At 33.2% G+C, this 57,022-nt stretch overlaps 2 protein-coding genes across 8 annotated transcripts in view; one reads left to right on the top strand and one right to left on the bottom strand.

Moving 5' to 3' along the window:
• Positions 1–8,912: 8,912 nt before the first annotated feature.
• LOC136202332 (bidirectional sugar transporter SWEET17-like) lies at positions 8,913–27,754 on the bottom strand. 5 transcript variants are annotated; one of them, XM_065992899.1, is made up of 6 exons: positions 27,628–27,754; positions 27,501–27,537; positions 27,218–27,428; positions 26,978–27,139; positions 9,310–9,429; positions 8,913–9,219 (listed from the first exon to the last, which is right to left on the bottom strand). In XM_065992899.1, the coding sequence occupies exons 1-6, from the start codon at positions 27,659–27,661 to the stop codon at positions 9,193–9,195; spliced, it is 591 nt and encodes a 196-aa protein (XP_065848971.1). In that variant the 5' UTR covers positions 27,662–27,754; the 3' UTR covers positions 8,913–9,192. The 5 variants fall into 5 exon arrangements, with proteins under 5 accessions (XP_065848971.1, XP_065848964.1, XP_065848986.1 ...); XM_065992892.1 differs by having other exon boundaries at positions 8,917–9,235; XM_065992914.1 differs by having other exon boundaries at positions 8,918–9,235; positions 27,719–27,739.
• Positions 27,755–54,389: 26,635 nt separating this feature from the next.
• The window catches only part of LOC136202316 (uncharacterized), a 6,222-nt gene continuing 3,589 nt past the window's right edge, over positions 54,390–57,022 (top strand). Inside the window, exons 1-5 of one of the 3 annotated variants that reach the window (XM_065992879.1) lie at positions 54,390–54,675; positions 54,765–54,813; positions 55,484–55,748; positions 55,834–55,990; positions 56,109–56,142. In XM_065992879.1, the coding sequence (XP_065848951.1) occupies positions 54,512–54,675; positions 54,765–54,813; positions 55,484–55,748; positions 55,834–55,990; positions 56,109–56,142 (669 nt within the window). In that variant the 5' untranslated portion in view covers positions 54,390–54,511. The remainder of the gene's footprint in view (positions 54,676–54,764; positions 54,814–55,483; positions 55,749–55,833; positions 55,991–56,108; positions 56,143–57,022) is intronic. The other 2 variants (XM_065992862.1, XM_065992870.1) reach the window with 2 other exon arrangements.

Below are 57,022 nucleotides of genomic sequence, written 5' to 3'. Positions count from 1 at the left end.
TTAGAATATAATAAAAAACCAAAAATTGAATTAAACTATAATTAAAATTAAATATTATATTTATGATACAAAAGAATTATAATATAGGTTAAACAAAAATTGAATTAAACTACAATTAAAATTAAATATTATATCTACGATACAAAAGAATTACAATCTATGTTAAAATGGAAGCAACATCAATATATTATTCTATAAACTATTACAATCAATACTTTTCTAATGTTGCATATGAAGAAACTTTATCAATTCAATATGTTACATATAAAAAAATAAAATTCGTAAGAATTAGTCACAAATTCATCTTGATGATAATTATTTTGGTTGATGGAATTTCATGATCACCAAGTATTCGAATTCAATTATTCATTCTGCTACAATAACCCAATATATCTAATTGAATCAGTTTAAGATGATGATTTCTCCTATTTTCATCTTGTAATATCTCATCAAGACATTCGATCAATTTGTTTTTCATTCTTTCACTATATAGAATATCAGCCATACTCGCTGATATCACTTATTTGACTTCATTAATATTTTCTAATAATTATATATTCTTGAATTTTGTAAGTAAGAAAAACAAATAAAAGAATTGAAAAAAAAATTGAAGGGACGAAAAAGATAATTAGGAGAGAACCATCTTCCTCTCGGATTTTTTCTTTAAAAAAAATAAGAGAGAATGTCGAGACATAAGCGTATAAAGAGGAGAGTGAAAATATTTTTTGCCCATTAATTAAACATTTTATTTTTTCTTAATGAAGTATTAAGTCCATAAATTAATTTTAGTTAAATAGAATTAAATCCCAATTGTAACCACTCAGTATAAAAAAACGTTTTATAATTAATATGTGAAATTAATTATATTAATTAGAATCATTATACTCAACATTTTAGAATTTGAAGAGATTCAAATAATAATATTTTCTTAATTAATATTTTTCAATAATTTGTCCTATGATCATATTTCATTTTCATCTGTTAAAAACTCTTGAAATACTAACAATTTTGTACGAACCATAATATAATAGTTAAAAATTATATAAGCTAATGTTGCAAAAGAAATTATCTCAATATCCATAATTAATGTACATTTCTAGGATTTTGAGCATCAAAATTTATTTTTATTTACCTTGATTTTGAATTCGTATCTAGCATAATCCACATTCTTCAAGGATAAACATCTTATCAAGCGTATTAGACGCTTACAATCTCCTTGGCTAGAAAATTGAAAAAAAAAATTCTTGATAATAATAATAATAATATAACATAATTTATATTGAAATAAACTTCATTGTAAGTATAATATTCCAATATCTCTTTAATATTTTATTTAATATGTCTCAAACTTCAATGAATAACTATCGTGTGAAACTTTATATCTATTTGTACCAAAATGCATAAAAATAAAAAATACAATCCATATCAATTAGCTAAACTCAAACTAAAAAAATGAGTGGATTTCAACATGTTCCGAATTAGAAAAATTAATCTAACTTCAATTAAAACTAAAAATTAAGTTCATAAAAAGCCGAAAATCTAAATTTTAGTTAGAGTTAACAATCAAAACGATAACACCTAGGAACATATACTAAGAAAGAATGCAAATATACAAAATCTTTATTTTAGTCATTTTGAAAAATAAATAAATAAAAAAGAAAACATGGATAAGGTAGCGAGATGTATGGAATCTGGATAACGACAGAAATGAAATTTCATCTCTGAAAGATGAAACTATAACAACAATTGTTTAATAAAAATAAAACAACAGCACAATTGAGAAAACAAAAAATTGAGTTCATATAAAGCCGAAAATCTAAATTTTAGTTAAGAGTTAGCAATCGAAACGATAACACCTAGCAACATATACTAAAAAAGAATACAAATTTACAAAATCTTTATTTTAGTCATTTTGAAAAAAAAAAGATAAATAAAAAAGAAAACATGGATAAGGTAGCGAGAGGTATGGAACCTGGGTAACGACAGAAATGGAATTTTATCTCTGAAAAATGAAACTATAACAACTATTGTTTAATAAAAAGAAAACAACAACACAATTGAGAACAAAAATAACTACAACATATGAAAAATATCGAATAATTACCTTGAGAAACATAAGAATTTCTTGTAATTTTTGACACTTTTGTGTTTTCCGGTTTTAGTTGTTCATGCATCTTCTATTTCTGTCGGATTTCTTCAATTGAAGCTATCAGTTTGGAAAAAAAAAGACAAATAAAAAAGAAAACATGGATAAGATAGCGAGAGGTATAGAACCTGGGTAACAACAAAAATGGATTTAAAGATGAAACTATAACAACTATTATTTAATAAAAATAAAACAACAACATAATTGAGAACAGAATAACTACAACATATGAAAAAAATCGAATATTTACCTTCAAAAATATAATACTATCTATCGTGACCAATGAATATAATGGTGGAATACTATCTATATCGTGCTTTATATAGAAGTTTATTTGTGACTTTTGGATTTTCTTTGCTTTGTGTTTTTTCATCTTCCCGTAACTCTTGCTTTCTTTTATTATTTTAATTAATAGGCTAGTAATTATTTAATATATTATAAATATAAATTTGTTATTTTTAATTAATTAAATATTTTTAATCTGATTTTTTACTACGTTGACAACTCATCAAAAAGACCTCTAAAACACTTATTCTCATTTCTCTCTACTTCCGTAATTATATATAGTATAGATGTGAGAATTAATTTATTTTAGTCAATTATGATTAGATTATAATTGTGGATAAATTAATTATGGAATAATTAAGTTAGAAGGTTTAAAGTGGTTAAATTGATTCTAAATATTATTCTACCAAACAACCTAATGTTATCTTTATATTTAGATATAACTTTAGATAATATTTATGAAGTTTTTATTTTGGAATAAAACTCTAAAGAAGTTATCTAAAAACCATAGATAATATTTATGAAGTTTTATTTTAGAATAAAACTCAAAAGAAGTAACCTAATTCTATCTAACTAGAGTTTAAATACAAGAGGCTATATATATCCCCCCTTATAGGTGTACTTGGTTAATCCCTAATAGAGAGAGAATTTCGACGAGTCTATTGTAGAGGAAGAAATTGCTCCGCTCACTTCCATTCTATTGATTTCATCTCTTTCTCTTTATCCTTGATCTTGTGTTGATTTGTTAGAGGCAGTCTATTTTGGTTGCTATTCATTGGTTGAGATTCTAACTTGTTTGATCTTGTCTTTTGGTTTGTGCTTGTGAACTCGGAACTAGAGTTGAGGGCACTTTGCTAGCAATAGTAGATAGTTCTTCTAAAAGGTATTTCCTTCTATCCTTCCTTGTATGAAATAACGATTAACGGATCTTGGTTTAAGGAAATAGGTTAAAAAATTTATATTTCCGCTGCCTAACGTTTGCCTATTTTCCTTCATAAAGCTCATGTGGAAACCAGCTGCCATGTTCTTAGAGATTGTGCTGGGAGTAAGGTCGTGTGGAGGAAAGTTTTGCCTAAACAATGTCTTTCTGCCTTCTTTTCCTATTCAGAACAAGACTGGTTTAGGGAGGGTGTTGAAGGGAAGTTGTTGCCTGAGCTCAAGGATGGAGTAATTCTATTTGTTGTGGTCTGCCACCAAATTTGGCATTGGAGGAATGTAGAGGTATTTGGAGAAGGAGTTGTTGTCATTCCTAATTTGCTGGAGTTCTTCTTCAGGAAAGTTAAATCAATTGTTGAGAGTTTCAAGGTTGATAGTTTAGCAGGTTCTATCCAAAGGACGGTTGTTCATCTGATAGGCTGGGGAAGACCAGGTGAGGGGATGGTGAATTTGAACACCGATGGGTCATGTAAAAAGCACGAAAGAATTGCTGCCGGCGGTGCAGGAGGTGCTTGGTTGTTAGGTTTTGCTCAAAATCTGGGTTTGGGCTCTTCATTTATTACTGAGCTCTGTGGTATCTTTTCTGGACTTATGATGGCAGAGGATCTGGGGATTAGGAGGCTGCTCGTGGAGTTAGACAATCTCGAAGCAGTCAAGATGATTTCTGATAAAAGGGCTCTGTGTTTAGGGAGCCATAATTTAGTAAAGCAATTAGAAGGATTTGCTCCTCTTTCGATTCTATCAACTTTTGCCATGTTTTCAGGGAGCAAAATCAAGTGGCAGATTGGCTTGCAGCAGAGGGTCATGAGAGGGCTTTAGGAGTCTCTATTTTCTCTTCTCCTCTTGATTTCCTGATATCTTTGCTTTCTAAAGATAATGTGGGGGTTAGCTTTCCTAGGCTTGTCCCGGGTCAATTTGTTGTGGTGTTTGTTTTTGTCTTTACTTTCTTTTCCCTACCAAAAAAAATAGAGATAATAATACAATATTTGATCAGAAATAATAAGGAGGTTCGCGCATGGGTAACGGAAATGGAATACATTATCCTTTGATTCTCTTTCTAATTGGTTGGTTCAAACGGGGAATCAACCTACACTACACCGATAGCCCCCTCAAATGACGGTTCAAACCCATCATCCCAAAGAATATAAAACTATCATGGGGCTCGCTGTCGTCTGATGCCCCTTCAGACGATAGTTGCCTTCTGTCATTTGAAATAACCTCATATGATATCAGCCTTTTGGTACGTTGTCATCTTACTCGTATTCCGATGACAGCTTATTTATTATTTCTGTCACCTATATGACTCTTGAATGGCAGTCTACTAAGCAAAAATGTCAAAAAAATATGAGAAATTGGTGACTTGGTTACAATGATGACATTTTATATATTAATTTCTGTCGTTGTAGCGTGTTTCAGATAACATATGTCTTAATCAATTATGTTAATAGATTTTTTTCAGATGACAGATTTTATTCATTATTTGTCTTTCTATTGTACTTTATATGACATTTTTTTTAATTCAATGTGACTTGCTTTCTTCTTTGTCTAGTATTTCAATGAAACTTCTAGGTAATATTCAGATTGGCTTAGAAGTCAATTCATGTTTTTACCATAATAATGAAATAGACATACTCAATGAACATCAAATCATATATATCAACGATTTGAACTCAATTACATACAAACTATTACTCATAATCTGTATACACGAGTTTAATTCAATTTTTGAAACAAGTCAAAAATAAATAAATAAAAGCAACATATTCAATGTGAATTACATAAAGTTATTCTTCATTGCCCAAAAAAGAAATCCTTAAGTTTCTTGTTATCTGCATAGCAAAAATCAATCATTAATTAGACCAAATAATCTATAATTCCAAGGCAATTAACCCTGACATAGAAGTACACTCCATTGTTGCACCTTCAGCATGCCCTTTCACTTTTCCACCCTCAAACCATTATAAATAGAACGTATTTTTTACTTTGCTTTTTACTCTAATCCACAAGTCTGTCAACAAAAATCATACCTAATGTTTTCACTTGCTCTCATCTAAAGACGCATATGGTTGGACCTGCTCCAACTCGCTTAAGAGTCACCAATGTGGCTTGTTATCATTCAAGGTATCTATATTTACCTACTTATGATTCTTCCTGTTTATCTTCTTATTCCTCTATGATGCATGTAGGTCCTCTGGATGGAGACATTTTGAGGTGGCAATCAGGATGAGAGCCCCCAATACACCCCTATGAATGAGGTGTATTCGAACTACATATCTGATTCTCTATCCAGTTCCCATACAAACCACCAATTGTAATAACATAAAACTTATTAAGATATAAAACATATAGTACCATGCATATACACTAGTCAATTTATTCTCATTCTCAATTTTGGTTCAGGACTAGAATTTATCATCATAATATTGGTCCTGGGGGGATGATCGAACTTCCCTAGGTCGTTTCTTGCCCTTCCTATCCCACTGCCAGGTTAGATTTGCCACTAGTTTTTATCTATTTCTTTACTACATAATTATCCATGTTTATGTCTAATATATCTATGCATTTGTTAGTTAATATATCATATATATGCACTACCGATAGAGCCTCATGTTGAGGGTCTGTTTCCAAGGCAGTAAAAGTTTTTCTGAGCAATACAACAACACATGGCAGAATATGATGCAGCTGCATGAGATGGAGGGAAGAGTATGCAACAGGGGCATGATGTGCAAGAGGGAGAGCACTAAGCAGTTCCATAAATCGAAGATTAAGTTCCCCTTAGTTTTCAAGTGTGTGAGGCCTAACTTATAGATTTTTTATAATGCACAACTTAAACTTATTTTGAAATACAAATTTATATACTTCCTGATTTAAAGTAGACATGCCTATTTAAGTCAAAATAGGACATATAAAGTATTGAACAAACAAATGAACATCATTTATATAGGCAACCATATACCTAACATGTATTAAACAATATAACTCATGTTGCAGCATTTATGTTTTAGATATATTCAATGAACATCTAAAGTATAAAAGGATGTCAATTAGTTAATATATTTTTAAGTTAAAACAGAACATCAACTCATACCTTAATGGTAGAAATGATACCTTACAAACAAACAAGATCTCTAACAGTTAATTAATTCTTATGTATGTCTTGATAAAGCAATATAATAGAAGAACATAAAAAAAAGTAAGTTAAACAAGATCTCTAACAATTTCTTATATAGGCAACCATATACCTAACACACATCAAACAATATAACTCATGTTGCAACATTTATATTTTAGGTATACTCATGAACATCTGAAGTATAAGAAACCAACTAATTGACTTCCAATAAATATCATGAAGTAACTTCATCACAACCCTTTACTACATGTTGCATACACATACTCAATGAACATATAAAGTGTAAGAGCATGCTAATCAGTTCATACATATTCAAGTCAAAACAAAACACCAACCATACCTTAATGGTAGAAATGATACCTTATAAACAAACAAGATCTTGAACAAATTGTTATATAGGCAACTATACACCTAACACGCATAACTACTTAATTGAAAGCGGGTTAATGTAGAGGCTTTGTAAAGAAGCCTATTAATTGACTTCTAAAAAGTATCATGAAGCAACTTCATCACAATCCCTTACTACATATTACATACACATACTCAATAAACATATAAAGTATAAGAGCATGCCAATCAGTTCATATATATTCAAGTCAAAAACATAATATCAACCAATACCTTAATGGCAGAAATGATACCTTATAAGCAAACAAGATATTTAACAATTGCTTATATAGGCAATCATACACCTAACATGTATAACTACTTAATTGAAAGCATGTTGATGTAGAGGCTTTGTAAATAAGCATGTTAGTTGACTTCCAATAGTATCATGAAGCAACTTCATCACAACCCCTTACTACATACTTTATACACATACTCACTGAACATCTAAAATATAAGAGCATGATAATCAGTTCATACATACTCACAACCCATTACTGCACTTTTTCTCAAATAAGATAACAATCTAAATCACACATACTCAGTAAGTTAAAGAAATCTTCCTATGTTATACTCTTCAATCAATCTTCCCATATACACAAGCATTGTTAATATCCATGCAAATTCATAGGATTAGAGACTCAAATCAATTCATAATCCTTAATGTTAGTAATATTTGCAAATAAAAAGAACAAGATCTACTTATCTCAACATCACCCATAATAGAATCACGAAGTATATTGCCAATAACAAGAAATTTCAAGTGTATCTAAGAGAAAGGCTCACCTGTAACATGAATTGAAAATGCGAAATCAGTGTATGTAGCATAAATACACACCCTTTTCATTAGTAAATCTGACAATTAATATAGTGAAATCAGTGTATCTAAGAGAAAGACCCAAGCTTTTCATTGGTAAGTCTAACAATTAATACATCTTTATTCCAGCAGCTGAACGGCTACTGCAAGAGTAAATCTGATGATTATTACAGATTTGATCAGGAAAAGCTAGATTAGGGAACAATAAAACCCTAATACATCGAGGAAGAGAACAAATATAGCTTACCATTTCTATGTTTCGATTTCAGAAATAGAGATTTGCATGTAGAAAGCTAGCCAATGAGATGGCTGAGAGAGCTAAATCCTGAATCATCGAGCTGAAAACCTTCAAAATGACTGATTGAGCTCAAAACCCTAAACTCTATAGGTTTTGGTTTATATATGAGGTGAAATATTAGTGAAACGTTTGAGCATGTTAAATTTGGAATACGTTTTGGTCTGGCCACGTAACTTGTTTTATTTGCCGCTTTTCTGTTTTCAGACAACAACAACAGTTATATATACATTGTGTCATTTGATGATTATGTACATTTTTCGATTAAAATCGCGTGTTCTTGGGATGACAGACGCGTGTCATCGTAACGCCGCATGTGATTTGAGGTTGTTTGTATTTATGCTTCAGATGACATAAATTTATTATAGCGTCGCGAAAAACATCCAGACGATACGAAAACAAATATATGTCATATATCTTGTGTTATATGAAAGGGAAAATGGCATAGTGCTATTTTTCTCAACTGATATAAACCTAAAATATCTAGTATACTAAATACAAAGTCAAACAATAGGCTAATATAATTTTGCAATTGATAGAAAGCTCACTATCATCACCTAGGATATGGATCAAAGAGAGTTGGATAGAAAAATATCAAATTTCTTGCTTCTCTTGAGAACTAATAAGTGAAAATTCACCATAAACTCAAATAAAAATGTGGATTTGCTGAAATTTTGTGTTCTCTAATTTTGATATTTTAAAAAAAAATTAAATGAATTGTATCCACGGCCGTAGTTGAGAAATACATATACATTACCAGAAAAAAGCTTTGAAGAAACTTATCTTGCTCATTAAACCTGCTACCCCATTAAGTATTTAATTTAGGATGAAAAGCATTTATCATAGTCTCTACCTATATTTGTTGTTACTAAAATAGCAATTGATGCCTTAATTAATTAAGGTTATATTTGAGTGGTTAAGAGACGCAAGTCGCTTAAGTTAGAGATCATGTGTTCGAGTATTATACACAAAAAACTTTAATTGATGGAGGATCCACCTAAAGAAGCTCTGATGAGAATCAGACAAACTATCCCAATAAAAAGAAAATTGAAATTGCATTTTCCAAATGAAGCATATGAGAGAAACTCTGATACAATAAAATTAGAAGCTATTAATAGTATTTCAATCAGATAGTGGAAGAAGTGATTCTTTGTTGAGTGAGTTTGGTCCTTTATAATAAATTGCATACAAAATCATCTGAGTTGTTCCAAGACCAAATCCTGTCCCATTTGGTAACTGTAAAAATTGTGAATCAAATCATCTTAAGTTATATATAATTAAGTAAATTAACAATTAAAAATATTACTTACTCCAATGAACCAGTCTGCAGTAAGGATAGCATACAAACTCCAAACTCCACCATTGATGAATAGAAAAAATGACAGCAGGAATGGCATGTACTCCACGCTCTTTGTTCTTATCACTGTTTTCTGTTCATTTATTTTCATTTTTCTAATTAGTTTTTCCCTTCAACACTCTTAAATATTAATATAAAACTTATTATTCGAATCTTAACTATTAATTCTTTTTTTTTCAAATGGCTTGTTGATATTGTTCTACAGTTTCTAAGACCAAGTGGTCGAGATTTCATATCCTTGCAGCTTTATTTATATATTGATAGAATTTCAACTTATAGCAAGATGTGTTTGTGTTGTACATACTTTAAGTCCATGTAATGGAAATGTTGTTTGATGTTTGACAATTATATTGATTTTAATTTTCTAACTTTTACTTCTTTAAAATTCACTAGCACCCATGGTTATAGAAATTTTATGATACTTCGAAAATAATGCATCCGATCAATTATGATTCGAAGAGTTAATATTTGGTCCACTACTTATGTAATTATGTCCAATTTGTCGTTTATAGCCATTGCCTTTATGTTAATTTTAATACATTCATTTAGTTTTGTACATTAATCATTTCAATATTCGACCCTTGATGGCAGTTTCAGAATACACATCATTCCACAATTGGAGGATAATACATACAAATCACAATTGGAGGATATACTTAAGACTATGTTACATGTAAATGAAAAGTTTAAAGTTTATTTAAAATAAAATGAAAATGAGCACCGAAAAATGATATTTATAATAAAAAATAGAAATATGGGTAAAATGTGTGCATAATAAGTACAAAGGTATATTTATAAATTTTTAAAATTTATAAGAATTTATGTTTATATTTTATATATATACAAAAAAAATTAATACATATAAATCACATAATAGAGTGAAAAAAAGAAGTTTTTTTTATTTAAAATATCGTAGAAGATGACTTAGAATATATTAGAATTTACTAAATTTTACAACCTAGAGAACGAGGCGTAGATAATGCATGGGAATTTGAGTACTTGTTGACGCTCGGAAGCCATTGAGGAGGTGCAAAAAGATTTGTCCTTCTCAAACAAAAATATCGTATATCCAGTTCAAGTATAAAAGACTACGACCTTTTGTTACACCTACCTATGGTGTGATTGGTCACTCATAGCGTTTATGCGAGCAATTGTTCGTGGTAGATCTGAGCAGGAGAGAATATGGTGAGTGGTTGAAATCTTCGATGAGAAGGGAGAGGAGAATGTTTGTTCATGGTGTTTGAGAGAGTCCAACGAGATTGCATATGCCATTAATTAATGGCGGTTTTGGCAAACATATTTTTTCACCCCCAATTATGCAAAATCCTCAATCCCGTAACTAAAGGAGATAAAAGAGGAAAGTCTATTTTAACTAAACCTATGCAAATATCTAAGTCTATGTGCATAGGATCACGAAGTAATCCCCAATCAAAGCCTATCTTTTTTGAAAATGGAGGTGGGGACGATACAATTATGGCCTGAGAGGAAGATGCTAACCTAGATTTATTGGAAAAGAAAAAAGGAGGAGAGAGGGAGTTGACTCTAAAGCTGATCAAATTTCTAATATTCCTAAAGCTTCTTTCAAGGATAACATGGTGTGCATTAAAGTTGGTTCTTTTGAGGTAAGCAAGGATAAAAGAGTTTCCCCATGTTTTGATTCGGTGAGACCTGACACTCAGGTTCTCTAGGGATTATGAATTGCTTGAGTTGGAATTATCAAGGTTCGAGAATCCACGTGCAATTCATTCGTTGGACGAGCTCATTCGAGCTCAAAACCCCAATCTTGTGTTCTTGATAGAAACTTTAGTTGATAAGAACTAAATTAGGTTGCTCCACCGAAAGTTTGAGTATGATGGATTCTTTTGCAGTGGATTGTCGAGGTAGAAGTGGAGGCTTAACAATGTTGTGGAAGTCCAATAATGTGGTTACAGTGAGTGGTTTCTCTGATCATCACATTGATGTGTTGGTTTATGATACGATAGATGGTGACTGGTAGATGGTGGGTTTCTATGGGTTTGCAGATTGGGGTAAGCTCAAGGAGTCTTGGGCCTTAATTAGTTCATTTACATATCTCTCTACTCTTCCCTAGATCATCCTAGGGGACTCTAACTATATCCATAAGCAATAAGAGAATAAAGGGGGATGTCGTTCCCAAGTTTCTTGATGAACGCTTTTGATGATGTCCTTTCTATTAACCAGCTTATTGAGCTTAAGATGGAATGCTTTTTTACATGGAGCAGGGGCACAATTTTCGAGGTGCAAAAGAAGCTTGACAACTATTTTGTGATCAATTTTCAAATTATTGTTGTACTCATATTTTCTCTACCTATTCTGACAATATCCTAATTTTTTTTTATTATTGTTGCCAGAGTCCACAGTAGTCGTCACTGCATATTCAAGTTCGAGATGGCCTAGAATCGTGAGGAGGGTTTCTATTCATCGGTAAAGAAGTGTTGGGTGTCGAGAGGGAATGTTTATGTTACAATGAAACTCTCGGACCGTGTTGCTTCAATAGAATAGTGGGGGTCGATTTCAGAGCTCAGTTTACTCGGAAGATTGCAAGTTGTAAGAGAAAAATTGCTAATCTTTGTTAAGCATGCCACTGGTTCTATTGATCGCTTTTCGAAGCAAAACCTTGCCTCAATCACAAATTTGAAGTGGAAGAAATTTTCTTGAAGCATGCATTCTAAAGCCTGTTGGCTTATTGGTGGCAACAGTAATTCTAAGTTCTTTCATGCCTGTGTAAAATCAAGGAAGAAGGGTAATCAGTTCAGTTGGCTTCGTGATGCGGCTGGCAAAATTGATGAAGATAAGCAGGAGATGGGTAATATTATTTCTTCCTATTTTAAGGCTCTATTTACCCCTCCCTTATTGTTGACTCTTATGACTTGGTGGATGTTATGCATTGTGTTGTCTTTAATGAAGCTAATATGTTGCTAATTGCTCAGTTTGAGTTAGTTGAATTCAAAACTGTTGTTTTTTCCATGCAAGTTGATAAGGCTCTATGTCATGATGGACTCAATTCGATTTTTTTCACCATTACTAGGATTTGATTAGCTTGGATATTTCTAGTACTTGTAATGGTTGGTAATCTAGAGGCAAATTCTCTGTTAATTTGAATGATACTATCGTAGTGTTAATCCCTAAGTGTGATAACCCTGAGAATATGACTGCTTTGCGACCCATTTCTCTTTGTAATGTTCTGTATATGATTATTGCTAAAGTCTTAGCTAACTGCCTGAAGCTTATTCATTTAGATATTATCTCCAAGTCTCTATCTGTTTTGTTTTGGGTCGCTCTCTCGTTGATAATGTGCAAATTTCTTTTGAGTATCTACACTACATGAACAAGAAGAATATGGGAGGCAGAGTGAGTTTGCTTTAAATCTTGACATTAGCAAAGCGTATAATCATGTAGACTATGTTTTTTTAAAAAACATTTCTTATCTGTATAGGGTTTCATGATCGATGGATTGATTGGCTAATGCTTTGTATCACTACTATAGGGGCAATATGATTGATCCGATTAATCTAGGTAAGGGCCTAAGAAAAAGGGTCTTTTGTTGCCTTACCTCTTTATTTTATGCTTGGAGGTTCTATCTAGACTAATTCTCAAAGAAAAAATGGAAGGTTGTCATCATGGCTGCAAGGTTTGTAATGGTGACCCTAATGTTACCCATCTTGTTTTTGCTGATGACAACTTCATACTCTTTAGAACTAACTTAGAGGAGTGCAAAACTATTATGGATATCTTAGCTTTGTATGGTGAGGCTTCAGGCCAATCTATAAATCACAGTAAGTCTAGTATTTTCTTTAGTCCGAATGTACATTCGAATATCTGGTATCCCATTTGTTCTTTACTGGGTGTGTATTTCGCTTTGAATACTGGTCGCTATCTAGGTCTCCCTTCTTTTATAAGGAGATTAAAAAAGCATATCTACAGCTCTCTAAAAGATAAGACGCGAGCTCGATTTGGTAATTGGAGTTACTGGTTCCTCTCTAATGCAAGAAATGATGTGTTGTTAAAGTTAGTGGTTCAAGCTTTACCCACTTTTTGTATGAGCACTTCTCTTATTCCTTAATCTATTTATGAGGAGCTCCGACGTATGATGAACTTCTTCTGGTGGTGTTTGAAGGAGAATGGTAAGAAAAACATACACTAATTTAGTTATGTTAAACTAAGTAATCGGAAGAATAACAACTACAATCTCTCATTGCTCAGTAAATAAGGTTGGACTCTTATAATTATTCCTAATAGTTTGGTTAGTAGGATCTTCAAAGTTAAATACTTTTCGAACGATGCTGTCTTTTTCTCTGGATTAGGCACTAATCCTATTTAAATTTAAAGGAGTGTGTGGAGTTCTAAGGATGTTCTGTCAAGAGGGTTAAGGTGGAGAGTAGGTAATGGTTTGTTGATTGGGTTTTGGGAGGATTTGTGGTTAATTAAGGAGCGCGGTTTTATTGTTGATTCATTGTGTGTGGATGGGATGGAGAATTTGAAGGTGGAAGATCTTTTTATTCTAGGGATGAGGATGTGGGATAGAAGAAAGATCGAAGTTATTTTTCTTCTCCAAGAAGCTACTCTTATCTCTAATACAATTCTTCCTTACATGTCTTATGATGATTGTTAGGTTTGGCATTTTACTAAGAATGAGTGCTACAATTTAAAATCGAGCTACATGGTTCCAGAGGATGTGTGGAATTCTAAAGGTGTCATTGATGGGTGGGGTGGTTTATGGAACCTCTTACTTCCCCCGAAGATCAAACTTTTTCTTTGGAAGTTGTGCTCTAAAATTCTACCTACTCGTAATAGGCTCCGGAGGAAAGCATGTTTCAATTCTATTGATTGTTTATTCTATACTACTAACATTGAGCATGATTTTCCTCTTTCTTTTGGTTGCCTCCCTATTGTGGATTGATAGTTAGCATCAGGTTTGCAGGTTCCTAATTGCGAGTTTGAGGATGTAAAAGATTGGTTCCTTAATCTTTGTACGTTGTCATATGGCGAGATGGCTAAGAAGTGTGTAGTTGTTTTTTGGGTTATCTGGTTACGTTAAAATGCTCTATTGTGGGATGGAAATTATAGCTCGCTGCACATAATGATTGACTAGGTTAAGGCTTGGGTCTTAGAGTGGCACTAGGCTTAGCATAAGACTCCTCCTAATGACCAATCTCCTTCTATCATTGCCCCTGCTCGTTGTCTCCTCTTGCGGAGGGATCTGTAAAATGCAATGTAGACGCAGTTATCTTCCACGATGCTTCAAAGAGTGGTGCAAGTGCAGTGATTTCCCGCAATGATGGAAGCTTTATTGCGCTGCTTAGTTCCTGTTATAGTGGGTTTGTCGAAGTGAAACTAGCAAACGTAGTAGCTCTTCGTCAAACATTACATTGGGTCACTTAACTTGACTTGCATGATGTGTAGTTTGAATCAGATGCAAAATTTCTAGTAGATTGCATCACCTCCTCCATGCAGGATTTAACTGAATTTGGTAGTATTATTCAAGACTATAGGACCTGCGTATGCATAGACCATATTTCTCAATGTTTTTTTGTTCATAGATTAGCGAATGTGGTTTTTCATTGTATTGCTCGTAGTGCTCTTTCTAATGTTGACCATTTTATTTCGTTTTCTATTCATAGTTGGTTAACTCGTACTTTGTCTAAGGATGACTTTTCTGAATAAAGCTCTTTATTAAAAAAAATTCCAATTATTCTTAAATTGTGAGTTGGAAACGTAAAATACTTTAAAGTCAATTTTTGTATAAAATAGTTTACAGTTGTTTAAATAATAGGGAAAAGTACAAAAATAAACTTTGTGATTACAACTGTTTTCAATCGCAACCCATGTGGTTTAATTTTTTTTTTAAATAGTATCATGTACTTCAATCCGTTAACAAACATAGGCATTCCTGTCTAACAATGTTAAAAATGCTGAGGTGGCAGTCAGAGTCAAAATTTCTTAGCGGTAATTTTGTCATTCTCTCTTGATAACTTGTTGGATCCGATTTGATGATCTCCGCCGTAGTTACCTGCAAAACAGAACCGGAGACAGGATCTCCGGGAAAACTCTCCGACGATCAAGTCAGTTTTTGTAGGAGGGTTGGTAAATTGGCAATAGTATTGTGGGAAAAAATGTGAATGTACCTTTCCCCCTTTGGCCTTGGGGCTTTTTATAAGTGTTCTTAAGTAACCGCCGAGGGCGGTTACCCCTTCCAGGCCATGTTCCGATGGCGGTTACTCCTTTTTAGGAGATGCCCCCACTCGTGGCTTTCGTGGCAACAAACGTGGTATCGTTTGTCCTGAGTGGGAGTTTTAGTGCTCCATTTAGGAATTCGGGGCGGTTACTCACTTCACCCGCTTCCTCTATTCGGGTCCCATCCCATCTTAGACCATGGATCTAAGTATGGGCTTGGCCCGTGTAATGAATTCGGCCCGGTTTGGCTTCGCGGGTCATCACATGCCTCCCCCTTAGTTTGGCAAGAGCCCTTTAGGGTCTTTTTTTATAGGAGACTCTTCGTTTTTGTCTGGATTTTCAAAATTCAAAAATTGTGACTTTCCCTTTCCCGTCGTTTCTTTTCCGGCATCCACCTTTTGCGTCGTTTCTCTTCCGGCATCAACCTTTTTGCGTCCGTTCTTCTCTCTGTCGTCTTTCATATGTAAGTGTTCCTTTCTAGAATTTGTACCTCGCTCGATTCTTTACTTCTGTTCATTTTCCTTCATCAATATGTCGAACCCTGACCTCGACTTCGCACCATTCGACGAAAATTACGTCCGCGAGGTCTCCCATGAGGTCGAGGAGATGGTTGATGAAGCTTCAACCAGCTCTCCTGGGTCTGATTCTCATCCCGCCGACTTCCTCCACCTGGTGAATACAACCGATGAGGGCCTAGGTTTTGACCCTAAAAAGTTGATTCCGCCACCTGTCCCAACCCCCCATTTATTACCGAAGAAGGACAGGTCGGGAAGTCTAGTTTGTCAAGAGACAATTGACGATTTGCGGGAGCAGTATCCTTGGCTCCAAGGCCTCGAAACCCTTATTCCTGGGGAGGATAAAGGACCGGGCGACTACCCAAAGGGGTATTTTACCATTTTCGTCGCCCAGATCATCTGCGGCTTCACGTATCCGCTGGCGGATGAGGTTGCCTCCGTACTTGGCGGTTACGAAATCGCACCCGGTCAGTTGCATCCCAATGGATGGGCCGATTTAACTCTGGACAAATTTCTGGCGGATTGTCTGGAGGTTCCCTTCTCGCTCAAAATTTTCTCCAAGCTTCATCATTTCAAAAGTTCGGCGGGGTATTTTACTTTCATCCGTCAGAGCGGTTACTATGGTTTTGACGAGAAGCTGAACAAAATCCGCGAGTGGGACCGATCTTATTTCTTCATCAAGTTTCACGAAGGGAATCCGAACTTCCTTCGCCGTTGGGGCCGACCAAATGTAAAGAGTTTGAACTTCGGTTACCCCAGCAAGGAAGAATCCGCTGTGATCAATTTTTTGAAGGGTACTCCTCCCTTTGTATGGACGTATGATCAGACTTTCCACATGCTAAGGAGCCGAGTGGCGATTGCCTATCGCGAGGGGGATCACGTTGTCTATATCCCTTATCGCGTTTTTGTACAAGGTACTTTTTATTTCCAAGTTGATGATTTCTTTTAACCCTTTGCAGGGGTGATCCTTTATCTCAAATCGCTGCAGATCGGGAGGCTAAAGCCCTAGCGAGAAGGAAGAGGCGAATGGAGGGAAACACTTCAGTCGCAGGGGCGAATTCTCCCGGAGGGGCGATTACTTCTATCAAGGCGGCTTCTCCCGCAAGGGCCTCCGTTTCACAAGGTCCAGCTTCTGCTTCCGAGGACCTTCCCTTAACTAGGAAGCGGAAGAATATTGCGGATACAGAGTCTTCTCGCCCCAGAAAGAAAAACGCTTCTGTGTCCCTCACTGTTGGCGGTACACCTGTATCCGCCTCGTCCAAAGGAAAAAGCAGTACACCAATCCACGAGGTATATTGATCTATTCCCCTTTTTTATGTTGTTAATTTTTCCTTATGAGTTATCTGCTGTTCTCCTGATCTTTCTCCTTATGCATTCGCAGCCAATTCCCGATATCAGCGGGTGGTGGACTAGGACCTTTGGCATGGCTGTGAGCTTCTCGTGTAGGGACATTGTTTCTTCCATATGCAATGTCCTTGGGCGGCTCCCCTCTGCTTCCCGCGTGCGAGAGCAGGTGCCGCTTCCTACTGCTATGGAGGGGATTGAGAAGCGGGCCATAGAGGTATGTTGTTACTCGTGATATTCTCTTTCAAGGATCTTGCATTTGTAGTAACCGCACATTTCTATCCGCTCTTATTATCTGCGAATCGTCTTTTATGCAGATTATTAACTTCGCGGAGGGTGCTCTCCTAAGGGACGCTGAACGCGCTAAAGAGTTGGAGAACCTTGGTACTGAATTGGCGACTCAAAAGTCGCTTTATGATGATGTCCAAAGGAAGGTAAAGGCTCTTGAAGGCGCTTGTCAGAAGGTTATGAGCGAGAAGGAGGAAGCTCTCAGATCCCTCCAGGCTAAGTCCGACGAGCTGCAAAAGGTCCTTGATGATCTAAATTCATCCAAGGAGGCTCTGGAGATGCAAAAGAAGAAAGCTGAGGAGATTCTAGCCGAAGATGGTGCTCGCATCTATTGGTATGGGGAGCGAATTCATGCTGCTTATGAGCATGGGCATCCAGATCGAGTACTTAGCCGCCCCAAGGTTCCCATCCCCGAAAAGGATCTAACTGAGAAGTGGGACAAGCTGGAAGCCGAGGATGCTGATATGGATGAGGTACTCTTCTTAGATTGGCAGAGTTTTCAGAACCCTCCAATTAGCTGAGAGATCCCTACTCAGAACGCGGAAAAAGAGGCACCACAAGACCTTTCTCAGCCTGAGCAAGAGGTACCGCCCTCTGAAGCGGTTACTGATTCGAGGGTTGAGGATTCGCTTGAAGCAGATCCGCCCACTGGAGGAGATGAGGGAGCCGCTGAAGGCGAGGAGGGCCATAGGGGTGAAGGAGAGGAAGCTGTAGCATAGTTTGATTTATATCTGGACTGTTGTATGTAACAAACTGCCCGTATATATATATGTTCTTTTACTTGCCGCTTTACCTATACGTGCGATTATTGCTTTATTCCTTATTGCCCTTTGTTTTCATACGTGACCCTTGCCCTTTTGCCGACTCCATATTTGTATTTCCTCGTAGTTTAGTTTCGTTTCCACTAGGGTGGCCAGACCCTTTTTGCAATTTTTTGAGTACTCGTTAATTCGCTTAATTTTATGCCTTATCTTATAATTTTTCTTTCGAAAATAATATAATCATAAGGTTAATCATAAGGTTTTACGAGTGATGCGTAATCATGCATCCGCCTTTCTTTAAGAGGCAACACATTTATGTGTTTTTAAGTTCAACCATAAGGTTTTTGCGAGTGATGCGTAATCATGCATCCGCCTTTCTTAATAGGCAACACATTTATGTGTTTTTAAATTCAACTATAAGGTTTTTGCGCGATTTACCCGCCTTTTATTTGTAGATAACACACTGAAGTGGTTGTCCTAAAAAGGATCCGCACTCAAACGCCGTATGCAACAATTGAATATCTTTATTGATAAAAGAAAAGACTTTTTGTTACATTGGTATATGAAATGTGCGGGATCAAAGCCTCATTAAAACCTTTTATCAGAAAACCCAGTGGGAAAAAACTCATAAAAGGAAAAAGAGTACTCGTCATTTCCCTGAACTACCCGGCCCGTTTATATAGGCGCAGATTTTCTAGATTCCAGGTGCGCGGGAGCTTTTTTCCGCTCATTTCTTCTATTTCAAAAGTTGATGGTCCCAGCTTCTTGGATACTCTGTATGGTCCGATCCAGTTGACGCCTAATTTGCCTTTGCCATCTCTGGATTGTATTTTGTCCGCTTTTTTCAAGACCAAGTCGTTCTCGTTGATTATCACTTTTCGCACCCTTCTGTCATGATATTTCTTGATTCTATTGCGGTACATTGCCATTCGCATGTAAGCTTTTTCTCTTCGTTCTTCAACAGAATCCAATGCATCTCTAATGTTGATGGGATTTTGTGTGTCGCAATAATAAATTATTCGATCTGTAGGCGACTTGATTTCAACAGGTAGGACTGCTTCGGCTCCATAAACCAGCGAGAAAGGTGTTTCGCCAGTTGCTGCTTTTACAGAAGTTCTGTATGCCCATAACATATGGGGTATCTCATCCGCCCAACCTGTTTTTTTATCACCTAGCCGCTTCTTGATACCTTGAATCATGGCCCTGTTGGTAACCTCTGTCATACCATTCGATTGGGGATGGTTTACGGAAGAAAAATGATTCTTGATCCCCATGCTTTCGCAGTATGCTTTGAACTTGACACAGTTGAACTGGGTGCCGTTGTCAGTTATAAGCTTTTACGGGATTCCAAATCGCATGATAATGTTCTCTCGTAAGAACTCGATCATTCGTTCAGGTGTTTGAGCGGTTACTGCCTCCGCTTCTACCCATTTGCTGAAGTGGTCAACTGCGACTACCAAGTACTTCCTTTTCTTTGTCGGTTCTGGGAATGGACCCACTATATCGATTCCCCATGTTGCGAATGGCCATGCCGTCATTATAGAGATTTGTTCGGCTCCGGGAACGTGTTTTTCATTCGCATGGATTTAACAGCTGTGACATTCCGCTACCATCTTCTGGGAATCCTCCATCACCTTTGGCCAATAGTATCCCATTAACTTGACTTTTCTTGCCAACGCCGCGGATGCTTCATGTGCGCCGCACATTCCTTCATGGAGTTCTCGCAGTACGTAGTCTCCTTCATTGCGGCTAACACATTTCAACCATGGACACGTATATGATTTTCGATACAAAGTTCCATCTCGAATTGAGTATCTCGCTGATTGTCCAATTAGCTTTCTGGCTAGGCTTTTGTCATCTGGCAAATCTCCCTGCTCCAGATATTGGCGGATAGGTATCCGCCAATCTTCATCATCTTCCAGCTCTTCAATGACCATAATCTGATCGACTTCAAATGCCGGTGCAGATCTTATCTCCAAATTGCATGCTTTTTGATTCCATGGTTCTCTACTCGCCGCTGCTTTTGCCAGTTCATCAGCCTTTGTGTTTTGGCCTCTTGGAACATGCACCATTTCCCAGACGACTCCCTTGTGTGTTAACTCCTGCGTCAATCTGCCGACTATCTGATAGTATTTGACCAGATCTTCTTGTTTCACCAGATAGTTTTTTGTGATCTGATTTATCATGAGTTTAGAATCGCTGTAGATCACCACTCTTTCTGGCGTAAGTTCATTAAGCAGCTTCAATCCGCATATCATTGCTTCGTACTCTGCGGCATTATTGGTAGTTTTGAAAGTTAACTTTGCCGCATAGTACATGCGAATAACCTCCGGGCCTTTGATGACGACTCCCAGTCCTGCCCCATCTGTGGATAATGCCCCATCTGTGAACATGCTCCACTCTTCTTTTTGTGCCTTTGGACGTTCATCTTCATCCCACGTGAATTCATTCACGAAATCGGCAAGTACTTGACCCTTTAGTGCTGGTCTTCCTTCGTAGCGAATATCGAATTCCCCCAGGCGAATTGACCATTCCATTAATCGGCCGGATGCGTCAGGTTTCTGCAGTACCTTCCGCATTGGAATTCCGGTTCTCACAATGATAGTATGCGCCTGAAAGTATGGTTTTAGCCTAGCCGCCGTGGTTATCACCGCGAGAGCCATTTTGTCCAACTTCGAATACCGAAGTTCTGCATCCTTCAAGACCTTGCGCACATAGTACACTGGATATTGTTGGCCCTCTTCTTCTCGCACCATCACAGTGCATATCGCCATACTGGTGACGGATACGTAAAGAAATAAATCTTCTCCGTCCTCCGGCCTGCTCATTAAGGGCGGATAGCATAGCAGTCGCTTTATACCCTCAAATGCCTCTTGACAATCCGGCGTCCATTCAAAGGACTTAGATTTTTTGATGGCATTGTAGAAAGGTAGACATCTTCTAGCCGAGCATGATATGAATCGCCCTAATGCCACCAACCGCCCATTTAGTCTTTGAACTTCTCTTACGTTCCTCGGAGTTTTCATCTCCATTACTGCTTTAACCTTCTCAGGATTCGCCTCAACTCCCTTGCCACTAACAATGAAACCCAGGAATTTTCCTGCCCTTGCTCCGAACGTGCATTTTTCTGGGTTCAACTTGAGGCCATATTTGATTAGCACTTCCAGGATTTCTTTGATATCCTGCGGGTGGTCTCGCATCTTCTTGCTTTTGATGATCATGTCATCTACGTAGATTGAGAAGTTCTCGCCTGACTTGTCTGAAAATATCTTGTTCATCATCCTCTGGTACGTTGCTCCTGCGTTTTTCAATCCGAAGGGCATCACCTTGAAGCAATAAGTCGCCTGATGAGTTATGAATGATGTTTTGATTTCATCCGCCTTCTCCATGGGTATCTGGTGGTACCTGGATTTCACGTCGGTGAACGATAAAGCTTCAAATCCTGCAGTTCCATCTACCAATATATCAATGTTAGGTAGCGGATACATATCCTTCGGACAAGCTTTATTCAGATCCTTGAAGTCGACACACATTCTGTACGTTCCATTTGGCTTTTTGACTAGCACCACATTGGCTAGCCACTCCGGATAGGTGAATTCTCGAATTGCATCTGATTTTAGCAAATCCGCCACAGCTTTTTCAATCGCCTTCTGCCGCTCTGGAGCGTGTCCTCTCTTTTTCTGTCGCACTGGGGTTGCACCTTTGTCCACATTCAAACGATGGGTTGCTATATCTGGACTTATTCCTTTCAGCACTTCATTCGGAGCGGCGAATGCCGACTCGCATTGGATCAACACCTCGGTAATGGCTTTCTTCGTTTCCTCGGGGAGTCCTGCCGCTATTCGTACATTCTTGTCATTTGAGATGGCGAATAGTTCTGTTTCTCCTAATGCTTCTGCCGGCAACTTCTCATCAACTTTATCCTCTTCACCTGGCTTTGGTTCAAGTGACAACGTATAGGCCTGTTGAGATACAAGTTGATCACCTTCAACTATGACTCGCCCTTGGTGTGTTGGCAAATGTAACGTCAAGTGCTTCATTGAGATGAGCGATTCCGTTTCCGATAGGAACGGACGCCCCAGAATTATGTTGTAGGCCAACGAGAGATCAACAATTGCGAATTCTAGATCACCTCGCCATTTTAGATTCTTATCGCCCATTTCTGCTTCCAACACCACTTGTCCACTTGTTTGAGACGATTGACCTCCAAAACCAGTTACATCCATGAATGTATGTTCCACTCGCTCGTCATTAATTCCCAACTTGTTGAATGCAGTCCGAGTAATAACATTACAAGAACTGCCAGTATCAATAAGGACCCGCTTGACGTCCCATCCTTCTACAGCCATCGTAATCACCAAAGCATCCGCATGCGGCTCCGTGATTCGCGCAAATGAGTAATTGAGGGCATCCCCCCTATGCGTGTTGCTTTTTCGCTGTTCACGGCGAGCCCTTTTTGTTGGCAGCTCATAGATCCCGCCAGCTATCATGTTTATCACCCCTTTCTTCTGTTTCTTTTCGGGCCTTGCTTCTCCTTCATGTGGGAGCGTTGTTTTCTCATCAATCGTTTCTTTTCTTACGAATTGGCCTAGCTTGCCCCTCTCAATCAGCTTTTCTATTTCCTTCTTCAGTTCATAGCAATCGTTCGTGTCATGGCCGTTCAATCTGTGGAACCTGCAATATTTGTTAGGATATCGCCCCAAACTAGTTCGGCCTTTCGCCTCGGGGAACCGCACATCCTTCTTCAGGGGGCTCTTTTCGATCCAAAGTAACACCTCCTGGCGAGTCGTATTCAATGGTGTTTGATATCCTCCCCCTTGAAAGGAGCGATCGCCCCTGCGAACAAAATTACCCTTGGACTGGGTCTGGCGTCGATTGTCCGAAGTGGATCTAGCAACATCTCTCTCTCTCCGGGTTTGAGCTCTATGTTCTCTGTTGACATCGTCCACTTCCATGAATTCCTTTGCTATCTTCATGAGTTCGGCCACTGTGCGCGACTTGTTGCGGATGATTTCCTCCCGCATGCTCCAATCCGTGGTTCCATCCGCCATGATGTTGCGGATGCTCACGATATCCGGGTTCTGGAACCACACCAGAATATCGTTGAATGCGACAACAAATTCCCTTAGGGAATTATAGTTCCTCTGTTTGATCTCCTTCAGCTGCCTATCCGTCACATCTGCCGCTTTACAGCCCACGAACTTGGCACAGAAATCACGACTATATTGATTCCAGTTGTGAATAGATTCAGCAGGTAAAGACCGAAACCAATCAGATGCCGCTCCGCCCAAAGTGGTCGAGAATAATCTGCAAATTATACTTTCACTCGCTCCCGCAACATCCATTAATTCTCTGTAGTTCCTGACATGAGCCTCAGGATCAGAATTAGGATCCCCATAGTATTTAGGTATCGTCGGGGCCTTTATCCTGTGATCTGGTATAAATTCTCGCAACGACGGAGCAAAAGGCGAATCACTCTGCACCTCTGCTCGCGCCCTAGGCGTGTACCCCATTCGCTCCATCATGTTCCGTAGTTGATCTTCCAACTCAAGATTGGGTATTCGCCGAACTTCTTCCATCCGCTGCTGGTGAACTCTAGGTGGCATCCACCCGCCAATTGATGTTGAGATTTGTTCTCGCCGTGGTTCTAGCCGTCGTCCGGTTATAGGGTCAAAGTTCCAGGTGTGCTCCTGCCCAAACGTATTCGCCCCAGACGCCATTAATTCTGAATGCCCGTTAACCAAGGGTTCCGTGTGTTGTAGTGGAAGGATTCCTGGCATTCCCGATGTCGGTTGGGATGTTTGCCAGGTCGGATGGATCGTCATACTAGGATCGTGGTACGAGTAGTTGCTTGGATGGCTGCGTGGGTTCATGCGACTACTCTGACCTATCTGGGTTAGCTCTCGAGATGGCTGCGGAAGCGCAGATATGGCGGCAGTAGTCGATGGTTGTGTGGAGACAACAACAGGTTGTTGAGGAGCAGCCGCCACGGCGGTATTATGATCGGCCATTGCGGTTAACAAACTAATCATTCGATCCCCCGCCGCTTGGCTCATATTTGAAGCCAAAACTTGTCCTGCCATTTGTACGAAATCGCTATTGGACATCTCCATTTCATTTTGCACTTGAACCTCCAATAAGGGACTCAATTGTCCCGAAGGGCTTGACGAGCTGGGCACCACAGGCTGCGTACTTGCAGGTTGCGAATTCGCAATCCGTGGACCTCTTGAGTTCATACTAGTGGATCTGGTTGTAACGCCGGTCGTTCGTGATGGGTCTGACATGTTCTTTGTGTACCTTTAACCAAATGTTGGTAAAAAAAGTCCACGCTCACCGCACCAATGATAACTTGCTGGATCCGATTTGATGATCTCCGCCGTAGTTACCTGCAAAACAGAACCGGAGACAGGATCTCCGGGAAAACTCTCCGACGATCAAGTCAGTTTTTGTAGGAGGGTTGGTAAATTGGCAATAGTATTGTGGGAAAAAATGTGAATGTACCTTTCCCCCTTTGGCCTTGGGGCTTTTTATAAGTGTTCTTAAGTAACCGCCGAGGACGGTTACCCCTTCCAGGCCATGTTCCGAGGGCGGTTACTCCTTTTTAGGAGATGCCCCCACTCGTGGCTTTCGTGGCAACAAACGTGGTATCGTTTGTCCTGAGTGGGAGTTTTAGTGCTCCATTTAGGAATTCGGGACGGTTACTCACTTCACCCGCTTCCTCTATTCGGGTCCCATCCCATCTTAGACCATGGATCTAAGTATGGGCTGGGCCCGTGTAATGAATTCGACCCGGTTTGGCTTCGCGGGTCATCATCTCTCTTCTCATTTGTTCTTTCTTCTCTCCTCTATCACCCTCACCATGTCAACTGAAACATATCTCTGTCCTCGTCCGGAGCATAGAACCATTCTCTGAATATCTTCTTCCCAGCCATGACTCGTCCAAGTACACTGAGCAAAAGTGGTAAACCACCACATTTAGCCTCCAAAATTTCAGTAATCATGTAAACATAAGACTTCTGAGTTATGATGAATCAGCAAATTTATCATTCCCAACCTTATTCCAGAACAATTATCAAGCATCTTCTGTCGAGAGCTTCTTCAATGTCAACATGGGTGGAGCATACATGTTTTTTGCTACAGTCTTGGATCGGGTTGTGAATATTGACTTGGATCCATTCTTTTTATACTTTTCCCCAAATGGAATGCCGATTCCTTGTAGATCCACTTCCAAGTCCCATAAAGCATCTAAAAATAGTACAAATTTCTATCGGCTAGTCATTTCATCGAGCATCGAGTGGGCCTTTTTGCTAAAGCTGGTAAATTGAGGAAGAAGAAGACAACTGGTATCCATCACCAAGCTCCAAGCTTGATGCATCAACGAATCTAGCCCAACCAATAACATTTTAAATTGAGGAAGAAGAATATAACTAGTATGATATGGAATTGCAAAGGTAGGATGAGAAGGAAGGAATGATTTGAATCCGAAAGGAAAAGAGAGAGACCTGTAAATTGTTGATTCTCCAAAAAAAAAAATCTGCAATTTTTTTTATCTAAAGGGAAAAGAGAGGGACTTGAGAAGTGAGTTTTGCTTAATAGAGTTAACCGACGAAGAAAATGAACGGAGAAGAACAGAGAAGATGAATGGAGAAGTCGAAGACGAACACAGAACATGAAGAAATCGGTATAAAATTATGAACATTTTTAAATAAAATATAAATTAAATGATAAAAATGTCCTTTTGACCAATTAACTTTCACTACCACCTTAGCATTTTTAACACTGTTAACGGATTGAGTACATGGTACCATTTTGAAAATTTGTAAACTGCATAGGTTGCGATTGAAAACAAGTATAACCACAAGGTTTATTTTTGTACGTTTCCCTAAATAATAGGTATCTTAAAAGCTAAATGGCAAATTAAAATACATAGATCTTATATCGAAGTATAAAAGTCAAAATAAAGAATTGTGCCGAAATTTTGAACTTTCATCGTTTGGTTTAAAAGATTATGATATTATAATAAAAAAACTAATTGATGGCTTAAAAGTTTGAGCTAATAGGTAAATTCATAAATAACTTATAGGTTTAATATATCATTTGTTAATGAATTTGTTTAAAAAGTTTGATTGACCCTTTATACTTTTGAAATTTTCGAATAGCCCACTTAACGTTTTTAAAATGTTTCAATAGCCCGTTAGTTAAGTAATTACTCGGTTGTAAGAAAGTAAGTTACACGTGCTTTGAAAAAGTAAAACGATCAAGATCGAGATGTGATGTGATGTTCTAATCTATTATGTGAATTATGTAATAACATTTTAAAACGCGTGCAATACATTTTATTTTTTTTACAATTGAGTGATTAATTGATTACATTATAAGAACATTTTAAACAAGTCGAATCAGCTATTTGGGACAGTTTGAAAGTTCAGAAGAGCAATTAATGTTTTTAAAAAATGGGTAAGCCTAATTTTTTGTATGGCAATTTATAGGATATGAAAAGAAAAAAGAATAGGGAAGTTACCATAGCTGAAAGAGGTGAACCATATGCAGCCATACTGAAGCAAACACAGAAGAAACCAGCAATATCTATCTGTGCTTTTCTTTTGAACAACAGTTGAGCCACTAGTGTTACTGCTGCTGGAAATGCCACATCCAATGCCCCAAATAACATGCCAGTTCTAGCCTACTTAATTACATATTATTAGTTACTTATCAAAATTAATAATGAAAAGGAGAGAGAAAAGAGAGAGTACCCACACACCCTCAATGTAGGAGAAGCATAAATTAGGAAAAGGATGATGAAAATAATCTCACAAAGAGCACCAAAGGCATTAACAGTAGCCACAAGAGTACTATTAGGCTTCAGAATTCCATAGTATACCCAAAAATATGCATTTATGAACTTGCATATGTATGGCATGCTTTCAAATTCTTCTGTTGATCTATTCACCACTATTCTCCAAAATGTTTTACTGTCATATCATAATTAATAAATTTCAAGCTATTAAACTAATACTAGTAAATACAACAAGAATTAAACTTACATAGGAGCAAGATAGACTAGTCCTGTAGTGATGTTGCCTGCCCATAACATAAAATAAAAATACAATATTACAACTAATTAAGCTTTTCAAGGAAATAGTACAAAATGAAGTTTAAATAAAAGAATACCAACTAGTCCAAAAGTGGTAATTAAGGCAGCCATGGATCAGATCAATATGAATGAGTTTTCTTCAGGAAAGGAAATGGATGATGAACTCACCTTTAGCTTTTATTTAATATAAAAAGAAAGCTCAACTGTCAATAATAAATACATACAAAAAAAAAGTAGCTGGACTTTTATAATAAAAACTTAGCTTATTATTTTATTATTATTAATATTTTTAATATATGTGATCATTATTATTTTTTTGACTAACATTACATTTAAGTGGTCTTATTCAAATTTATTATTATTATTATTATTATTAAGTTGGTAGTTATCTAGTAACCTGATTTATTATTATTCTTATGAATAAGTTTGTTAGCTATCAGAAAGGCCAAAACTCAGAACCTCTCATCCTCTTTTTCATTATTTTCTTATTCTTTTTCGATTTTATTTTGCACCATTACTCCATATTCCGACGACTCCTTAAAATGAAAATTATACCATTAAATTCTTTGTTTCGTGAGAAACATTTTAAGATCATTATTAATATTTTTCTGAGTAAAAAATATAGTGACCGGAACGGGTGCTTTTTACCGGTAAAATATTAGATCCCGACATTTTAGACGGTTTTAGTTGTGAAATGGGTGTACTTTTGGACTCCCCTGATCGTTGGCTATCTCGTGATAGTCTCGGTTCGCGATTCCGACATCTCCGGCAAACTATACACATAATTTCAAAAATTCAGACGAAACAAATTCATATAAATCAAAATCAACTATACATTACTTCATTATTGAGTCAATAATGTCATAATGTAAATAATTAATAGTAATCATGAATATACACAGACATGATTAATTAGTACTAATCATATACATACACAAAATGTTTTTATATGTATATATATATAGGAGAGGGCTCTTGTGAGAACCCTTTCTTAGGTGAGAACCACTCAAAACTACGTAGTTTTGAGTGTAAAAATTAAATAAAAAACGCTGATGCTGCTGGGGTTTGAACCCTGGCCTCCTCACTTACACTTCACACTCCTTACCACTGAGCCATTTGCTTTTCTTATATATTATGTTGCGCACTACTTAATATACCAATGCCCTTGTAGCTTCTATTGTTTAATATTTGATGCATGCACTTATTAATATTGAGAGAAATGTCTCGACCTGAGCCAACCAATGAGGGTGAAAGGGGAAGGTAAAGACATGCTTAAATGTGCATAATAATAAATTATTAATAGAAAAAAAAGAAATTTACATAATAATGAATTATTAATAGAAAGAAAATGTCCATAATAATGAATTATTAATAGAAAAAAATCCAAAAACATGCTCCAATTTCTTATTTATTTAATTCCTTTATATTTTTGTAATTTATGTTATATAAGAAAATATATTTTTTTAAACATACGTTAGAACATATATTTTAACTTTTAAAACACGAACTATGAAGTTTAGAACGTACGACATATTTTTTAGAACATACGTTATGTTTTTTAGAACATGTGTTATGTTTTTTCGAACATGAGTTATAAATTATATTATAGAACAAATGAAAAAACGATCCAGATATCTACTGATTTTTTAGAACGTTATACTTAATTTTTAGAACACAAACTATATATTTTTTAAAACATACGTTATAACATATATTTTAACTTTTAAAACACGAACTATGAAGTTAGAACGTACGACATATTTTTAGAACATACGTTATGTTTTTTAGAACACGTGTTATGTTTTTTCGAACATGAGTTATAAATTATATTATAGAACAAGTGAAAAAACGATCCAGATATCTACTGCTTTTTTTAGAAAATTATACTTAATTTTTGGAACACAAACTATAAACTTTAGAACATATGTTATGTTATTTAGAATGTGGGTTTTTTTTTGAACAAAAAAATGGCCCATATATTTACTATTTTTTTAAAACATTATCTTAATTTTTAGAACACAAATTATAAAGTTTAGAACATATGTAACAATATTTAGAACATCGTCCTTAACAATTTAAAACATAAATTACAAAAATATAGAGGAATTAAATAAATAAGAAATTAGAGCATGTTCTTGGTTTTTTTTCTATTAATAATTAATTATTATGCATATTTGTTTTTTTCTATTAATAATTATTATGCGAATTTAATCAATATTAATAAGTGCATCAAATATTAAACAATAGAAGCTACAAGGGCATTGGTATATTATTCAGCGCGCGGCACAATACACAAGGGAAGTAATTGGCTTAGTGATAAGCAGTGTGTAGTATAAGTGAGGAGGCCAGAGTTCAAACCCCAGCAATATCAGTGTTTTTTTTATTAAATTTTACACTCAAAACTACGTAGTTTTGGGTGGTTCTAACCTAGGGGGGTTCTCACTTGATCCCTCCCATATATATATATATATATATATATATGAGAGATCAGGTTGTGTGACAAGGGCCAATTTTGTAATTAACCAAAAGGAGATGGCAAATTTGTAAATAAAAGGAAAGAGAAAATTGTTTTATTTTTTTTTTAAAATGCATTTTCCCGACTTTTCCAACCTCGTTTTTCAAAAAATTTTATACCGTTGGACTCTTCTTAATTAAACGGTCATTTTAAGATCCATGAAGCTCAAGTAAAAAAAATTCCGGTGAACGGAATTCGGGTGGGCGTTTTCCGGCAAGCAAAAAAGTGTCCAGAAAATTCTCAAAAAATTTCAGAACATGTAAAACATTATTCTAAGAAACTTTAATTCTTGAGTCGAAACGAGATTTCTTATGGTTTAGTCTCAATAAAACTTTTTCCTTAATTTTATCCATTTTACATGCTTCAACAATTTGTTGGGTAAAAATTGTAAGGAATCTCGCTTTGAGCCAAGAATTAAAGTTTCTTAAAATAATGTTTTACATGTTTTGAAATTTTTTGATAATTTTCTGGATACATTTTTTTGTCCTATTTACGTTGTTCCAAATCAATGTACCATTTGTTCCAACATAATACTTATATTGTTCCAACAGAAAATTGTTTTATTTCTTTTCTTTAAAATATATTTTTCTGACATTTCTAACCTCGTTTTTCGAAAATTTTTATACTATTAGACTCGTCTAAATTAGACAGTCATTTTAAGATCCCTGAAGCTGAAGTAAAAAAAATTCCGGTGAACGGAATCCGAGTAGGCGTTTTCTGGCAAAAAAAAGTGCGCAGAAAATTCTAAAAAAATTCCAAAAAATGTAAAATATTATTCTAAGAAACTTTTATTCTTGGGTCGAAGTGGGATTTCTTACGGTTTAGTCCCAATAAAACTTGTTCCTTAATTTTATCCATTTTACACGCTTCAACAATTTATTGGGTTAAAACTGTAAGGAATTTCGCTTTGAGCCAAGAATTAAAGTTTCTTAAAATGATGTTTTACATGTTTTCGAATTTTTTGATAATTTTCTGGGTACGTTTTTTGTCCTACTTACATTGTTCCAAATCAGTGTACCATTTGTTCCAACATAATACTTGCATTGTTCCAACAGAAAAATGTTTTATTTCTTTTTTTTAAAATACATTTTCCCGATATTTCTAACATTGTTTTTCGAAAATTTTTATACTATTAGACTCGTCTAAATTAGACGGTCATTTTAAGATCCTTGAAGCTCAAGTAAAAAAAAATTCCGGTGAACGGAATCCGGGTGAGCGTTTTCTGGCGAGAAATAAAGTGCCCAAAAAATTCTCAAAAAATTCCAAAAAATGTAAAACATTATTCTAAGAAACTTTAATTCTTGGGTAGAAGCGGGATTTCTTACGGTATAGTCCCAACAAATTGTTGAAGCATGTAAAATGGATAAAATTAAGGAAAAATTTTTATTGGGACTAAACCGTAAGAAATCCTGTTTCGACCCAAGAATTAAAGTTTCTTAGAATAATGTTTTACATTTTCTGAAATTTTTTGAGAATTTTCAGGACACTTTTTTTCTCGCCAGAAAACGCCCACCCGGATTCCGTTCACCGGAAATTTTTTTACTTGAGCTTCAGGGATCTTAAAATAACCGTCTAATTTAGAGGAGTCTAATAGTATAAAATTTTCGAAAAACGATGTTAGAGATGTCGGGAAAATGTATTTTAAAGAAAAGAAATAAAAGAATTTTCTCTATCCTCTCTTTCATTTTATTTACCAATTTGCCATCTTGCCCTTTTTAATTATCATCAAAACTACATAATTTTGTTATGTCACACAATAAGCTCATTGTCACAATTTAAGCCCTTGTCACGCTAGATCTCACCCCTATATATATAGGAGAGATCAGGTGTGACACATCTCTTATGGTATGACAAGGACCAATTGTGTAATTAACTAGGGGAAGATGGCAAATTTATAAATAAAAGAAAAAGGAAAATTGTTTTACTTTTTTTCTTTAAAATGCATTTTTCTAACTTTTCCAACCTCGTTTTTCAAAAAATTTTATACCGTTGGACTCGTCTTAATTAGACCGTCATTTTAAGATCCCAGAAGCTCGGGTAAAATAATTTCCGGTGAACAGAATCCGGCGATCTGTTTTTCTGTGAGAAAAAAATATCCAAAAATTTCTCAAAAAATATTTAAAAAATATAAAACATTATTCTGAGAAACTTTAATTCTTGACTCAAAGTGAGATTCCTTACGGTTTAGTCCCAAATCAACGGATCCGGCGGTTAGATAAGCGTTTTCCGATAAAAAAAACCGAAAGTACCCAGAAAATTCTCAAAAAATTCCAGAAAATGTAAAACATTATTTGGATAAACTTTAATTCTTGAGTCAAAGTAGGATTTCTTACATTTTAATCTCAATAAAACATTTTCTTTAATTTTATCCATTTTACATCCTTCAACAATTTACTGGGTCAAAACCGTAAGAAATATTGTTTCGATTCAAGAATTAAAGTTTCTTAGAATAATGTTTTACATTTACTGGAATGTTTTGAGAATTTTCTGGGCAATTTTTTCTCACCAGAAAACGCCCACCCGGATTCCGTTCACCGGAATTTTTTTTACTTGAATTTCAGGGATCTTAAAATGACCGTCTAATTTAGACGAGTCTAATAGTATAAATTTTTTCGAAAAACGAGATTAGAAATGTCAGAAAAATGTATTTTAAAGAAAAGAAATAAAACATTTTTCTGTTGGGACAATATAAGTATTATGTTGTAACAAATGGTACACTGATTTGGAACAATGTAAGTAGGATAAAAAACGTGCCCATAAAATTATAAAAAAATCCAAAACATGTAAAACATCATTTTAAGAAACTTTAATTCTTGGCTCAAAGCGAGATTCCTGATAGTTTTGACATAATAAATTGTTGAAGCATGTAAAATGGATAAAATTAAGGAACAAGTTTTATTGGGACTAAATCGTAAGAAATCCCATTTCGACCCAAGAATTAAAGTTTCTTATAATAATATTTTACATTTTCTGGAATTTTTTGAGAATTTTCTGGACACTTGTTTCTCGCCAGAAAACACTCACCCGGATTCCGTTCACCGGAATTTTTTTTACTTGAGCTTTAGGGATCTTAAAACGGCCGTCTAATTTAGACGAGTCTAATAGTATAAAATTTTTTGAAAAACAAGGTTAGAAATGTCGGGAAAATGTATTTTAAAGAAAATAAATAAAATAATTTTCTGTTGGAACAATATAAGTATTATGTTGGAATAAATGGTACACTGATTTGGAACAATGTAAGTAGGATAAAAAACGTGCCCAGAAAATTATCAAAAAAATTTAAAACATGTAAAACATCATTTTAAGAAACTTTAATTCTTGGCTCAAAGCGAGATTTCTTACAGTTTTGACCCAACAAATTGTTGAAGCATGTAAAATGGATAAAATTAAGGAAAAAATTTTATTGGGACTTAACCGTAAGAAATTCCGCTTCGACCCAAGAATTAAAGTTTCTTAGAATAATGTTTTACATTTTCTGGAATGTTTTGAGAATTTTTTGGGCACTTTTTTCTCGCCAAAAAACGCCCACCCGGATTCCGTTCACTGGAAATTTTTTTACTTGAGCTTCAGGGATCTTAAAATGACCGTCTAATTTAGACGAGTCTAATAGTATAAAAATTTTCGAAAAACGATGTTAGAGATGTCGGGAAAATGTATTTTAAAGAAAAAAAATAAAACAATTTTCTCTATCATCTCTTTCATTTTATTTACAAATTTGCCACATTGTCCTTTTTAATTATCATCCAAACTACGTAGTTTTGTTATGTCACACAATAAGCTCATTGTCACACCCTAACTCCTTGTCACACTGAATCTCACCCATATATATATATATATACAGATAGAGAGAGAGACACATGATTAATTAGTACTAAGTAATCATGAATAAAATTAAGCACTCAAATGGAGATGTACCCTTTTCCTGGGAGAAGAAACAGTATATTAATATATGTTAATCTATGTTAAAAACTTTTTTTTTATCTTATAATATACTCTGTGTTATATAATATATGTTATATAATATATTAATTTTTTAAAATTTATATTTATTAAACGGTTCGGTTAACCGTTAACCGCAATTTTTCAACACTCTAATCCGAAACCGAAACCGATACCTATCTATCTTTTTAACCATTCAGAAAACCACCAGTTTGGTTAACCACTTTTTTTGGTTCGGATTACCAATTTTCGGTTCAGATTACCGGTTTGATCGGTTTTTTGCCCACCCCTACTTAATTATGACAAGTGCTTGGTTTCCTATGTGTTTTCAATGTGATCCGAGACGGTGGTTACAGTTTCACTTCATAATCATCTAAATATTTTACAGAATTTTAATTTTAATTTAATACTAATTCGCTATGGAATAACCAAATCAATAGCTTTTCGGTCTATCTCGAAGGAAAACTAATAAACGCGGATTTAAAAGAATAATTTTAATTACACAGAAAATTTAGGATTGGTAATAGAAAACCAATCCCAAGACTCTATTAGACAATGATAAAAGCAAAATCTAACAACCTCTAATGAAAAGAATTGAAACATTTTTGTTGGCGATTCATTCGTACCTAACCATAGTACAAGTTCACGATCAAAGGTTGTATGTGATGACGATGATCCGGTCTCTCGAACTTGCATACGAGGGTCAGTTCCGAATTGGGAGTTAATTCTCAAAAGAAAAATAAGAACTTTTTGTTTCTAGTGGAACCATGATTTTAATTCTAAACGAATTCATTGGGTTAGTTGGAATAAATTAATTCACTATGCTCTTTGGTTTTTAAACATAGATATTATCAACTCCAGGGTTTATTGGAAGCTAAGGTGAGTTATTGCTAGTCATGTTGCGTAACCTGCTGAAAGCAAGAGAAGTCATTATTGATGGAAGCTGAGAATTGGGGAGGTCGATTAATTAATATTATGCGACCTCGTTGGATTCCTGATATTCCTTGTAATCGACCTTTACTTCTTCTCAATGATCTTCATTCGGAATGAGTTTCTTGTTTGATTGATTTTTAACTCTTTGTGTTGGAAAAAGGATTTAATCAATTTCTTCTTTACATCTGATGTAGTAGAGGTCATTCTATGTATCTCTTTAAAAAGAATGAATGTAAATGACTCTTTATTCTGGTTACATTCTCGAATGTGTGATTATTTGGTAAAACTGGGCTATAAGATTGTTGTTCGTTCTTTACAGATATCTCAATTTGTAAGTTCCTCTTCAATTGTGCATCAAATGTTCTCGAGGTTTCTATGGAATGTAACATACAGTTTCGTGTGCGGTGAAAAACATTTTACCAAATTATCATAATCTTTCAAAAAAAAAAAGATAATTGTTTTATGTGCTAGATGTGTATTTTGTGGCTGGTTAGAGGAGTCTCTAACTCATTTGTTTAAATTATGTCGAATTACTAAGCTATATTGGAAAACTGCTAATATGTTTGTGAAGGTTCATAAAGTATCTGAGATTGATTGTCATGACTGATTTTCGACGGTTTTTAGTATATTATCACGATAAGAATTGTCGTATTTCTATGGTTTGATTTGGATGATATGGTATGAGCGAAATCAGGTTTGTCATGGTCGGCATTGGAAAGGACCGAAACAGACAGTGGCGTATGTATTGTCTGGTCTTGAGAACGGTACATGTGTTGATCAAATTTTTTCTGGACAAGATATGGCTGTATCGGTCCACTGGTCTCCATCGCTGATACATCAATATAAACTTAATTGTGACGTATCTTACTCTTGCAGGTCTAATAAGGGTGCTTTTGGTTTAGTTATTCGTGCTTCTGCAGGTTATGTAGCTCTTTCGGGTGGAGGATCTTTGAGTGTGGTTATGTTGCCTTGCATGTGGAATGATTGGCAATTCTATCATCAATTCATATTGTTCGTGAAGATGAGTTTTATTCAGTTCAGATTACATTAGATTCTCCATTTGTTATCTGTCTTCTTTGCAAAGAAGAAACTTTTCACAATTGGATGGGAGCGATTTTTATTGATATTTTTTAAAAGATAAAATCATTCTCACAGGTTGATTTTATTCATTAAGGCGCCAATCGAATATAGTTGCACATAATCTGGTTGACTCGGCTATTTCTCTTTCACATATAAAAATCCTTATTTGGGATTTCCCTTTATATGTTTTGGTTTGTATTCATACTGGTCGTAATTAGAATCAGAATGTGGGAAAATCAGAATTATTTTATTTATTTTGTATGGTTCAATCTGGAATCGAAATCTAATTCCTTTTGAAAATGTTTGGTTTTTTAATTAACGGAATCCGAATGAATATAATATTTATTAAAAATAATTTATTATATTAACATTGCAAAATAATTCATTAAATAAGTAATAAATATAACTTCAATAAAAAAACAAATTATTATAAAAACCATTAAAATATTATTCATGAATTTTTTTAAATGTTACAGTTATGACAAAAGAAAATAATAATGAATTAATTTTTTTATAGAAAAAACATGGATAATTATTGTATGTTTAAAGGAATTAATATATAAAACTCCAAAATTATGTATAGATACAATAGGAATAAGGTGTAAAAATACTCCTAACGTTTACAGTCAGGAGCAATTTTACCTCTAACATTTAAAATGATGCAATTTTGTCCTTAATGTTAGCAGCCAAGAACAATTTTACCTCTAACGTTCGTGAGTTGGATCAATTTCATACATTATTATAAAACACATATATTTTGTCTCTTATTCTGCACAAATTGCATATCAGTTGGTTCTAAAAAAATATTTCATTTTTCTGTGATTTAATAATAGAATTGGAGATTAATAATTATAAATTTGGCGAAATATTTAAATCTTTTTTGTCCAAGTCTTACAAAAGACAGTATATTTTCTATTTTTTTTTTAAACAATTCACGCCTAATCATATATTTATGATCTGTTATTAATGAGTGATAAAATGAGCAAATTATTAGAAGCACCCGGTTCTCTATATCAAATGGAGGATCTTCCATACATATTTTGACACATGTAACATGGACCCACATATATTATAAGAGGTTCCACTATTTTAATTATTACGTGAGGTCGTAATACACGTGTCCAAATGTGAATTGGGGGTCCTCCGAGTGACATAGAAGATCTGATGCTTAATATAAGAACTCGATAAAATGACGCACATGTGAAACGTGGATGCCAAGATTCAGTACAGATAAAACAATTTGATGAATAATTGCTCAAATTGACCCAACTGTCAATATTAGGGGTAAAATTGCTCTTAGCTTCAAATGTTAGGAGTAAAATTACACCATTTTAGACGTTAGAGGTAAAATTGATCCTGACCCCTTACGTTAGGGGTATTTTTGCACCTTATCCCGATACAATATATATAACGTGGTGCCGTATTGTTTGATTCCGGTTGGAATCAAAACTGATTAACACCCAATTATTAAGGAATCATCCATTCCATTATTTTAGAAAATTAGGCCATGTTTTGATCATCAGTTTGAGCACTTAAAATTAATACGTTAAGTGCTTATTGAATTTAAACTTGTTTAATAATACAACTTAAATATTTTAAATTGAACATTATTAACTAATATTTTTAAATTCAATACTTATTTATAGTATTTAATAAATAATTATATCATTTAATACGTTCTAACATTTATAGTATTCAACACTTAAAATTCAGTACTCGTTTTTTCAGCATTTAATTTTAAATTTTATTAAACACCATCTTATATTCACATTTCATTTCTTAATTAACATATCCAAACAATAGGAAAGATAATAGCTTATTCTCATTCCCATTCCACTATATATATTTTATGAAATATGAAACCAAACCCCTCCCGAATAGTTTAAATTAAAAAATTCAATTTTAAACCCAAATATTTGTAGTTTTAGTGAGGAGAGAAATCATAAAAAAAAGTATGATTTGTCTTGAATCAAATAATCACATTTCCCAATTTATAGAAGCATAAATTTCAATAGTCTAATTAATGATGAAGGACAGCTTAACTGCAAATATTCATAATCAGAAAAGGACAAAATCCAAATCTACCAGTCAAACTTAACTATGCACTATAATATTATTTTTAATTTTTTTTGAAAGGACTACATTATTAGTTTTTACTTTAGGAATAAACTTAGCTACATCTATCTATTGAAATGAATGAGGTAAGAAAATATCAACTTCTTGTATTTCTGTTTCTCATTAAAAGGAAAGATAATCTAACTATTATATTTATACTCTAATGTAGGTTTGCTATTCAAATAAACTTAAAAAGCAAGGAAATAAAATAAGTGGCTCAATCATAGTCATTCATCATGATCATTGTGATGAATGGTGGTGATAATAAAGGGAAGGTTTGTGTGTGGTTGATCCCATAATAGAACAGGTGGTGCTCTTCTAGAATCCTCCATTGTTGTGTTATGACTATATTGCCCTTGGGTTATTTGTGCAAAGACTGAAATAACCCTTGGGCAATTATTAAGACTTAGGAACTGTTGTACTTTGATTTATCTCTTACTTATTGAGAAACTCTTCAAGGAAATCCAAAAGTCTCCTCCTCTTCTTCTCCATTTCGGCTTCCATAACATGCAAGACCTAAAACTTCACCTTCTCTTCTTTATCAAATGCTTTCTCTGTTTCTTGTTACTGTAATAGCCTCCCTCAAACTAGACTTGATAGGGATTCTTCAAGCCGAGTTTGTCAAGGAGAAAACAGAGATGCGGTGAGTGTTGAGCCTTTGTGAAAAGGTCTGCGAGTTGTAGAGCCGAGGAGATCGGCATGAGACGGATGAGGCCGGTCTGAACTCATTCGCGGATAACATGGCAATCGATGTCGATGTGCTTTGTTCGCTCATGGAAAACTGGGTTTTGCGCGGTGTGCATGGCGGAGGTGTTATCGCAGAAGAGGAGAGAGGCCGTGGTCGGAGAGAGATGGAGATCCTTAAAATGAATGAGGTAAGAAAATATCAACTTCTTGTATTTCTCATTAAAAGGAAAGATAATCTAACTATTACATTTATACTCTAATGTAGGTTTGCTATTCAAGTAAACTTAAGGAGCAAAGAAATAAAACAAGTGGCTCAATCATAGCCATTCATCATGATCATTGTGATGAATGGTGGTGATGATAAAGGGAAGGCTTGTGTGTGGTTGATCCCATGATAGAACAGGTGGTGCTCTTCTAGAATCCTCCATTATTGTGTTATGACTATATTGCCCTTGGGTTATTTGTGCAAAGACTGAAATAACCCTTGGGGGGCAATTATTAAGACTTAAGAACTGTTGTACTTTGATTTATCTCTTACTTATCTAGAAACTCTTCAAGGAAATCCAAAAGTCTCCTCCTCTTCTTCTCCATTTCGGCTTCCATTAACATGCAAGACCTAAAACTTCATCTTCTCGTCTTTATCAAATGCTTTCTCTGTTTCTTGTTACTGTAATAATATCCCTTATAACTTATAATTTAACATTCACCTATTAAGGTTAACTTGTTTTTTTCGAGTTTGATACACCTCTGAAATTAAGACCTTATTTAGATGAGGGTATTTTAAAATAAAGTAAGGTAAGGTAAAATAAGTGAAGTGTATGAAATAAGGTAAGGTAATTGGATAGAAGGTAATGTAATTGTGTTTGTTTGATGGTAAGATAAAATAAGGTAAGATAAGGTTATATACAAAATTACTTTTATATCCAAATAATGTCTTATTTTAAAATAAAACATAGAGGGTAATTTTGGAAAAGAAAGATTTGTCACCTATCTACCCTCCAATTTAGGATGCAAAGAAAATTAGCCAAATTTCACCTTACCGACCCTCACTTACCATTACATTCAATTACACCTTAAAACAAACAAGATTACCTACCCTCACTTATCCTCAGTTACTTTAAAATACCCTCATCCAAACAAGCTGTAAGAGGCGAAAGGTTGTAAGTCGAACAATCCTCCTAAAAAAATCTATAGAAATAAAATATTCACTAATTAACATTAACTAGCTTTCTTCTAAAAAAAATTCACTAGATTTAAGTGATGTTTGATAAAACTTAAAATTAATTGCTGAAATAAATACTAAAATTTAAGTGATAAATATTATAAATATTGAAAGTATTAATAATGTAATTGTTTGATAAATACTAGATGTCACACCGACCCTAAACGGCATCGGATATGAACGGAAAACGGGATAACGGGCTTCTAACAGCTAATCAACGCCTACCCGTCTAACGAACGCCTATTCGTCTGAAAATTTATTCGGACTACCTAAAGTTTTATTAATTATTTGGCTTGGACTTGATAATTCTATCAAGCTTCCTACGTATCCCGAATGTCTTTGAATCTTTAAATCGGGAATCAAAGCCACGTAGTTCTACCTATTTTAGGTAGTTCTCTTAATTAGGTAGTTCTCTTAACTTATGAACTCATTTTAACTTATTGACACGTTGATTGATTCTCTAATAACTTAATTGTATACTTCACTTTATTAATATATAATTTAATATATATAAATCACTTTATCAAAACGAATCAAATCGAATAACGTTTTATCAAAACGAATCAAATCGACCAACGTTTTATCAAAACGAATCAAATCGAACAACGTTTGCTCAAAACGAATCAAATCGAATAAACCACTTTAACAAACCAACTCATAATCAAATAAATCGTAAAACATTATAATTCAAATCATCAAACATTATCAAAACGTAATACAAAATCTGCGTGTGTGTCCATCATCGAATTCCACCCGTGTAGCTTATCATAACATCAATCATATCAATAATCGAGATATCTCATTCATATCTCGCCTTGCCTAACGTTAGGACTACCAGCCGTGCACTCTGACCATACCGCCCTTAGGTATGGTCTTACAATTTACAATTCCTACCCCGGGCAACCCTAGATGGACAAAACCATTTTTTTTATCTATCGTTCAAAATATTAAAACATCAAAAATCATATCTGGATTTCGATCCAAATCACATAAATATCAACAACAACCAAATCAGCTTTCTCAATCCAAAAATAATTCGCATCAAATTCATTTCCTCGGCCAAATTTCCAAAATATCACGACAATAAATAATTATTCTTCAAATAATCAAAATCAAAAGTATATAAATATTTTAAAATAATATATCTTAAACAATTTACTAAAACGTATTCAAAGTCACTTAAATAATTTAAAACTGGAATTTATTTTTACCTGTCACCGTATTTTAGACAGAATATATCGTTATACTCGTTATATTATCATAAGTATATTTGTACTAATTTTATATTCATCTTTTTGTACCAATTTTATATTCAACTTTATGCCGACTCTACTTGGCAAATATCAGTATTGATCCTTCTATTTTCAATGTATTTTAATTCTAACTATTAAAGTTACTTTGACATATTTTATTAATACAATTTAAAATAATCAACTATTCTTATTGGTCTATTTTGGGTCAATGAGATTGTTATTTCAAACTGACGTTTTTATCAGACTATTAATGTTCGTCACCGAAATTGTACTCCGTAACACTAAACTGGTATCGTTAATTATGACCGAAGGTTCAGTTAGACTCGTGACATTACTAGAAGTCTACCCGTACAAAATTTTCTTTATTTTATTATTATTTTCAATATATAAAAATTCAGACTGACAATTTAATAATTAACCAACACCAATTCTTTTCGTTACCGAAAAGTACAAAGAACCATCTATTTTAATATATAACTGTCTAATTATAACCTTATTAAAAAGAAAATAATATTAAATATTACCTCTGGTAGACTATTTAAGAACGACTGACCAATGCACCAAACGTTCACCTCTAATCTGTTCCGCAAAACTCGTTTTCTAATACAAAATCTTCGTTGTTCTTTAAAATTATAAAATTAAGATGAAAACTCAATTTAGTATATTTGAAATTCATTTGATAAATGATTTTCTTTTTGTTTTTAACAAGAAACCATTTCATCATAATTTCATCATATGTAACATTCAAATATTTTTGTTTTAAAATCATACCCAAATAAAAACGTTTTCTCCAAAAACTCTTTTTATATATTTTATCATCAATTCCTTCTTAAAACAAAAATAAGACCCTTTGCTTCATATGAAGTTATATATATATATATAACATATTCTTAAAGATTAGACAAAGACACATGTCTTACAATCACATTTATTTTTAGTTGAAATAAACCACATGTTTACACCTAAGTTCATCTAACTAGATTAGTTTAACACATGTTATAAATAAATTGACACTTGTATACATAAATTGACACTTGTATCATATTATATATTATGTATATCCTTTCATATTCCAAATGTAGGACACATTAATATATATATATATATATATATATATATATATATATATATATATATATTATTTTACTTAATAACCATTATGTAATAATAATTATTATTATATTAATTTTCATAACAAAAATGAAATTGTCAAATTTAAATTTCTAATTTGAATTTCGTGAATGTGGTTCCTAATTAAAAAATATTAATTTTAGTCCTTTTAATTTATATTTTTTATAAAACTTTACCAAAAACTTTTAATTTACACCTTAAAAAAACATTAAATTGAACTCAATAATATACTTCAATTTTATAATTAATTAACACTATCTATTTGAAAAATAAAAATTAGAAATTTTAGACACGGACGTGACACTAGAAGTAAATGTTGAATATAAAAATATTAATTATAATGTTTAACTTAAAATGTTAATTTAAATATTTTAACTCATCAAAATAAGTGATTTTTAACTTCTTTGACTAATTTAAGCGGTGGAGAAATAATCTTATCAAACACACTTAAATTAAATAAGTGCTTAATATTTTAATTTAAGTGATAAATGGTATTATCAAACAAGGTCTTAGACCTGCAAATTTACATAATTAATTGGTACACACGTTTAATGTAAGTTATAATATATTTTAAATGTAACAATAATATTTACGTCGCGTATAGATTTAGGTTCTATTTGATAACCAGTTTCAACACTTAAAATTAATACATTAATGCCCCATTTGTTTGGGAGAAAATATTTTGCAGGAAAATATTTTTCCAATTTTCCAGTGTTTGTTTGGGCAGGAAAATAAGTCAAGGGAAAATAAGTGGTAAGTCAATAGAAAAAGAAGGAAGAAATAAGGGAAAATGTTTTACCATTTTCAAAAGGGTAAAACATTTTCCCCCAAACATACGCGTTTAGAGAAAAATGGGAAAAGCATTAAAAAATGTAAAAATACAAAAAAATATGAAACACGGAAAAACATGAATAATGTGAAAATGTTAGAAAACACGAGAATATGAAAAAAAATCCGTAAAATGCATGAAAATGTGAACAAACACGAAAAACACAAAAACACAAAAAAGCAAATACTTGAAAATCACAAAACATGAACAACGTGAAAAAGTGACAAAACACGAAATATAAAAAAACGTGAAAAATACAAAAAATTCAGAATCATTTATTGTAAGTCACAAAATATTTCAGTTAAAACTTGAGTTTAAACTTATTTGATAACACAACTTAAATATTTCAGTTATGTCACAGAATCATTTATTGTAAGTCAAAACATTTAACTTAAAATTTTAAGTTGAACATTATTAACTAATATTTTTAAATTCAATGCTTATTTATATTATTTATCAAACAATTATATCATTTATTACTTTCAGCATTTATAATATTCAGCACTTAAAATTCAGTACTTATTTTTTCAGTATTTAATTTTAAGTTTTATGAAACGACACTTTAGACTTATTAAATATATTTTAAATCTTCACTTTAGAATTCTAATAAGCACTGTTGTGAAAATCGGATCGCACTGGCCGGTTGATCTTCAGTCCGATTGATGTTGGGTTTTTAAATATCCATCAAACCAGATTGAACCATTATTCGCCAGGTAAACCACAAATCAATCTAGTTGAGTGGTTCAGTCCAATTAATATTTACGTTCATATTTAATTACAAATATATATATATATATATATATATATTCTATTAGTCCATATTTTTTTACCTAACACACTATTTAGTCTTCCTATTTTGAAAAACACATTATAAGGTCCTTATCTTTTGTTAATATGAACTCTTTGATCATTCTGTCTATTTTTTTTATATATTTTTAACTCTTATATTTGGCATAAACAAACAGATAAAAAACAATATAGTAACATGATCAGGTTAAAAATCTAAAAAAAAATAAAGGACCAAAGAGTTAATATTGACAAAAACATAAAGACCTTATAACGTGCTTTTTCAAAATAAGGGACTAAACATTGTATTACGTAAAAAGATGTAATAAATTATTTGCCCTATATATATATATATATATATATATATATATATATAGGGATGAGATCAGGTGTGACACATTTCTTATGGTGTGACAAGCCTTATTGTGTGACAAGGACCAATTTTGTAATTAACCTAAAAGGAGGTGGCAAATTTGTAAATAAAATGAAAGAGAAAATTGTTTTATTTTTTTTCTTTAAAATGCATTTTCCCAACTTTTCCAACCTTGTTTTTCAAAAAATTTTATACCGTTGGACTCGTCTTAATTAGACGATCATTTTAAGATCCCAGAAGCTCGGGTAAAAAAATTTCCGGTGAATGGAATCCGACGATCTATTTTTCCGTGAGAAAAAAATATCTAATAAATTCTCAAAAAATTCCAGAAAATGTAAAATATTATTCTGAGAAACTTTAATTTTTGACTCAAAATGAGATTCCTTACGGTTTAGTCCCAAATCAATGGAATCCGGAAAATTCTTAAATAATTCCGGAAAATTCTCAAACAATTCCAGAAAATGTAAAACATTATTTTAAAAAACTTTAATTCTTGAGTTGAAGTAGGATTTCTTACGGTTTAGTCCCAATAAAACTTTTTCCTTAATTTTATCCATTTTACATCCTTCTACAATTTATTGGGTCAAAACCGTAAGAAATCTCGCTTCGGTTCAAGAATTAAAGTTTCTTAGAATAATGTTTTACATTTTCTGGAATTTTTCGGACACTTTTTTTCTCGCCAGAAAACGTTCACCCGGATTCCGTTCACCAGAATTTTTTTTACTTGAACTTCAGGGATCTTAAAATGACCGTCTAATTTAGACGAGTCTAATAGTATAAATTTTTTCGAAAAACGAGGTTAGAAATTTCGGAAAAATGTATTTTAAAGAAAAGAAATAAAACATTTTTCTGTTGGAACAATATAAGTATTATGTTGGAACAAATGGTACACTGATTTGGAACAATGTAAGTAGGATAAAAAACGTGCCAGAAAATTATCAAAAAATTTTAAAACATGTAAAACATCATTTTAAGAAACTTTAATTCTTGGCTCAAAGCAAAATTCCTTACAGTTTTGACCCAACAAATTGTTGAAGCATGTAAAATGGATAAAATTAAGGAAAAAGTTTTATTGGGACTAAACCGTAAGAAATACCACTTCGACCTAAGAATTAAAGTTTCTTAAAATAGTGTTTTACATTTTCTGGATTTTTTTGAGAATTTTCTGGGCACTTTATTTCTCGCCGAAAAACGTCCACCCGGATTCCGTTCACCGAATTTTTTTTTACTTGAGCTTCAGGGATCTTAAAATGACCGTCTAATTTAGACGAGTCTAATAGTATAAAAATTTTCGAAAAACGATGTTAGAGATGTCGGAAAAATGTATTTTAAAGAAAAGAAATAAAATAATTTTCTCTATCCTCTCTTTCATTTTATTTACAAATTTGCCACATTGCCCTTTTTAATTATCATCAAAACTACGTAGTTTTGTTATGTCACACAATAAGCTCCTTGTCACATTCTAACCTCTTATCACACCGGATCTCACCCATCTCTATATATATATATATATATATATATATGGGGTTAGTTTTAATGGTGAGCACTAAATTATCTCCATCTATGGTGAGTGTTTAATAGCCATTGAATTAAGATCTAATGGTCTAAATTTAAATTTATTATTTAATGTTATAAAAGGCTACCTGATGACATGGCAGTTCCTTATAATTTAATTAAAAAATTAAAAAACCAAATTAAATAGTTTTGCTATCCCTATGTACATAAATCCAACTTCCAAGAAGACATGTATATCCATATTTCTTTTAGGCGGAAAAAGATTGAAAAAAAGTAAATAAATTTGACCCACTTGCCTTTTGCAATAATTAATTGCAATTAATAAAAATTTTAACGTAAATAATTGCATTAATTGTAATTAATTGTCTTTGTAATTAATTTAACCCCGTAAATTTCTAAAGGGTTAAGGTGCAAAAATACCGCTAACGTTTTGGGTCAGGAGCAATTTTACCCCTAACGTCTAAAATGGTGCAATTTTGCCCCTAACGTTTGTAGCTAAGAGCAATTTTACTCCTAACGTTGGTAATTTGGGTCAATTTTAGAAATAATTCATCAAACTGTCTTCTCGGTCATGAATCTTATCATCTACACTTCAAATGTGCATCATTTTATCAGTAACAAATCATAAACAAATGTTGGGATGTGAAAAAAATAAAAAATATACTGTCTTTCTACGAATTATATAAAAAAATTCAAAAAATTCACCGAATTTGTAATATTAATCTCAAATTCTATTAAATTACAAAAAACGTGAATTTTTTTTAAGAATGAATTGATATGCAATTGGTGCAAAATAATGAACAAAAATATATGTATTTTATAATAGTGTCTGAAATTGACCCAAATTACCAACGTTAGGGGTAAAATTGCTCTTGGCTACAAACGTTAAGGGCAAAATTGCACCATTTTAGACGTTAAGGGTAAAATTGCTCATGACCCAAAATGTTAGGTGTATTTTTGTACCTTATCCCATTTCCAAAAGACTAAACTAGATTATTTTTATAGAACTTTAAACTCTTGATTTTAATTAATAAAAATATTAGTGATTCTTTTTTACAAATAAATAACAGTAGCACTAAGTATTTGGTTCTCACATTTGTGTAATAGTAACGTAATGTAACTTGACGTAACATAACGTAACGTAATATTAACATAATGTAACGTAACGTAACTTAATTTGACGTAACGTAACTTAACATGACGTAACGTAACTTAACGTTACCTAACGTAATGTAACTTAACGTGACATTAATAAATATAAGATCAATTTATAAATCCTTAGGTTTTTTTTTTATTACTTTAAGATTTCTTTTATTTAAAAACAATCATTGAGATTACGATCCCCAGCCAAACATAATTAATGTAACATAACATAATGTAACGTCACGTGACGTAACATAACGTGATGTAACGTAATGTAACGTAACGTGACGTGACGTGACGTAACGTGATGTAACGTAACGTAACGTGACGTGATGTGACGTGATGTGACGTGACGTGACGTAATGTAACGTAACGTAACGTAACTGAAACTGAAACATTACTGAACTGAAACATCACTCAACTGAAACCTTACTGAACTGAAACATTACTAATCTGAAACGTTACTAAACTGAAACGTCACTCAACTAAAACATTACTGAACTGAAATATTACTGAACTGAAACATTACTGAACACATCACTGAACTGAAATATTACTAAACTGAAATATTACTAAACTGAATATCACTGAACCAAAAAAATCACTGAACCGAAACATCCCTGAAAAGAAACATCACTTAACTGAAACACTACTAAACTGAAACATCACTGAACTGAAATATTACCGAACTGAAACATTACTCAACTGAAACATTACTGAACTGGAATATTGCGAAACTGCAATATTATTGAACTGAAACATCACTAAACTAAAACATTATTAAAATTAAACATCACTGAACTAAAATAGCACTGAACTGAAATATCACTGAAATGAAATATTACTAAACTGAAACACCACTCAACTGAAACATTACTGAACTGAAACATTACTGAACTGAAACATTATTAAACTGAAATATTACTGAACTAAAATATCACTAAACTGAAATATTACTGAATAGAAACATCACTCAACAGAAACATCACTGAACTGAAACATCACTAAACTGAAACATTACTAAACTCAAACATTACTGAACTGGAATATTACTAAACTGAAACATTACTGAATTGAAACATTACTAAACTGAAACATCACTCAACTAAAACATTAATAAACTAAATATTACAAACTGAATTATTACTCAACTGAAACATTACTGAACTGAAACATCACTGAACTGAAATATTACTAAACTCGAACATTACTGAACTGAAACATTACAAAACTAAAACATTACAAAACTAAAACATTACTAAACTGAAACATAACTCAAAAGAAACATGACTGAACTAAAACATTTCTAAACTGAAACATTACTGAACTAAAACATTACTGAACTAAAACATCACTAAACTGAAATATTACTAAACTAAAATATAACTGAACTGAAACATCACTGAACTGAAATATTATTAAACTGAATATCACTGAACTCAAACATCACTAAACTGAAATATCACTGAACTGAAACATCACTTAACTGAAACATCACTGAACTGAAATATTACTAAACTCAAAACCTTATTCAACTGAAATATTACTGAACTAAAACATCACTGAACTGAAATATTACCGAATTAATACACTACAAAATTGAAACATTACTGAAATGAAACATTACTGAACTGAAAATATTACTGAACTAAAACATCACTGAACTGCAATATTACTAAACTGAAATATCACACAACTGAAATATTACTGAACTAAAATATAACTGAACTGAAATATTACTGAACTGAAATATCACTGAACTGAAACATAATTGAACTCAAAGATTAGAAACTGAAATATTACTGAACTCAAACATTACTTAACTCAAACATTACTAAACTCAAGCATTACTGAAATGAAACATAACTCAATTGAAACATCACTGAACTGAAACATGACCAAATTGAAACGTTACTAAATTGAAACATCACTCAACTGAAACATTGCTGAACTGAAATATTACTGAACTGAAACATAACTGAACTGAAACATTACTGAACTGAAATATTACTAAACTAAAACACTACTGAACTGAAATATCACTGAACTGAAACATTACTAAACTCAAACAGTACTAAACTCAAACATTATTGAATTGAAACATTACTAAACTGAAATATTACTGAACTGAAACATTACTCAACTAAAACATCACTGAACTGAAACATCACAGAACTAAAACATTATTGAATTGAAACATTACTAAACTGAAACATTACTAAACTTAAATATTACAGAACTAAAACATCACTGAACTGAAATATTACTGAAATGAAACATCACTAACCTAAAATATCACTAAACTAAAACACCACTGAACTGAAATATTACTGAAATGAAACATCACTCAATTAAAACATTACTGAACTGAAACATTACTGAATTGAAACATTACTATACTGAAACATTACTGAACTGAAACAATATTGAACTGAAATATTATTGAACTAAATCATCACTGAACTGAAATATTACTCAACTGAAACATCACTTTATAGAAACATCACATCACTGAAATATTACTGAACTGAAACATTATTGAACTCAAAGATTACTAAACTGGAAGATTATTAAACTGAAACATCACTGAACTAAAACATTACTAAGCTCAAATATTACTAAACTGAAACATCACTGAACTGAGACATTACTAAACTGAAACATCACTCAACTGAAACATTAGTAAACTGAAAAGTTACTAAACTGAAACATCACTCAACTGAAATATTATTTAACTAAAACATTACCAAACTGAAACATTACTAAACTGAAACATCACTCAACTGAAACATTACTGAACTGAAACATCACTCAATAGAAACATCACTGAACTGAAACATCACTGAACTAAAATATTACTGAACTGAAAGATCAATGAACTGAAACATTACTAAACTCAAAGATTATTAAACTGAAACATCATTAAACTGAAACATCACTGAACTGAAACATTAATAAACTCAAACATTACTGAACTGAAACATTACTGAATTTGAAACATTATTGAATTGAAATACTATTGAATTGAAACATTACTAAACTGAAATATTACTGAACTGAAATATTATTGAATTGAAATATTACTGAACTAAAACATCATTGAACTAAAATATTACTGAACTGAAACATCACTCAACAGAAACATCACTCAACAAAAACATCACTGAACTGAAATAACACTTAACTGAAATATTACTGTACTGAAACATCACTAAACTGAAATATTACTAAACTAAATATCTCTAAACCAAAACATCACTAAACCAAAACATCACTGAACTGAAACATCACAGAACTAAAACATCACTTAACAGAAACATCACTGAACTGAAACATCACTTAACTGAAGCATCACTTAACTAAAATATTACTAAATTGAAACCTGGCCCAACTGAAATATTACTGAACTGAAACATCACTGAACTGAAACATTGTCGAATTGAAACATTACTAAACTGAAACATTATTGAACTGAAATTTTACTGAACTGAAATGATACTGAAATGAAACATCATTAAAATGAAACATTAGTGAACTAAAAAATTACTAAACTGAAACATTACTGAATTGAAACATCACTGAACTGAACCATTACTAAACTCAAACATTACTGAACTGAAACATTACTAAATTGAAACATTATTGAACTGAAACATCATTCAACTGAAACATTACTGAACTGAAATATGACTGAACTGAAACATTACTCAATTAAAACATTACTAAACTGAAACATCACCGAACTCAAAGATTACTAAACTGAAACATTACTGAACTGAAACATCACTCAACTGAAACATTACTGAACTCAAACATTACTAAACTACTAAACTGAAACATCACTCAACATTACTAAATTGAAACATCACTGAACTAAAATATTACTAAACTCAAACATTACTGAACTGAAACATTACTAAACTGAACATTACTGAACTGAAACATCACTCAACTGAAATATTACTGAACTGAAACATGACTGAACTGAAACATTACTGAATTAAAACATTATTAAACTGAAACATTACTGAACTCAAAAATTACTAAATTGAAACATTACTGAACTCAAACATTACTAAACCGAAACATTACTGAACTGAAACATCACTCAACTGAAACATTACTGAACTGAAACATTACTAAACTGAAACGTTACTAAACTGAAACATCACTCAACTAAAACATTATTGAACTGAAACATTACTGAACTGAAACATCACTGAACTGAAATATTACTAAAATGAAACATTAATGAACTGAAATATCACGGAACTGAAATATTACTAAACTGAATATCAATGAATCAAAAAATCACTGAACCAAAGCATCATTAAACTGAAACATCACTTAACTGAAACATCACTAATCTGAAATATTACTAAACTGAAACCTCACTCAGCTTATCGAGCCGCTCACTTAACTGTAACGTAACATAACGTAACGTAACGTAATCTAATATAGTGTAATGTAACATAATGTAACATAATATAACATAACGTAATGTAACATAACGTAATGTAACTTAACAATTCAAATGAGGATTACAAGCTCAATTTGTAAATCCTTAGTTTTTTTATTTCTTTAAACTTTCATTTATTTATAAATAATTATTGAGCTTAAAATCCGTAATGTAACGTAAATAATATAAGCTCAATTTATAAATTCTTAGGATTATAAGCTCAATCTATAAATCCTTAAAATTATAAGCTCAATCTATAGATCCTTATTGTAAGCTGAACTTGTAAATCCTTAGGATTGGAAGCTCAACTTGTAAATCATTAGGATTGTAAGCTTAACTTAGTTCCGAGATTACATGTAGAAAGAGGATTAAATTAAAGTGTGGGTTTTAGTGATGCATTTCTCTATAAACAGTGATTGAGCTGTCAATCCCTAATGTAACGTAACCTAAATAATAATTGAGCTTAGCATTCCTAATATAATGTAACGTAATGTATTGTAACTTAATGTAACATACTGTAACTTAATGTGATGTAACGTAACTTAACGTGACATAATGTAACATAACTTAACGTTACCTAACGTAATGTAACTTAACGTGACATTAATAAATATAAGCTCAGTTTATAAATCCTTAGCCTCGTAAGGCAAATAAGAGGTCACTAACCAAACACCTAAAACTCTCCATTTTGAAATGAAAAGGTAAATAGGAGCATGAAAAGGAGCAACCAAACGGGCCCTAACTCTAATCCTAAAATGTAACTTAACGTGACCTAACGTAACGTATCTTAACATAAAGTAACCTAATGTAACTTAATTTAGCGTAACGTAATGTAACATAACGTTTTAGTTATTTTATTTTTTTATCTTTTTTCTTTGTTTCTTTTTTCAAGTTTGTTGGCTAGCTAAATTTGGGTTATCTAAATAGTTTATACTCTCAATTTCAAAATAATTGTCACATTTGTTTTTTTTTGTTAAAAAAAAGAAATAAATGTGACAATTATTTTGAAATTGAGATAAATATGGGAAATCAAGCAACTAAGACTACTAAAGGAAAATCTTTTTTTATCTCAAAATTGAAAATAAATTATCAATGGCCAAAGGGCCTTTGACGTTTTTTTTGTTCTTTAATATACAATTTTACATTTTAATAGTATTTAATTTGAAACACCTAAACAAAAGTAGGGAGATGTAGGTTGGTGCCATTTATGTGGAATTTTACAATTTTACATTTTACAATTTTAGGTTGGTGCCATTTATGTACAGGGAAGAGGAAACAAGAGGAACAAGTTAAAAAAAAAAACGTACATAATGAAGTAAATAGAGAGATGTCTTGAGAGAGATAAGGATTTAGTCCAAAAAAAAATGTGATAATTAATAAGAGAGAAATATGTAATTTTGGTTTTATTATGGAGAGAGAAATATATCTTTTAAATGACCTGATAATCTATTGGTAACCTGCTATAACAAGTCATTTAATAAGAATATATTAGTCCTCATGGGTGGAGACTCCCCATTGAAAACTCTTCCATATATATATATATATATATATATATATGCAAGAGTTCAAACTAGGGCATGTTTGGTTCGGCTGTTAGCTAATAGCTGTTGCGGTTGCTGTTAGCTGTTTGCAGTTGCAGTAAGCTGTTAACTGTTTGTTATTAGCTGTTTAATTACTAGTATTTGATAAAATTATATTGAATTGTTGATGTTCGGATTTGAAATGTCTAAAATGGACATGTTTTAAATTAATCAACGATGAAATTATAAAAGGAAAAATGTGAAAAAATGCCCATAACGTTTACAACTAGGAATAATTTTACCCTTAACGTTTAAAATGATGCAATTTTACCCATAACGTTAGCCGCTAAAAGCAAATTTACTCCTAATATTGGCAAGTTAGGTTGATTTCAGATACTATTAGAAAACATAGCTATTTTATTTCTTATTCTACACCAATTGCACATGTCAGTAGTTCTAAAAAAAAGATATCATATTTTTGTGTGATTTAATAATAAAATTGAAAATTAATATTTGTAAATTCAGCAAAATATTTGAATTTTTTTTTGTCAAACTCGTACAAAAACAATATCTTTTTTCTTAAAAAAATTTCACGTCTAATCATATGTTTGTAATCTGTTACTAACGATTATAAAATTGTGCACATGTGAAGTGTAGATGACAATATTCATGACCAAGAAGACAGTTTGATAAATTATTTCTAAAATTGACCCATGTCAATGTTATGGATAAAATTGCTTTTGGCTGCCAAATTTAGGGATATAATTGCATCATTTTAGATGTTAAAGGTAAAATTGCTCATAGCTATAAATGTTAGGGGTATTTTTGCACTTTATCCTATTATAAAATAAAAAATGTGTTACACAAATTAATAAAAATAATGTATATAAAAAATAAAAAATTTATTGAACGCAACAAAACATTGTTCTTCCAGTAATTATGTTGTAGAAATATAAATAATTTTAAAAAATAAAATATATTTTGTGGAAATAAGAAGGATAATTCTGTCAATAACAACTAACTACAAACAACTGTTTATGAAAAGCTCCAAATAGGAGCTTTTCGTGAAACGCTCCAAAACGCTGCAGTTTTCAGAGAAAATGCTAAACGCTACGGTTATATAAACCTAACTAAACGCTATATTTACTGCGATTTGAAAAGCTAAAACAAACACCCTCTAAGTTTATATAAAAAAAAGTTTAAAAATTCAAGTACTTATATTTGAAGATATATTTATTTATTGGTATATATAACATTATCAGGTTGAGCCATTCTGGTTCAACCGGTTCAAACAATGAACTATTGAACCAGTTATGAAGCGGGTTTTTAAACCATTGCATCTTTTTTTCAAATTGTTGTCCCTTTTCTCTTGTTGTCCTTATTTTTACGAAGAGCATGGTTGATTGTGGATTACCCTCTGGAATTGCAAGAAATCTGGAATAAAAACTGATTCAATTTAGGATGAGATATCAATTGTGCGGTTCTAGTGGATTTCGGATGAAAGCTGAGGATGAAGCTCATGACACTGATTGGTCCAGCGAGCTCGACAACGTTCCGTTTGTTCACCGGCTAAAGCTGCTAAAGACAACGAAGCGGACTTCATTATCTGCTAACAGTGAACCAGCGTGAGTCATTCTTTTTTGAAACTCTGTATTATTACTTGAGTTTTCAATTTGTTGCCAACGTAGTTTCCATTTGTTTTTTGGGTGTGCAGGTCTCACTTGAACGTAATTGATAAGGAAGACAAGCATTGCGATTCACAGGTAATTTTAGTGTCGCTTGCATTCTGATTCTAACATTTACAGAGTTACTCTTCTTTTCACCCTGTTTACGGCATCTCTTGATAATTCCATTGAAAAACCTAATATGTCATGTGCCAAAATGCATTACATTTACAAATTCAAATTGTGCACGAGAAACAACCCCAAATAATTTCATTTTCTTGTTTCATTTTGGTCCAAGATTTTAACTCTTTGTACAACCCTAGTTACTCAACATCTTACCTTTTTTTTTTATAACTCTCCAATAATTCTTAGTGATACCCTAATTGCTAGTTATGTTACATCTGATGGCATGTTATAACAAGAGGGTTTATGAGAATGAGACTCAGCCCTAATGAGTAGGTAACTTAACTATTACGTCCAGAAACAACATAATACATTCCCAAGTCTTGTTGAACATATTTGTAGAAGTTGATCAATACAACACTACTATTCTAGTGCAATGTAGCTTAACTATTAAGTTCAGAAACAACATAATTTATTCCCAAGTCTTGATGAACACAACGCAAGTAGTTGCAACAATAGTTGAAGTTGCCTAGGATTTCTGGAGAAGGTATATGTAGAATAAAATTGTCTATGAAATGGCTATTCTGGTACCTCTAAAATTTTACCTTCTGAAATTTTTTCTTACTATAAAATGTCTACATTATAGGGTGTTTCGTCTATTCCTTCTACTGTTTCGCCTGCCAATAAAAAGATGGGTCAGCAGACAGTGCAACCACAAAGTTATGAAACTAACATTTCTCTGGGAGTTGATTCTGTAGATGCATATGATAAATTTCACATGGATAATGTTGTCGTTGATAACTGCTTACAAAATGGTACTTCCCACCCAGAACTAGCTATGTCAGAAGTTTGTAACGGCCATGATGCTAAAGTAAATACAAAGATTCTGCCAGATCAGGTGATATGTTTAGGTAAAATGTTGATGTTATTTGATAGTAGTCATGTTGTGCATTAATCCAAGATCCAACAGATTGAAAACTGCAAAAATAAAATTAGGGATTGATTACTTTCAGAGATCCGTAGGATGCAGCATCATTGGCTCTGTTGGTGATGATGTGCAAGCACTGAAACTTGAGAGTAGCATCTCAAATGAGTTTGTAGAGTATCTCGATCACATGGTACTGAAGGAGCGGCTTCGAATGCTGCTATCAAGGTATTTCTTTAATAATATATGCCAAATTTTGGCGCTGTAAACCCAAAAAAGCAATGCAATTTTGCCTACTTATCTCTTATGTTTTGCTTTATTCTCAGTTTCTTTTTTTACTTTGCAGGAAAATATCGGTGACCGGAAATCCAATTGCCGAGGTGGTTGTCATTTTTTTAATAATTTAAGAATGTTACATTTTGTAAATATTGGAAGAGTGCTGGAACATATATGAATCATAGTTTTAAATCATCCATATTGTCTTTTGCAACAACTATTGCATTCTTTTTAGAAAGATTTGTTTTTTCATGGTTTCTTCATGAAGAAAGCTGTAAAAGTAGCCAAGAGAGGCTCCTTCCTTTTCTAGTTTCGGAGCCTGAACTATAAGGTTATGACATATATTAGATGCTTTTGAGTTCTCCTTCCCTTACCTTTTTTTAAAAAAATTTCTTTTTGGTAATTTATAATTATATTTTTTACATTTGTGCTTGTTGATCAATGCATTACATTTGGCTAAAGTGGTTATATAAGAAAAAGTTTTCTCTGCATATCTGTCTTCCCATGGAATGTTTAGTGTTTAGTGTTTAGCATTTTGTGTGGGTTACATTTTGTACTTTTATAGGATGACTTCTTGATCTTTATGTATTATGTTCTGGTGTTGCACTTGCAAAAGAGTAAACCTTAAGGTTGACTTGGCATTGAGGTTGATACCCTTTTGGATGATGTCGTGATAAATAGGTGAAAACTATTCTTTGACTCGTTTAGGATTCTTATGACAGAAACATTTGAATGATGTGAATTAAGCTTATTTCTGCAAATTGTATTTACAAATTGTTGCTTTGTCTTCATCATCCGGCTTTCTTTTTCCTATCATTTGAATACAAGGATAGTATAATGCTATCTACAGTACATAATATGGCGAGCTTCTTTGCTTGGAATATTAGCGGTTATCCATGTGCAGTGCCTTGGTAAAATTATATATGAAGTTAGTAAGTTACTTATTGATGTTTTGTAAATCATATTAAACATATATAAATGGAT

Source organism: Euphorbia lathyris, chromosome 1 (genome assembly GCF_963576675.1).
Source record: "Euphorbia lathyris chromosome 1, ddEupLath1.1, whole genome shotgun sequence".
In the NCBI taxonomy this organism is placed as follows: domain Eukaryota; kingdom Viridiplantae; phylum Streptophyta; class Magnoliopsida; order Malpighiales; family Euphorbiaceae; genus Euphorbia; species Euphorbia lathyris.
This window is presented reverse-complemented; position numbering and strand designations above follow the sequence as displayed.

Coding starts and splice junctions, on each gene's coding strand:
- LOC136202332 (XM_065992892.1), bottom strand. CDS start 27,661: ATGGCTGCCTTAATTACCACTTTTGGACTAGTTG. Junction 27,538..27,627: donor TACCACTTTTGGACTAGTTG/GTATTCTTTTAT, acceptor TGTTATGGGCAG/GCAACATCACTACAGGACTA. Junction 9,236..9,309: donor CTGCAGACTGGTTCATTGGA/GTAAGTAATATT, acceptor CAATTTTTACAG/TTACCAAATGGGACAGGATT.